At 37.7% G+C, this 60,948-nt stretch overlaps 1 protein-coding gene and 1 non-coding gene across 2 annotated transcripts; both read left to right on the top strand.

Moving 5' to 3' along the window:
- Positions 1–7,778: 7,778 nt before the first annotated feature.
- LOC134824155 (tectonin beta-propeller repeat-containing protein 2-like) lies at positions 7,779–43,757 on the top strand. The gene is made up of 22 exons (XM_063835895.1): positions 7,779–7,853; positions 8,179–8,298; positions 11,983–12,099; positions 12,949–13,062; positions 13,205–13,278; positions 13,534–13,629; positions 13,858–14,023; positions 14,645–14,777; positions 15,409–16,468; positions 18,213–18,345; positions 18,693–18,804; positions 18,952–19,173; positions 23,249–23,388; positions 23,574–23,749; positions 23,922–24,004; positions 24,652–24,828; positions 26,271–26,493; positions 27,064–27,223; positions 28,210–28,410; positions 29,359–29,453; positions 42,084–42,168; positions 42,775–43,757. Exons 1-22 carry the CDS (start codon positions 7,791–7,793, stop codon positions 43,747–43,749), a joined length of 4,725 nt encoding a protein of 1,574 aa, XP_063691965.1. The 5' UTR covers positions 7,779–7,790; the 3' UTR covers positions 43,750–43,757.
- Positions 27,754–27,914, top strand: LOC134824644 (U1 spliceosomal RNA). The gene has a single exon (XR_010161451.1). It is a non-coding gene; the product is annotated as a U1 spliceosomal RNA (small nuclear RNA).
- Positions 43,758–60,948: the final 17,191 nt, after the last annotated feature.

Here is a 60,948-nt window from a genome sequence, read left to right as displayed (position 1 = left end):
CACTTGTAATGTTGTCAAACGGGAACCTCGGCCTCGCACATCTGGTAGTGAAGTACTGATTACAGCTGCAGGTCCTCCAAATTCACGAAGTCCAATAAGTCCTTGTATGAGCCATCAGTGTAAATCACGGTACTTTTCTAATCATAATCGCTTAGCTTGGCATCATTCAATGGACATTTGTTGTTCAAAAGAAGAAGAGTCAAAAATGAGAGTGAACGGTGACTGCTTATTGCATAAGCTCTTAAATCTGCTAACCGTACATAGCTCACGCAGCTGTCTACAGTTGCTGGGCTCGTTCCGGGTCAGAAATTTAAAGTTTACTGCGGCGTGGGGCTACATCGTCGTTCTGCTGTCGTGTACATTTAAGAATGTGGTGTGGAAAGAGTTCTGACTTTTCCTGGAGTAAAGATATATGTCGGCCGTCTTTGTCACGGAGAAGTCTTTAAAGCTTTAAAGCTCTGAGCTTGACCTATTAAAAGACAAAAGATACATTTGCACGTCACGAGTAATGTGACCTACTGAAAAAAAATCGGGCAATTTGAAAACTTATTCAAGTTCACACATGCACAATCAACCCCTCATTGGTGTGATCCTCTGATCCGGGAAATCGAGATGTCCTCTCACAAACAACAGTTATTAGTAACAAGCATAACACGATTTTCCAATCTATTAACGAAGTTTGAGCATTTAGGGTCAAAGCAGAGACTTGGGTCGATGTGAATCGGCTTAAAAATAACAAATTTGGGGTATCTTTATTTTACATCTTGGTCGAGACCTGTCACCAGCAATATGATTTCATGTTGCCTTATTCAGGCGGGCGAAACTCACGTTACATGCGATCTGATCATCTGACTCTCACGATCGAGATCGGTAGCTTTAACTCACCAGCTCCAACACGGTTTTTTAGACTTTTTTCGGTTTTTCGAGCTGCCCTTCTCCCCTGAGGCCACGATGAAAAACATACAATATATTATATCTTTATTCTTTATATGTTACATGCATTCCCCTGCAGTAGTGAAAAGTAAATTGTTTGTTTTATTTCAGTGTCGACAGCTCAAACTATGGTGGTATCTTATCGCTACAATGCTGCTAACTAGACTCTTGGATGAAGTTAAGTTGTTTTAGTCAGATGATCTACTTTTTGGCGTTTCCTACTGCCCTAGTTATAGTAGTTCAAGGTTTAACTGTAAATATAGTGTTAAGTAAGTTTCAATACTTCCCTGCCACCTTTTCAGACATTGCAGAGATGTGTGACCGCACAATTCTCAAACCGAAGAATCAAAAGGAGTTATTGATTTATCGGTATATAAAGTATGTATGCTTTATCAAACAAAGCCACTAGGTAAGCAAATTCAAATATTTTGACAGTTCATACTGCGGTTATACATTGCAGCCAATGCGCAGCAAACAAGAGCTTGCCACGAGCTTGCCACTGCTATAAGCATTCGTATTCGTAGCTTGTTTGAATCTCAAATTTATTCGAATTATCATAAGTAGCCGGAAGCCCGTCCTGCGGACGGAGTTCTTCAGCACAAAATCGATTCTCAAACATTTTAAATCTACCCTTTCTCATTTCTACTTCTTTTCCTTTCACAATTTTCATGTTTTTAAAAAACTTCTTACCCCTATCCATGTCACCTATGATTCATGCATTTCTAGCTTCTCGGACAGTGCTGTCTTTTCCCTCATTGGCAAATCCTGAAAGTTTTATGAAAAATATAGATCAGAGTTATGTTTGTTCTGCATTTCAGGTATTCGTGACACAGTTTACGTGTGATGACGTGGGCATCTCTCAACACACTTTGCAGCATGAGCGACGGTGCCCTGGCGGGATATCTGGAAATGTAGCCTTGAGCTCAGTTTATTTTTCTCCGTCACCTCACCCGGGGGAGGGGGGGGGGAGCCAATGACTTTGGGTACTTTGGGGACAAGTGCAGAATTTCGCCAGCAATTTAACCTCAAGTCTCCAAGATTTTTAGCCCCCATTGGTACCCAAAAGTCTCCTTTATAAGTCATTTAATAAAAGATAATATCAAAACTACATAAAACTCGCCAAAACTTTGGGTACTTATGGGGACAAATGGAAAATTTCACCAGCGATTTGACCTTCAGTCCCTATGATTTTCGTCCCCATTGGTGCTCAAAAGTCTCCATCAGTAGTCATTGCCCCCCCCCCCCCTCATCCTGTGTCGGCTGTATGCAATTCTGATTGTACCACGGTTAAAAAATGCCAGTTAAATGTACCAACTCTCGTTTTATTTATTGTACCGACTCTCGCTCTTCGACCACGCTTTTCGTCTACTTGGCGTAGGGCGCGGTAAGATTTCATGTAATCACGCACACACGTATCGCGCGCGATGTAGAAATAAGTGCACATGGTCTTGTGGGTTCAAATGACCCCCGTAATCCATGTGGTGGGGCAGGAGGGTCAAGCACTGTTTTTTCTGAAATGAACCTCCTGATCCATGTGGTGGGGCAGGAGGGTCAAGCACTGTTTTTTCTGAAATGAACCTCCTGATCCATGTGGTGGGGCAGGAGGGTCAAGCACTGTTTCTGAAATGAACCTCCTGATCCATGCGGTGGGGCAGGAGGGTCAAGCAATGTTCTTTTCAGGTTGACCCTCCTGCGCCATTATACATGGCTATAACACGGATAATCTGAGCGAGTTTGGGCGAATTTCTATGTGCCAAACTTGAGATATGACTTCAAACACAAGTAAATATTTCAAATTGGCGGTTTCTAGCGGAACGCAGGCATATATTTCGAGATCTGAATGATAGAATTTTTTAAAACTTTCCAGATAGTTACATGGCTATAACACGGATAATCTGAGCGAGTTTGGGCGAATTTCTATGTGCCAAACTTGAGATATGACTTCAAACACACGAAAACATCTCAAAGTGGCGGTTTTGGTACAATATTTGACGAAAGTCGATTATCTCGAGATCTGAATGATAGAATTTCTTTAAACTTTCCAGATAGTTACAGGGCTATAACACGGATAATCTGAGCGAGTTTGGGCGAATTTCTATGTGCCAAACTTGAGTATATATGACTTCAAACACAAGTAAATATTTCAAATTGGCGGTTTCTAGCGGAACGCAGGCATATATTTCGAGATCTAAATGATAGAATTTTTTAAAAGTTTCCAGATAGTTACATGGCTATTAGACAGATAATCTGAGCAAGTTTGGGCGAATGTCTATGTTCTTTTGCTCAGATTATCCGTCTTATAGCCATGTAACTATCTGGAAAGTTTTAAAAAATTCTATCATTTAGATCTCGAAATATATGCCTGCGTTCTGCTAGAAACCGCCAATTTGAAATATTTATTTGTGTTTGAAGTCATATCTCAAGTTTGGCACATAGAAATTCGCCCAAACTTGCTCAGATTATCCGTCTTATAGCCATGTAACTATCTGGAAAGTTTTAAAAAATTCTATCATTTAGATCTCGAAATATATGCCTGCGTTCCGCTAGAAACCGCCAAAATTTGAAATATTTACTTGTGTTTGAAGTCATATCTCAAGTTTGGCACATAGAAATTCGCCCAAACTCGCTCAGATTATTCATCTTATAGCCTTGTAACTATCTGGAAAGTTTAAAGAAATTCTATCATTCAGATCTCGAGATAATCGACTTTCGTCAAATATTGTACCAAAACCGCCACTTTGAGATGTTTTCGTGTGTTTGAAGTCATATCTCAAGTTTGGCACATAGAAATTCGCCCAAACTTGCTCAGATTATCCGTCTTATAGCCATGTAACTATCTGGAAAGTTTTAAAAAATTCTATCATTCAGATCTCGAAATATATGCCTGCGTTCCGCTAGAAACCGCCAATTTGAAATATTTACTTGTGTTTGAAGTCATATCTCAAGTTTGGCACATAGAAATTCGCCCAAACTTGCTCAGATTATCTGTCTTATAGCTCTGTAACTATCTGGAAAGTTTAAAGAAATTCTATCATTCAGATCTCGAGATAATCGACTTTCGTCAAATATTGTACCAAAACCGCCACTTTGAGATGTTTTCGTGTGTTTGAAGTCATATCTCAAGTTTGGCACATAAAAATTCGCCCAAACTTGCTCAGATTATCCGTCTTATAGCCATGTAACTATCTGGAAAGTTTTAAAAAATTCTATTATTCAGATCTCTTAATATATACCTGTGTTCCGTTAGAAGACGCCAATTTGGAGATATTTTCTTGTGTTTGAAGTCATATCTCCATTTTGGCATATAGAAATTCTTTCAAACTCTTACTCATTATCTGTCATATAGCCATCTAACTATCTGGAAAGTTTAAAGAAAATCTATCAATCAGATCTTGAGAAAACCGAAAATATATTCTAAGTTATTTACTAAAACACTCGATTTTCGACCATTCCATATGGTACAGTTTTGTCGAAAGTCCTTCTGCCTAATTACTTAAATATTGCCGTTTCCGTACGGCGCTATACGTAATATATGTTAAAAGCGCGCCGCAGCTACTCCCTACCTCAACATTTGCGCGGGTTTCTTAAGCGCGCACGTACGTTTATTCTTGGCCGTTAATCAGACCCATGACATAACGCTATAGGTGGCAGTGACTGTAATTTTCTTCAACAATTACTGAATTATCCATCCATAAAGTGATTTACAAAATGACACCTAAACCTCGTGTTTCGGTGTTCACTTAAACGGTACTTGGCGGCTGAACTGTGGTGTCTGACGTTTGCAGCTAGATCGGACTCTGCATGATATTGTATTAGCAAATTTGTATAGTGTATAATTGTTTAGTTTTTATAATACTCTGCAACCTGGTAGCACGGCTGACACAAAAACAAAATGTTGGCCTGGCTTGTGCATAACCAAGTAAATAACACGCACTCCGATAAAAGCCGTCTGGAGAAACTCCGCAAAATGTTCATTGTAGTCAACGGGCACAAAGAAGCACTACTAGCAATTGTGTCCTTTACCCTCCTACATAATTTGAACATTTTTGTGGCTAACTCATTGAACAACATCTGAATTAAAATGTGTCTAGTATTAAAAGATTCAGTAAGTAATTTTTTCATGTACGCTGTACACTGTAGTTAGTAAATCAAATCAAACTTTTTCGATCAGCCGCGCGCTGAACCAGTGTTGCACTAGGTAAAAATTGTGTATATTTTGTTCATTTTTGAGTGTAAATTAATTTATCACAAATTATTTTATTATAATATAACCACTTATGTGAAATGGTTATTTTGACTTTAAATATTTGAACTAAATATGAATTGATTGTGGGTATAAAATAAAATTTGTTTTTTTTTAACTAATCAGCTCTGCACTGCTCCAGTGTATCCTGATGCCTGAAATCATACGGGGTAGACAGCCACCGATGATTCTGTCTGTGAGTTTTTCATCACTTCCTGACATGAGTCAGACCTCAGCTGGATCCTTCCTGTTTAGCTTTTTCTGAGCTTCCAGCTCGACCTCCTTCTTCAATCTTCATCATCAGTTTGAGCTGCCGTGCTCTCGAACTTTCCCTTCACACTCCACCACGGCACCTCCTTTGAGGCCTCCTGCCAGGTAACACCGGCTCTCAGACATAGGCAAGCTTACCGCGCGCGGCGTATTTTTTTGTTTCGTCCTTTCCGTGTGTGCCGTTTTGTGGCACCCTCTCTGCTGTTCCCGCGCTTGCGCTCACCCGCTCTTCAGTGGGCTGTTCATTTGACAGAGTTACTGGCTTGCACTCCAAACATCTTCTCACTCACAATCACCATCAACCAAATTCAAAATTATGTAATCAATCACTATACATCCACGATCATATGATCAAAACACAAAACTTTGTAATATACTGTTTCTGTTTGAGATTTGAATAACGTTACTGTAATGTTTCAAATTATATTTTAAATGTTCAAAATGTACAATATAAGTTTAATCTTTGATTTTAAATATTCTATTTACAAATTTAGTTAAATTATCTTTTAGTTGGTGGTGTGGAATGGACGTAAATAAAGTACTAAAGTCAAAAGTCGAAATACTCTTTCTACAATACATTAAATTATTTATAAACATAAAATCTAAAGGGTCTTTATTATTATCAATGACATAAAAATCATTCCTAGGATAAACCTATAAGAAAAATATAAATTTAATTTTTCAAACATTTAAAATATTTTGTTTTCCTATGATTAAGACTATGGTTTGTTTCCAATTATATAAAACAACGTTAAAACTTTTAAGTCCTCAGATCAGAGTGGGCCAAACTTTTGCAACAACAAAATAGGGAAGAAAAAACAATTATGTGCAAATTTTTGTCAAAATTTGAGATATAGGGAATATATTGATTTTTTGAAGGGTTGTTTTTATATTTTGCAATTTAATTATCAAAAAATATAATTTTTGTTAATTCTGAATTCGCAATTATTATTACATAGACTAAACTAAAAATCTATTTCCCTCGAAATAGATATACTTCTTAGGCACTCGCTTACTCTAACCTACGCCCTTTTGCGTCAAATAGTACACAAAGATCCGTGGTGAAGGCTTGTTAGCTAGCCCATGCAATATCATGAGTTGAATAGCTGTGGATGGTAAATGTTGCTTGTGTGCTGTATGGAATGTAAGGTGTGCTTTTTGTAGATATGTCGCCAGTCACAGCCATTCAAGATCATTGTCATTTTAACTATTTATATTTAAAATATGTAATAATGTCTATAAATATTAGTGGAGAGAATTAATTAAGTTGAAAGACCAAGAATCATAATTAATACATTCCCTAGATCTGACCAGAGGTTAATGCACCAAACTAAAGCTTTTAAAAGGAAAATTTGTCTATACTGGCATGATTTCAAATGAGGGCTTCCTTTTTTTGTAGGCAGATGTGGCTGCAATTTGTTCCATTGATATTTGCTCCCAAGTTATCATGATGATTATTTTAGTTTTGTCACCATAGGTAGGGCTTATTCCTGCAAACTTTAACGATGAACATACCTTCATTGTTTCAGTTAAGCAACTGTGTATAATTAATAATAAAAGGTTATCGAAGTTGTAGGTTTATTACCTACCAAGATGCGCGCTGAGTTGGACTCTTCGACGGTCTTGGAACAAATATCACCTGTTAATAACAAAGTTACTGTTGATCAGTGAGGAGAGGAAGGGATGTAGCAACAACCTGTGATATATTACACAAGCCTGCAATACGCTTTTATCTTATCAGTAAATCCATCGTTTGTCTTAAATAATAAATATACATATAATAATGACTGTGATCATATTATATTATGATGTCTTTTTCGAATTTCTTTGAACAAAGAGAAGTATCTCAAACCATAGATTATTTTTCACTCTTTTTACACTATTTTTGCTCTGCAATGCTGGTTCAGCATGCGTCCTCTAATAAAATGAATAGCTAAAAATAAAAAGTTTGATTAAGTTTCTTACTTATATATTGCAAATGGATCAGACATGGCCTAAAGTTGATAGTCTTAGATATAAGTCAGCCATTGAAATGTTCAGGTTATATTCACAGGGTAATGAACACAGCACTTTTTTCTTGAAGTAAATTTTATTTTTTGAATAAACGTAAACAATTTTGTGTGGAATTTGAGAGCAACTTGTCTGCTATGAATTAAATAAAATCAAAAAATATATCATATGGCTGCAGAGGCAACTGCAAATCGTTTAATCCTGATTTTCAATCAATTTATTTGTGCAGTGTGATCTTTCAATATCATCTCATGTGTTGTGATGATAGAATAACCTAACCACAAAAAGGAGCAAGACTTATTCTTACTAAACCCACATAATATGTCAGGATGTTATGCATGTTAAAGAAAACAAACTTCTGCTCAGTGGGCTCCCCAAGTACTATGGCTTGAAGCAGGTGCAACCATTTTATTTGTATTTTGTCTCTAGTTATGTACATAGTACTGGACAAATATGATTAATTGTATGACATGGTTGTTCAGTTAGTCAGAAATCAATTAAAAGATAAAGTCACATTTTATGCGGTACAAGATTAAATAATTACAGATACATATCGTATAGATTGCATCATTAACGAATCGATATAATTGATACTGAACACTCTGTATCTACTTCTTCACTACTCAATGTAATATTTTGACTAATGACACTGTTATATAACCTCGACAAAATAATCAGTAGATGGTTAACTACACAGCTTTCTACAAAATCCATTTTCTCAGGTACCTCTACAGTACACTTTAGTCGGTTATGATGAAGATTGGCTGGTAATAGGAACTGAAGTCGGTGTTTTGATATGTTACAATGACAAAAGTAATGTCAGCTTTAGAATTCCTCCACAGGTATGAACTATGAATACTAAAAGTACATTTTGCTGTTATAATAATATTATCAGCTTATCACGTGACGTTTATCCTGGGATACAGCAAGATAGAATGTTTAGAACTGAAGGAGAGAGTGCTAGTTAAGATATTTTACCTCAGGGATACAGCAAGATAGAATGTTTAGAACTGAAGGAGAGAGTGCTAGTTAAGATATTTTACCTCAGGGATACAGCAAGATAGAATGTTTAGAACTGAAGGAGAGAGAGTGCTAGTTAAGATATTTTACCTCAGGGATACAGCAAGATAGAATGTTTAGAACTGAAGGAGAGAGTGCTAGTTAAGATATTTTACCTCAGGGATACAGCAAGATAGAATGTTTAGAACTGAAGGAGAGAGAGTGCTAGTTAAGATATTTTACCTCAGGGATACAGCAAGATAGAATGTTTAGAACTGAAGGAGAGAGAGTGCTAGTTAAGATATTTTACCTCAGGGATACAGCAAGATAGAATGTTTAGAACTGAAGGAGAGAGTGCTAGTTAAGATATTTTACCTCAGGGATACAGCAAGATAGAATGTTTAGAACTGAAGGAGAGAGTGCTAGTTAAGATATTTTACCTCAGGGATACAGCAAGATAGAATGTTTAGAACTGAAGGAGAGAGTGCTAGTTAAGATATTTTACCTCAGGGATACAGCAAGATAGAATGTTTAGAACTGAAGGAGAGAGTGCTAGTTAAGATATTTTACCTCAGGGATACAGCAAGATAGAATGTTTAGAACTGAAGGAGAGAGTGCTAGTTAAGATATTTTACCTCAGGGATACAGCAAGATAGAATGTTTAGAACTGAAGGAGAGAGAGAGTGCTAGTTAAGGCCAGAGGGGGGGGTAAATGGCACTTTTGTAGTTTTTGCATATTTGATAATAGCTACTGAAGACGAACAAAAAGAAAAAAACCGGATCAAAATCTGACCTTGCGCTTCTGAGATATCGCGCGCTCAATTTTGAGGTTTACCTGTAATTACATGTTAAACTGGAACTTTAAACGGCTGTAACTTTTTTGACCTTTCGATTCCTTAGTTGAGAAAACCGGCCAATCCCTGATCTTGAGGTTTGGTACAGTGGTTCCTTGGACAATTATCCTCACATCTGGTGCAGCGATTTTTTTTATTTGACTCTGTTCTCAAATTATGAGGTTAACCAGGTCAAAAATTCGAAAAATTTAATTGGTTAACCTCATAATTCGAGAACTGAGTCAAATAAAAAAAATCGCTGCACCAGATATCTAGATAGTTGTCCAAGGAACCACTGTACCAAATCTCAAGATCAGGGAGTGGCCAGTTTTCTCAACTAAGGAATCGAAAGGTCAAAAAATGTGTTTTGAGATAGATGCAATTTAGTGTTTTCAAAATTTTGAATATTCACTGGAATGTATCACAGTTCGTTAGTTAGGACTTTTTATACACTTAATAACGTTTGCTTGATCAGACCTGGCCGTCCCCTAAATGATTTTAGCCACTTTCAGTAGTTAATGTCCTTGTATTGTTAAAAATGAGGTTAACCAAGACTTCCTGTAAACACTAACTGCTTAAAATTTGGTTGTTAACCTCGCTTTAGACCATATAATAGTGGGATTGGTTTATCAATATGTTATTATATATGTAGTAAAACATTTGCACAGTATAACGATTAAGTTTTTGAGGTTAACATGTAATTGACTGGTCAGATATTTAAAAAATGAGAGGTTAACCTCATTTTTTAGCCATTTACGGGTAAAATCTTCTACTAAAATATGGTCAGTTCAAATCACCTTTGTCACGTGATTATAGTTGTAGGCATTGTGATACCAATAGATACCTCACTTCGATATTGTGGTACATTACATAAGTAAGAATCGTATGTATATTCCCTACGGTACCAAATTGTGATGGTTAACCTCATTTTTTTAATTTTCCCAAGATAAAAGAAAGTCAATCGACACGTCATCTATTTAGAAATGTGTATACCGTAAACTTACGATGAAAATAGTAACTCTATCATTTGATCTATTCTCGCTATATCTAAAAGACGAGGTTAACCTCATTTAATCACGTTGGGATATTACTTTTTCTGATAATTATGAACCTAAAATTTAGAGTTTACATTTGCTGACCGAAATAACAAAAAATTATGGCGTGTAATAAAATATTAACCTCAATTTTATTAACCTCAATGTTGTATAGTCAATTTTGTGAAAATCGGTTAACCTCAATTATAAAATAAAGTTAATCAGCTAAAAATATGTGAATATCGGCAATGTTTTTGTCATTCAAAATTAAATCGATTTAGAAAATAATATTTTGGTAGAATTTTTTGACCCCTTACCCCCCCCTCTGGCCTTAAGATATTTTACCTCAGGGATACAGCAAGATAGAATGTTTAGAACTGAAGGAGAGAGTGCTAGTTAAGATATTTTACCTCAGGGATACAGCAAGATAGAATGTTTAGAACTGAAGGAGAGAGAGTGCTAGTTAAGATATTTTACCTCAGGGATACAGCAAGATAGAATGTTTAGAACTGAAGGAGAGAGTGCTAGTTAAGATATTTTACCTCAGGGATACAGCAAGATAGAATGTTTAGAACTGAAGGAGAGAGTGCTAGTTAAGATATTTTACCTCAGGGATACAGCAAGATAGAATGTTTAGAACTGAAGGAGAGAGTGCTAGTTAAGATATTTTACCTCAGGGATACAGCAAGATAGAATGTTTAGAACTGAAGGAGAGAGTGCTAGTTAAGATATTTTACCTCAGGGATACAGCAAGATAGAATGTTTAGAACTGAAGGAGAGAGTGCTAGTTAAGATATTTTACCTCAGGGATACAGCAAGATAGAATGTTTAGAACTGAAGGAGAGAGTGCTAGTTAAGATATTTTACCTCAGGGATACAGCAAGATAGAATGTTTAGAACTGAAGGAGAGAGTGCTAGTTAAGATATTTTACCTCAGGGATACAGCAAGATAGAATGTTTAGAACTGAAGGAGAGAGAGTGCTAGTTAAGATATTTTACCTCAGGGATACAGCAAGATAGAATGTTTAGAACTGAAGGAGAGAGTGCTAGTTAAGATATTTTACCTCAGGGATACAGCAAGATAGAATGTTTAGAACTGAAGGAGAGAGAGTGCTAGTTAAGATATTTTACCTCAGGGATACAGCAAGATAGAATGTTTAGAACTGAAGGAGAGAGTGCTAGTTAAGATATTTTACCTCAGGGATACAGCAAGATAGAATGTTTAGAACTGAAGGAGAGAGTGCTAGTTAAGATATTTTACCTCAGGGATACAGCAAGATAGAATGTTTAGAACTGAAGGAGAGAGAGTGCTAGTTAAGATATTTTACCTCAGGGATACAGCAAGATAGAATGTTTAGAACTGAAGGAGAGAGTGCTAGTTAAGATATTTTACCTCAGGGATACAGCAAGATAGAATGTTTAGAACTGAAGGAGAGAGAGTGCTAGTTAAGATATTTTACCTCAGGGATACAGCAAGATAGAATGTTTAGAACTGAAGGAGAGAGTGCTAGTTAAGATATTTTACCTCAGGGATACAGCAAGATAGAATGTTTAGAACTGAAGGAGAGAGTGCTAGTTAAGATATTTTACCTCAGGGATACAGCAAGATAGAATGTTTAGAACTGAAGGAGAGAGTGCTAGTTAAGATATTTTACCTCAGGGATACAGCAAGATAGAATGTTTAGAACTGAAGGAGAGAGTGCTAGTTTGGGGAACAGAGTCTGGCTATGTTGGTATCAAGGAGATACAATCAGGGTCTGATACGGAACTTAAACAGGCGAGTGGAAATATGATCATTTTATATACAGTATCTTGGGCAATGTACATTGTACTAAGTACATTGTACAAAGTATATAGTACTAAGTACAAAGTACATAGTACAAAGTATATAGTACATAGTACAAAGTATATAGTACATAGTACAAAGTATATAGTACAAAGTACAAAGTACATAGTACAAACTGATTACTTATGATGTTGTCCAATTAAGGTTTCAGTCGTTCAATTTAATGATGACATCACTGCCCTGAGAAATGAGTGTGGCATATTTCTTCAATCACATTCCACAATCCACATTCCAATTAATTAGTATAGTATCTAAGTTAATTCTGTCGCAACCTTACCCAATATATTAATTGTCTGCCTTGATAACTCCTCCTGCTCTGATTAGTTTTCTAATATAACTTGTGTGTAAAGTATATGATAGAATTGGTAAATTGAAATTTGACACTGCAGCCTTATCATCCTATTCTTCGCCTGTAATGTACATTTTTCATGTAAAGGAATTATGTTATAATCTATGATATTACCGTTATAGACGTTTTATCGAGAATTCTATATTTTCGTCTGGAAGGATTGCCAGAAAGAGTTGGAAACTCAGAACTGTAGCAGTTAGTGGAACTGAATAAGTCGATGTCGACCAAACAAAGTAGTTTAAGCCTGCTATTAAATAAAGAGAGTGTCTCAGAATGATAAATAAAAGAGTTATCTTATGCATTATATATATTACATGATATAATAATGTTTAAATTATTGCTGGTAGATAATCGTGATAAATGCAATCATAAATCACTACACTCTTGTCTCTTATCACATATTTGAAATATTTGACATAATATGCGTTCAGATGATCAGCAAAGTACATGATACGAATGTGAAATTTGCAAGTTACCACGATAATAAAGTTGCAAGTGTAGATAAGGATGGAAAGATAACCATATCAGAAGTCGACTGGGCCAGGGTATGTTATAGATCTGAATACTGATGTTTTGACACGTGAAAAGTTATGTTTTGAGAAGTGACAAGATTTTGGGTCTTCATTGATTGATTCTGGAAGCTGATAAGTTATCAATAAAACAAGCAAACAAATCTCACTTTTTCAGGGTATTTTCAGTTCTAGCAGAGTTATTCACTGCGAGCCAAACAAGATTCTCAGTCTATTCTTTATATCTGCAGAGTACGAAAATATTTCAAATATTTAAAAGAGCCTATACTTCAGTACTTTATTGTTTCTAATGTTACTATTAACCCTGTTAGAAAACTGATAAAATATTCTAAATATAGAAATAAGGTAAAAGAAACAGCTTGCAACTTCAAAATGATAACACCCATCATTTTTATTCCACCTGAAATTAAATTAAATTGTTTTAATTCTTAACAAAAAGCTCGATTAGAAGTTAATCCCTTATGTTAATTTCACTTATATTTTCAGACTCATATTGCTAACAACAGTAATCAAGACAAGTCTATTAAAGATGGAGAACGAAACCTGTTCTGTAACATCCGTCGGATCTAAAGATCGGAAAAAGTAATTTAGAATTTTAGTTAATTAATTACTAATTAATTACTAATTATTTAGTAAATATATAATATGAAATTTCCAGTTCCGAAATTGATTATCTGTGGGTGGCATAAGACATATTTAAGGAACTGGAAGTTAGATTCTCGGAGAAAGCTTTGAAAAATCGACTAACCATCAATTAACCATCAATTAACCATCAATTAACCTTCAATTAACCTTCAATTAACTCCTCAGTGGAGAGTTTGGCGCCTGTGTACTAGACATCTACACAGTCCTCGTTGCGCGCCCAGGACTGCGCCTATGGTACGCAAACACCGGCGGAGACGTTCTTAAAACTATCCAACTGCGCAAAATATTAAACGAGTGCCCTCTGGAATGCTGCTGTGAAGATTCAGCCCAGGTTAGTGTGTAAACACGATTAGTAATTAGTTTAACTCCTGTCACAGTGTGTGTTTTATCTGTCCTTCTGTAAAAAGGCGATGATTTCAAGGAGGTATTTAATTATTATATCTATTTAACTATTTAAGTCGTCGGTTGATCCTAATTTTCAAGATAAAATCGTACCCTCGGCCAGTCGATCACTGATCAAGTTGTTTGCCGAAACAACAGCCTGTACAAATTCGCATAGCTATAAGTATTATATTAAGACGCAATGAAACTATCGGACCACGATGTATGGGGACTTGGCACCCCATGAAAAATTAAAATATATCGACTCTGTTACATCGTTTCCTCGAATTATTTGTTATATAGTAGTGTTGAAAGTATATGACGTCCAACTATAAGATCATGACAAAGAAACGATCACTTGTACTCAATGTAATAGTTACTGGCTTAGTGGCGTACACTGTCATTAATATTTAGTAACTTTACAGAGTCTCATCATATTGCAATTAGTACTAAAATCTTTAAACAGATTTTATTTAGCTGCCTATCAATATTCTCATAAATATCTATGTTTAATGCTAAAATATTTTCGTCGAGAAAATCACTAAACACCCTTTTCTCCATTCTATTTCAGGATACCAAACTCGCTTCCCTTCTCCCAAAATCCGGAATCATAAACCGCGTGGAACGAATAGATGAAAAGCTGGTAATAATCCAACTCAAGCACCTGTTTGTCTTCGTGGAGACAGTCGATCTAACTGTAGTGGGTAAGATTTGTGTGTGTCAATGATTAATCTCTCTACACAATGATACAGTGGTTAATGCAGCCCTGTGTAGTCAAGAATTGCCTGGTGTCAAATTTAGGTAAAATAATGTCACGTGGGACGCGTTATAATGGAACGCGCGATGAATTTTGGATGGATTCTGTGCGCGCACGAGGGTATATTTCGCGAAAAATGTATTCTAAAGCGGTGAATTTGGGTATAAAATATGGGACCTACTTCCGCTTCCGCCAAGCAACCGTCAAGTTCATTTTAGAAATTTACCGCTGGTTTTTGTAACTCAGGCAACAAATTTTTTTTCACCTGGACATTAAGGGTAGGGTATGAAGATTTCAAAAAACAATTTGTTCATCCCCATGGCCCATACAAAAATGTTTACATAGGCGCCTTATTATTATAGTGACATCCATGATTCCACGAGTGCAGCAGACGTAACGAATTTGTCCAATCTTGGCAGCTATTTTGGCTATTTCTTTATACACAGACATAGCATTTCTATGTTGTACAGATTACAGTTTACTTAAGCAATCCCCTGTAGGAGTATTACTAATTTTCTTCTCTTTTAGTTCTGGGCTCACATTTCACCAGGTACCTCAAATAACGAAACTTATTTCAGGGTGGCTGAAAGAATCTGTTTTGGACTGGTACACAAGTCACAGGGCTCTCGTGCTCCTTTATAAAGACAATATCATTAAAAGATATATTGTTACACAAAATATTACCTCAACGAATAGTGAATTTGGTTCAATATCAGAAAATGTTGAGAATGATAGAGCTGGGGGTAATATAGCCCATAATGAACAGACTCAGAGCGTTACAATCATATCAGAAAACGGGAATATAAAATCAGAGAACGGTCAGTTAGCCGCCGATAAAACTCAAGAAATAGATCCTCATAAACCAAATGAAATCATAACGCAAATCCCAAAGTACCAGCCGGTTCCAAAAGAAAAACTCGAAGAAATCACCAATTTTGTAAAATCTATCTGTGAACGGGATGAGAACTCTGAAATTATCCCCCTTCAGAAAGTTCCCGACCTTGATATCGTGTCGAGTGTTGGCCATTCTGTATCATGCGAAGTCACTAAACTATCAGATGACGCTAAATATCCTTTTATTGACTCCCTTGAACTTTCAAGTGATGTCATCAAGCCACCGTGTGACGTCATAAAGCCACCTTGTGATGTCATCAAGCCACCTTGTGACGTCATCAAGCCACCGTGTGACGTCATCAAACCCTCTTGTGACGTCATCAAGCCACCGTGTGATCTAACAGAAGTAAAGGTGACAATAGAAAAAACTAACAACGAAGATGAGAACAATTTAAATTTTGATCTGTCCGGTAGATCAACAGAAGAGCACACAGAGCACACAGATCACACAGAAGAGCACACAGAGCACACAGAAGAGCACACAGATCACAAAGAAGAGCACACAGATCCGTCTTATTTTTGTGACCACACTCTGATTCCAAATGATGATACTCTTACCTCTTGTGACAACACCATCACCCCACAAGACCGTGTTACAAACTCTCACGATGTCACGTGTGAATCGAGTGACGTCACGCCGACTACTCAGGAACCAAGTATCATAGTGACCTCTGGTGGATCTGACAACATGGAGTCTTCTGTAGATTTGGAAATGTCAGTGACTGACAGTGTTACTTCAACAAGGTCAGTTTCAAATGATTATTTAAAGATATTAGCTAAACAGATCTCGAGAGCCTATTTAGCATTCAGTTGGCATTCATCTCAGTGACAGTCTTCATAATAACTTATATTTTATCTTTTAACATATTTCCTGATTAATAATCACATTTATCATTTATCAGCCATATAGAGATTAGGAGTTATCAAGTATTTTGTGCTACTTTTTTACATTAATTTTGTATCTATAATAATATATATTTGAAGTAAACATTGGCCAGTAAGCAAAGCTGGTCCCCAATCAAAACCCTGCATCACAAACACAACACAGACCCACCCTTGCATCATTACTCAAACAACAGTGCACTATATCTACTCTAAATACACAGTGCAACTGTAATATATCCACTATTTGAAATCTATCCTACTCAAACTGACTCAACTCTGTGCAACCTTATTATAACCTGTAGTACTACTCCCTGTCACACAAAACGTAATCTTGCTGCTTTCTTGTGTAATACAGGACTACGTCAGTTATTTGTATTGCACGTGCTGATATTTGTATCGCACGTGCTGGCAGCGCTTGGTGGTTGAAGCTCACGTGTGTTACGACACTTCATTAAGATACACATCTCCCGCCCTCTGTCCTTTGTGTAGTTTGTTGATTACTGTATATGTCGGATATTACATCTCGTATTATGAAACTTAGTTCTGCTGTCATAAGGTTCCTCCTTTGAGGTATTCGACTTAGTTTCTGAGCGGCACGCGATTTTTTTAGTCGATCTGATCACGTGATCATGTCGATGATTCAAGTTTACTACACTTACAAGTAAGTTATACGAATTGTAGCGTTAAATATGATATAGTCGAAGTAAAGCTGGTTAGATGAATTATGCTTCAAGATAAAAACGAAACATTTCCCGGTCCCCTGCCCACTCTTGCGATTGTTATTCTGGATGAATAAAAAATAAAAATAAACAAGCAACTTTCATGTTATTAACTTAACGTTACCAGAACTTTCTAAAACATTTCAGTACTTTCTAGAGCCTTCCAGAACTTTTAACCATTAACATCTCAGTCCGTTTTGACGTCATCAAGCCACCTTGTGACGTCATCAAACCCCCTTGTGACGTCATCAAGCCACCTTGTGATGTCATCAAGCCACCTTGTGATGTCATCAAGCCACCTTGTGATGTCATCAAGCCACCTTGTGATGTCATCAAGCCGCCTTGTGACGTCATCAAGCCAACTTTTAACCATTAACATTTCAGTCCAGAGAGGAGTGTAATGGAAGAGCTAAAGACTAATATTGTAGACTATTAAAGACTACTTTCTAGAGCCTTCTAGAACTTTTAACCATTAACATTTCAGTCCGGAGAGGAGTGTAATGGAAGAGCTGAAGACTAATATTGTAGACTATTAAAGACTATTAAAGACTACTCTCTAGAACTTTTAACCATTAGCATTTCAGTCCGGAGAGGAGTGTAATGGAAGAGCTAAAGACTAATATTGTAGACTATTAAAGACTACTTTCTAGAGCCTTCTAGAACTTTTAACCATTAACATTTCAGTCCGGAGAGGAGTGTAATGGAAGAGCTAAAGACTAATATTGTAGACTATTAAAGACTACTTTCTAGAGCCTTCTAGAACTTTTAACCATTAACATTTCAGTCCGGAGAGGAGTGTAATGGAAGAGCTAAAGACTAATATTGTAGACTATTAAAGACTACTTTCTAGAGCCATCTAGAACTTTTAACCATTAACATTTCAGTCCGGAGAGGAGTGTAATGGAAGAGCTAAAGACTAATATTGGTAAGAAGATGATAACCTCGCTAGGTCTCACCCCCAGTCCCAGCAAACACAAACAACTCATCACATCTGACTCTACCTTACCGTTATATGAGGTCAGTTACAGGCAGAGGGGGGGGGGGGGGGGGGAGGCGAAATAATTAGCAGTCAGTTCCCGTGACAATCAACTATAAGCGGGACTTGAATCACTCCTTTTTATTTATAATGATCAAATGTTATAGCCTACAAATAATTCATTGATAGCCTGTTTTAAGTGTTAAGATATGGATTATGGTGATTCGTACAACCTTATTTTCAGCCACACCCCCGTCGAGTTACAGATCATCATCAACAAAGCTTTAACTGCTACTAATGATATCCTAGCATATGTTTCTTATGAGAAATTTAAATTAATTAACACAGATAAGCTCTTGTTAAATGTGTTAAACTAACACTTATTCAGCCGGACAAGATATCACTGTCTTCCCAAGATACTATTTCCATACACAGTAGTTCTACCAACTGTGATGAGGATGAGGATAAGATAGCAATACGGATCAAGAGGAAGAAGCACCGTAAGTTGGGAGATGGGCTTTTTTGGGCTTTTTGGGGATATTCGTCCCGAGTTTTGGGGATATGCGTTTAAATTTGTGATCTGTTTCCTGCATTTATCAGATATTAAAATTTACAAACTATCCCACAAACTAAAACGCTTCACTCAGGATCACGGAAGGAGAAGACCTCTTCAAACGACACCCTGGATTCCGTAGCAGGAGTAACAATCGTGGAGGAGGGCCAAGAACCAACGTTCCTACCTACCAACATTCCACAACAGTATGATGTGTCCCCTGTTTTACAACTTAATGAGAATGCCGAGAGTGTAGAAGTTACTGAGATGTCTTGTCACGTGACTGAGGAGAGTGACGCGCAGCCACAGGAGATCGGTGGGTATATTTATCCGTCCACTGCTGTTTTGATGATATTGTTTGTGATAAGTTGTTAATTATAAGCCAATAACAATACAGCTAATATAATAATACAGCTAATATAATAATACAGCTAATATAATAATACAGCTTATAATAATACAGCTTATATAATTATAAGCTTATAAGAAAACAGCTTATAATAATACAGCTTATATAATTATAAGCTTATAAGAATACAGCTTATAAGAATACAGCTTATAGTAATTAACCGTAATCAAGACCCAACTCCACCCCCCCCCCCCCCCCCCCCCTCGGCTGATTACGTAATACTAAGGGCAATTGTTTGGTGTTTCAGAGACTGTCTGACTATTTAACTTTAACTTTTTATATTTAATAACGCCAAAAGGTTTGTCGACGGGACCATTTTTAGTTTTTACGCGCTATTATTACGCTTTTATCTGAGAATAATACAGATTTTTGGTCTACAATCTACATTCGCGTAAAAATGTGGTCGCCGGCCGCTTCAAGGACTCTCAAAGTATATACTATATAAACATGATAAAATTAAAATGTCTGTTTCTTCCAATGATAATTCTTTAGGGCTGATCAAAAATGGTTTCAGAGAATTCGATCCGCAAAATATATTTGAGACTTCCGAATAATACTAATAGCAAAATATCCGCAAAATATCCACAAGATTTGTTAAATCGCTTAAAAAACTTATATTTTTAAAGAAAAATACACTGTTTTTTATCAGCTGGCACCAAGTTAAATACCACTCATTTATTTAGAAGACTGATAATAGGTGTTTTATAACCGTTTTAGGCAGATAATTTTCCCAAATTCTCCTTGAAAAAGACCATTATGATGGAATGTCATTGGTCATTAAACCCCAGCCCTCGCCCCATAGCAGTCAGCACCCGTAGAATGTAGATGCTTTTGTAGAAATAGTGATAGTTAGTTGTTGTTTTACCTACCTAACCTATTGAAACAAAACTTAGTTGGATACTTTAATTATCATACGTATATTGAATATTGATTATGAAACGTATGATGAGAATTAACATTATCATGGCGTTATTTTAGCGGAATGAGTATTTCTTGTTATTGTTAAAAATGCACAATATTCTCAACTCTCAACGTACTATTCATCAACGTAAAAATGTATAATTCCTTTCATTAAACGAAACACCCCCGAAATACCCCTTAAATACCCCTTAAATACCCCCGATACCTCAATACAAAATTCAATGGTTTAATATATTTCCGATAGGAATCTCCACGATGACACTCCCCTACATTCCATCATTAGTCTGGTGCCACACATCTTTCATCCTGGGAGTTCTCGGAAACACCTTCGTTATCCACTCAACAATCCACCACAAAGCTATCAAACTGGACAAACTCTCTGTTTGGATCATACAGAACTTGGCTGTTACAGATCTCGCTAACACTATCCTTATCCTGATTCCAATCATCTCATCTATTCACGCGGAGAAATGGGTCTTAGGTGACACATTCTGTATGGTCCACGTTATCTACAGATTTGCGGGGGTTGTAGCCAATATATTCCTGATTGTTGCACTGGCCCTGAATAGAATGATGAGATGTTTGTTTCCTCTACGATTTCTAGACTGTTCCAAGAAACAGAGATGGTCTATAACGGTGATGGTCATCATTTTAGCGATGATAATTCCACTTAAACTTCTCCACGGAGCGTTTATTGAGCGTACTTTGGTCGTAAAATTTGTGGATGTCATATCATCTTGTGCGGAACGCTCTATATCATTTACCAGAAGATGGCATTCTATTTTTGAATACGTTACTAATATACTCCTAAACGGATTACCTTGCCTGACTTTGATTGTTATGAACACTTTTCTAGTGATTTACGCTGTAAAGAAAACAACCAACTCCGTCAATAAGAAAAATATCGTGGTAGTCGTTCTGGTAACTGTGTCCTTCCTTACTTCAGTGTTACCATACTGTGTATACTCCATGCTGCTTAGCGCGGATACATGGGACGAAAATGACTACAAGCTACGCTACGTGACTTTCGTCGTGTTTCTTTCTTTTTGGTCCAATCCTTTTATATACTTCATCACCAACGATCACTTCCGGAAGTTCACCATTGGTTTGGTCCTGAAGAGGAGAGCAACAGTATCAGTTCCATAGACCAAGGGTCCCAGTGAAGCACTTCAGGACATACCATACATGCTACATAAAGAAGTCTCCTCCTAGTCGTTGGAGTGGTCAGTGGCCTTCTTCACACACATCTCTTATACGGCGTTATAAACAGGTTTCTCCATTCCACTTGGTTTAGTGCTAACTGACGTACTGCATCTCGGCTGATGTTGTCAACACCAAACAGCAAATTCTGGAATTTATTAGGCCCATTTACGTCATTTAAATATTCCTCTGAGATTGCTGGAAATAATACCCCGTCTCAGTAGTTTATGTCTGTGTTAATTCAATTTTATGTATAATTTTGTTTGGTAGTAACAACTCGAAAAGAACAAACACGTACAGTTCTCAACTATTTGTACGTGATGTGGGGAAACTTGTGTAACTGTAAGCTTTAAATATTACCCTATTCAGAATTATGTTAAATTTATGCTTTATTTAGTTTAGTTAAAAATTTATGAGCAGTTCGACTGATCTTTTATATTTGCTTGTTAAATTTAGTGTCATCATTTGATAGAATATGTTCAATCTTCTTGCAAGTCTTCACTGTTTTTTGGTCTATTAAAAGGACCGCAATGAATGATGAAATAAATATAGTGATGAGTAAATTTTTGCACTGCTGAGTAAATTTAATTTTTTAATATCTTCTAGACCAATTGATTGGATCGTATAACAGTCAAATCCCCGATTCACCGCGAAACTCGATGTTCCGCAGATTTTCCTTTCCCAGAAGTCCACGGTATAATGGGGGTTGCATCTTTATGCAGTGAAAGCCGGAGCTTGTCCTGTTCAAATAATGGCCCTAATTTAAAAAAACTAAAATCACGTACTCTAATTTATCATATATATCTGCCTCCGTGTCGGAATTCCGTTCGCCACTTCGAAATTCAATGTGTATCTTTTCATAAATCGGAGCCGGCATGAGTCGGAATTCTATGTGCGTGAATTCTGAGAATTTTTCCCTCTCAGCTTTTCTGTGCATTACGACTGAGAGTCTGAGTCGATAACATATTATTCATGATTATATTTTATATATAATATAATTAAATCTTGTCGCAAGAACTTGATCTAATCTGGACACGTACAGCGGTTCGTACGTGATGGAAAGTAACAGTAGTTTTACCTAAACCCAAACCGCCTTAATGCAGAGAAATTTGTGAAAGTTTTAGTTTTAATTGCAATGTAGTTTATGTTTTACATTATTCGTCGCTCTGTTTAACAGTAATTAGCAGTTCCACCGTACTTTCGTGTTCACTTATCAGATCTTTGGGATGTTCTTCGTAGGTAACTATTCTAGATTTGTGTAAAGTTCCACTGTATTTTGGAGATCCTTCATATTTACAGTCAGTAACATATTGTTTCCCAGTCTATGGCTTATTGACGGTCAGAATAGTGGTAATATTTGCAAAGTTATTAGAACTTGCATAGAGAGACTGAGAAATGAAAATGAATTGGATAAATTAGATAAAGTGCTGCGGATCGGGAAATTTAGCCGCCACCCACAAAAGAAACGTGACCGCATTTATTGATCGCATCCCTCAATAAATGGGGTTAATGGGCAATTAGGAATGGCTAAATGTGATTTAAATTACTGTTATAACTCTATCACAAGAATCTATTGCAAGCTTTGTATCTTTCTAGAGTTGATGATCAATTCTTCGATGCCATGTTAAATTCGGATCAGAATTCGAATACGGATAACAATCGTTTTTTCGGTCACCAAATTTGGACCCAATTTTTAAGGACTACTTATGCATAATTTAAAGATTTCAAAGAATTTAAAGAATTTAAAGAATTTAAAGAATTTAAAGAATTTAAAGAATTTAAAGAATTTAAAGAATTTAAAGAATTTGAAGAATTTAAAGAATTTAAAGAATTTGAAGAATTTAAAGAAATGTCACCCCAGGCCTGGACGTGAGCTCGATACTAATTGGACTTGCTAACCTAGAGGAGGGTATACTGAGACTAGACGATCTGGGACTGCCTGTGTACGAGTTTGATGACCCCTACTCTGACGGGGAAGAAGATGTTGATAGTGATGAAGAGGTGTGTAGTACAAACTGAGCTGATAACAGTATCATACCCTTCACGTTTCATTTCCTGAATCATGTTTAAATTCTTGAACCTTCATTAGCAATTGTAGTTGTTTCTATATTACGAATTCTGAGTATTAAATTTTAGTGCAAGATCATAAAAATTAATTAATTAATCAAATTAACTGTTCTCCACAGATCGGGGATACCAACGATCAAGATGACAAATCCTCAGTTCGTACCTCCTCCTCAACAATCCTAGACGGGGATCTATCTTCCAATATCTCGGATAATATCTCCACATCTGAACATAGTCAGCAGAGATTTGATACCCAGCATAAGGGTGTCGATCATAAGATCTCCTCCTCAGATAGGTTGCTGGTTTTAACTTTCCTTTTTTATGATATTCTTATTCTTCAGCTGTCTTGATCAGAAATGTAAGTTTAACCTTGTTAGTTGTTACCATTCAAACTTAACAGTATTTTTAAAAACAATCTAATTAATTATCTAATTATAATTAATTATGTAATTATAATTGGACCACAGAAGGAAGCACCAACAGAGTTACGACGGAGATACCAGCGATATCTACTCGACCCGTTCAGCTTCAGAGTCAACTGCTGATTTATGTAAGTTTTAAGTAGTTATGGTGTCATAGAGTCTAGACTAAACTATATAACAGAGTCGATATATTTTAATGTTGCCAGGGGGTGGCAAGTCCCCATACATCGTCCGATAGTTTCATTGCGTCCTAATAAATGTCTATGATTTCGGCATTTCCTAAATGCCGCATTTATTTTCATATTAATATAGATAGCTAAACGATTCAACAGAGGATGTGTTAGGCAACGATTTAAAGATCGGCATTTTATAAATGCCTTTATGTACAACATCAAGTAATTTAGGCCTACTTTAAAGATATGTTCAACTATATCTATAATTCAATATCTTACTATATAAAGCGAGACGATATATCCGTACCATTTTACTGAAACCACGGCATCAACTTTAACACGACTTTCCGCAAAAACCGTAAAAGATATACAACTTAAACTTTTTGACTGGTTCAAATGCTTTAATGGTCTTTAAATCAGCATGAAAAAATAAAAAAATAGGCCAAGGAATAAGAATAAGAGATAAGTCTCTTGAGTCTTGACGCCACTTTAGGGTTACACTTAGACGGGTTCCTGCTAGTATATGTAACTTAACTAATAACCATATAACTTAACTAATATTTAAATATATCTACAATTCACAATAACCCCTTCCTTCTCAGACGATCTAGAAAGAAGACCCTCAGTAGAGTTCGGTGAAGACCCCCTGACAACCGAGGCTGCCGCCTCCCCACCCCCGCACCAACTCACTGTACCCTCACCCCTCTTACTGGGGGAGAAGAGTGGTGGTAGAGAGGATAGTGTGTTTTTAACTGATGATAGTTGGCTTGAACTCAGAGGTAGGATAGTGTGTTTTTAACTGATGATAGTTGGCTTGAACTCAGAGGTAGGATAGTGTGTTTTTAACTGATGATAGTTGGCTTGAACTCAGAGGTAGGATAGTGTGTTTTTAACTGATGATAGTTGGCTTGAACTAAGGGGTAGGATAGTGTGTTTTTAACTGATGATAGTTGGCTTGAACTCAGAGGTAGGATAGTGTGTTTTTAACTGATGATAGTTGGCTTGAACCTAGAGGTAGGATAGTGTGTTTTTAACTGATGATAGTTGGCTTGAACTAAGGGGTAGGATAGTGTGTTTTTAACTGATGATAGTTGGCTTGAACTAAGAGGTAGGATAGTGTGTATTTAACTGATGATAGTTGGCTTGAACTAAGAGGTAGGATAGTGTGTTTTTAACTGATGATAGTTGGCTTGAACTAAGAGGTAGGATAGTGTGTTTTTAACTGATGATAGTTGGCTTGAACTAAGAGGTAGGATAGTGTGTTTTTAACTGATGATAGTTGGCTTGAACTAAGAGGTAGGATAGTGTGTTTTTAACTGATGATAGTTGGCTTGAACTAAGAGGTAGGATAGTGTGTTTTTAACTGATGATAGTTGGCTTGAACTAAGAGGTAGGATAGTGTGTTTTTAACTGATGATAGTTGGCTTGAACTAAGGGGTAGGATAGTGTGTTTTTAACTGATGATAGTTGGCTTGAACTAAGAGGTAGGATAGTGTGTTTTTAACTGATCATGATAGTTGGCTTGAACTAAGAGGTAGGATAGTGTGTTTTTAACTGATCATGATAGTTGGCTTGAACTAAGAGGTAGGATAGTGTGTTTTTAACTGATCATGATAGTTGGCTTGAACTAAGAGGTAGGATAGTGTGTTTTTAACTGATGATAGTTGGCTTGAACTAAGAGGTAGGATAGTGTGTTTTTAACTGATGATAGTTGGCTTGAACTAAGAGGTAGGATAGTGTGTTTTTAACTGATGATAGTTGGCTTGAACTAAGAGGTAGGATAGTGTGTTTTTAACTGATGATAGTTGGCTTGAACTAAGGGGTAGGATAGTGTGTTTTTAACTGATGATAGTTGGCTTGAACTCAGAGGTAGGATAGTGTGTTTTTAACTGATGATAGTTGGCTTGAACTAAGGGGTAGGATAGTGTGTTTTTAACTGATGATAGTTGGCTTGAACTAAGAGGTAGGATAGTGTGTTTTTAACTGATGATAGTTGGCTTGAACTCAGAGGTAGGATAGTGTGTTTTTAACTGATGATAGTTGGCTTCAACTTAGAGGTAGGATAAAAAACATTAAAAACGATGAAAAAGGCAATGAGGCCAAAATTAGTCATTTAAATGGCATATATTATAATGAAAATAAGAGTTTATTAATATAATTCAATAAATTGATAATCTAATCTAATCAATTATTTGATTAATTACATGATAAAACCCCACAGGTCCGACCATGTCGCGTATGTACGTGACTATATCCTGCCTGGCAGTTTCCAACGTGTCAGTATGGTGTACCGATAACTGGGGGAACGTGTACTACTCCCCCAACACTAGGGGCAACCCCCTCTCCTGGGACCGCGTCTCTGGAGCCAAACTAGTGTCGCTGAGTGTGTCGGATTCGGGGAATGTGGTGTGGGGTGTTACTACTAACAAGCGGGCTGTTGTTAGGTGAGTGTGGGGTGTTACTACTAACAAGCGGGCTGTTGTTAGGTGAGTGTGGGGTGTTACTACTAACAAGCGGGATCTTGTTAAGTTGTTAGGTGAGTGTGGGGTGTTACTACTAACAAGCGGGCTGTTGTTAGGTGAGTGTGGGGTGTTACTACTAACAAGCGGGATCTTGTTAGGTGAGTGTGGGGTGTTACTGCTAACAAGCGGGCTGTTGTTAGGTGAGTGTGGGGTGTTACTACTAACAAGTGGGCTGTTGTTAGGTGAGTGTGGGGACTGGGGTGTTACTACTAACAAGCGGGCTGTTGTTAGGTTAGCAGATATAAGATGAGGGAGCAGCTCATTTATTGGATTGAAATCTATTGATTGTAATTGACGAGACAACATATGTCATGAAATACGACATATATTTACTTATGTCTAAAGAAAACCAATCACTCTGTGTATAAAAACATTCCTTGAATTGGGTACAGATCATCTCTCCTACTGGTCTGATAACAGAGATACAACATGTCACATGTCACATGTAACATGTAACAATACTGTCATGACAATGTAACATCATCTCCTCAGGTTTGGAATAGAATACGGCCAGCCCCAAGGAACCGATTGGAGCGAAATGATGTTAGAAGCGCTGACTGTAGCTGTGGATGAGACAAGTGTTTGGTTGCTGGTGGCTAAGGGGAAACAACGTCTCTTTTACCGGTCGGGGGTGTCTTTTGAGGATCCTCAGGTTCGTTTTATTGGGGTGACTTGTTTGGATACAGAACATGTTTCATTTTAATAAGTCCCATGTATCATGTAAGTATGTATATTGTATAATGTGTAATATGTAAGTATGTATATATTGTATGTGGGTAATAATAATATGTAAGTATGTACAATATTGTATATATGGGAATGATACGATTTTACCTATTGATACCTATTACATTGTAATACTTTCCCCAGAAAGTGTCTTTAGAGGATCCACAGATTTGTCTCATTGGAATGAACATATATTTTACATAAAAACCAGGTCCAAGATTTTCAAGATCAAATATAAATTTCCTCAATTTGTGAATAATTTGATGATGTTTATGTCAAAAACATTAAATTTGGTTTGACGCGTCTTCTAGTGATATTTTAAATCAGCTCTTATTTTGTGGGTGGAGGTTGTAGGTCATCAAACTAAGATAAAATATGACCATTTAAATATCATATTTCAAACACAAGGAAACATTTTGTATTGAAAATATATCCTCATTTTGAACATTTACAAGCATACTTACCTGATGTCGAGGTTAAAACCGATCTTTTAGGGTTTTCCTCCGGGCGGAGTCTTTCCATTGCACAACGGTTAGATGAAATCTGCAGTTAGGACAAATCGTCCTACTCTGGGCATATAATTTGTGGTAGCGGGTGCTGCGGAAACGCGGCACCCTTCAATTTCAATGAATACGAAGGATAATTAGGTATCGAATTATATTGAAACTCTCAATACAAGGAGAAAACGACCGACTTTATTCAACCAACACTAATATATAACCTCTATTAATATTTACTACCCTCTACTAATCATACAACCCAGTGTATCAATAAAACCCAGGAAACCATTAACGGGTGATACTCGTAAAATATTTGTTCCAAATGTTAGCTTTCAAGACCGTCGACGAGTCCAACTCCAACGCGTCTTGTTTATAAACCTACAAAAGAAACCATAACTTGGTCTCCTCCCAGGGTGAGAAGTGGGTTCCAGTATCCACTCAGAACCTCAACATCACCTCCCTCTCCGTAAACAGCAGTGTGGTCTGGGGTGTGCTGGACTCGGGTAAACTGGTGATAAGACACGGCATCACTCCTGCTCAGCCCCTGGGCAATTCCTGGCACGTGCTCAGTGTTAACAACGTTAAGAGGTGCCACGTGGGGAGGAGCTGGGAGGTGAGGAATTTTATGTGGACTTTTTTAATGACATGTTTGTTGTAAAACTTGATGGATATTAGATAGGGAGTGCTGGAATTTACAGTTAATAATATCATATGCAGGAAAATTGTATTTTTCAGTTCCCTTGATATTAAGGGGTGATCAATTCTTGCCAATTTGTTAAATGAAAAACACATAACAGTTTTAATGACCATAGATTGGTTGAATGATCATAATGTGAACTATATTTTTGAAAATTTAGGATGCTAGAACAACTTGTGCGACTCCTGAGCAATTTCAGTCTAAGAAAGTTAATATTTTAAACCGATAATTGTGCATATTGGTGATTTTCCATTTTTCATAATTTCGGGAGTCTGACTTTGGATCGTGTCATATGCTATCCACAGCTAACCCACGAATTGGTCGCTGGACAGAAATTCAGTAAAAACTGTAAAATTTCTATACAGCACACTTTATGTAATATAATGAGTCGCGTTTGGCATTTTCGTTGTTTTTAGAAATTGTAAGCAAAAATTGAATTTTACTCATGTCTTATACACATCAGTACACTACGCGTGTCACGTGCAAATTGGCCTTATTGCTTAATAAATCTGTATCAAGCTGTGCTCAACTTGTTGGTTAAAATAATTTTTAATGCATTAAGCTGCGCATTGCATAATACCCTTAATAGAAAAACAATTATTTATAACAAAACTACAATTTATTTCTACGGCAAAATAAAACAATATCAATATAGCGATCATGCAGTAGCTGCTGCTCAACAATAATCATATTATGATAAATTAATCAACAGAGGGTTGAGGTGGTTCTAAGTGCAGGAGGTCACTACTTATCGTTGGATTTGAGCAATCTGTGCTTAAATCATAACTTTGTCACATAATGATATTTTTATAATCTTATATAATTTCGATTTTCGAGTAATTATTCAATAAAAATATTATCCAGGTGGGTTGGGTAGTGGACAGTGCTGGAATAGTCCACTTTCAGTGCGGAGTGGTTCCCTCTAAACCTCGTGGTAGTAACCTCTGGTGGCAAGTCAGGTATGTGGTATTTTGATTTTTATACCACAGCATTCTTGATTTCTTCTCCTCGTTAATTTGCATCACCCAGGTTCGCGACCGCGCCTCAAAGGTCACGGTTTACGTTATTAAGGTCGTAAAGACACGAGACCGAGACATTTAAAGTCAACATTTTAAGCTTACTGCAATAAACGAAATGTCGAACCAACGATGTACCAAACCAAATAGTTTGCGGCTTTTTTTGCTTCGTCAAGAATAAAATTCTAAACGTTATAACGAGATTATTCCTGGATAGGGTTCCTAGTCCTACTAGTCGGATCCCAACCGTTCTAAAAGGCTATCTCGTTAGCTTTTCGTGTTAAAAGCGATTTCTCGACGGTTATCACCTCTCTAGATGATTCTCAAAACATTTGGACTTTATTGCATTTTTGAAATAAATGCAATAAGGGCGTTTTCGGCCACACCCTTTTTCAGGGTTTCGCGGTCACTCGAATTTTTGTATTTCAGTCCAGGAAGGTCTTAAAGACTATTCCGATACACCAAAATGTGTCTAATAGCCACATTTATATACAACTTATGAAGCAACATATACCTTAAAATGCTTCGTTTCGGAAATATGGCCGAAAAACGGTTTTTGGCTTGACGCAGTTCAAATTTCCGTATTTTTGGCATTTCCGCCTAGGAAGGTCGTAGAGACTATTCTGATACACTAAAATGTACATAATGGCCACATTTATATACAACTTATGAAGCAACATAAAAGGCTTATTTTTTGGAAATGTGGCTAAAAACGGATTTTTGCTGAGCGATAATATTCACAAATGGGCTATTGGACTGTTAACTAGAACGGTCTTAAAGACTCATGAGCAACATAGCCATTAAGAGAGATGTAGATCATTCTCTAATTTTTGTAGGTGTTTCTGAACAGAAAGTGACTCATCTTACATCTTGTGACAAATGCTATGTTGCTCATGAGTCTTTAAGACCGTTCTAGTTAACAGTCCAATAGCCCATTTGTGAATATTATTGCTCAGCAAAAATCCGTTTTTCAGCCACATTTCCGAAAATAAGCCTTTTATGTTGCTTCATAAGTTGTATATAAATGTGGCCATTATGTACATTTTAGTGTATCAGAATAGTCTCTACGACCTTCCTAGGCGGAAATGCCAAAAATACGGAAATTTGAACTGCGTCAAGCCAAAAACCGTTTTTCGGCCATATTTCCGAAACGAAGTATTTTAAGGTATATGTTGCTTCATAAGTTGTATATAAATGTGGCTATTAGACACATTTTGGTGTATCGGAATAGTCTTTAAGACCTTCCTGGACTGAAATACAAAAATTCGAGTGACCGCAAAACCCTGAAAAAGGGTGTGGCCTTTATTGCAAAAATGCAATAAAGTCCAAATGTTTTGAGAATCATCTAGAGAGGTGATAACCGTTGAGAAATCGCTTTTAACACGAAAAGCTAACGAGATTCCGTTTCGTCTCAGACTATACTGAATGGTATGTTATAATTTGAAATAGTCTGATCTGGCTTTAAATGGCCCGGTAATCATAATTTTAAATTACGTAGATAATCATAATTTTAAATTACGTAGATAAAGTTTAATTGACAACCACAACTATGTTTCATTTCAAATTAATTCTGATGTGAAATGAGGGGGTTTTTCTTTCGTGGAGCAATTTAAATACGGCTTCCGAAAATATTCACGTCTTCATATGGTAGGATGATGAGAATATTTTCGGAAGCTGTAACTGCTCCATGAAACAAAAACATGATGTCATAAAAACTAATTACAACACTATAACAAATCTATTACATTTATTGAGAATTATGTAATGTAACGTGATGGAAATATTTTAAACAGGTCATATCCAAGGAATACAAGGAATACAAGGAATACAAGGAATACAAGGAATACAAATTTAAAATCTTGAGCTACAATAGTAACTGTTAAGATAATAACAATATCATAAGATTTGAATTTATTATATTAATATAACTTAACTAAAGTGAAAAATAAAGATTTGACATAAAATATTTTGTTTTCAGTCGCCTTGGTAATGCTGTAATGCTTGAGCCAGGTCACTTTGCAGTTTGCACTCGTCGTTGCGCGAAAAGAAACAAAAGCGGGTACAGTGATTTTCAGTGTTCACTGTTCATGTACTGGCCAGAGAGTCAACAAATTTCTTGCGGTTGTTAAAACACGTAGTGGCAAACCTAGCAACGACTCTCGTGAGGTGGACTTGACTTTCGTTCGTGATAAGTTCAATGATTTCACTGTTGTTGCTGATGAATTTGAGGACGTTTGCTCCAGGGATGACATTGTGAACAGAATAAGATGTCGCAGACGGTTTGATTGGATTTGATATGAGTGACTGGATCTTGTCTAGGACTTTTCGCCTCGATGCAGCGTTAAGATCACAATGGTTAAGGAAGTGGTCTTCATTCTCAATAATACCAGAACCTAAGACTATATTGCACCAGGAGCATATTCGCTCGTCACGTGGAGTTTGATTATATCGGCCAAGTTCAATTTCGAGTCGATGTGCACTGATCCGCAGTCTTGTGATATTAGCACGGTCTGCATATTTAATGACACTATCTAGGTAATACTCTTTGTTAAATTTGGATTTTAGGTCACGATAGAATTCTAATTTCCGAGAAGTGTTGATACAAGACCCCCAATATTCTCTAAAGTTACATTTCAAAGTTTTAGTAATGACGTGTGGTGTGAATATTTTACTCCCGATGGGTTGTGTTGATTGAGGAGGAATTCGTTTCTTGAAACCGTTGTGAATAAGAAAGTCCTCTTTTGGTGGTTTTGCGATACTCGGGTTTCTTTCGAAAAGTAACTTGGAGTGATTGTTTTTGAGTGTGCGGTAGGCTGTGACATGATCGGTAGAGAAACATGGGTCTAGCGCGAGGAGAGGCTCCAAACCCCTGTACCAGTCCAATTTCATGTTCATCTGTTCTTTGAAAGCTAAGGAGACAAGGGAGTTATCTTTGAGATTTTTCAAACGTTGGCTATATTTGAGAGTGAGGTTAATACATTCATAGATTAATGGGTAGCGGCCTGACTCACCCCAGACGCCTGCGTTGCTGGCTTTACGATTTACCCCCAGTGACCATTTAAGAAAGTGAAGGTGAACTTTTTCGCTGTTCAGAAGGCTAATTTTCTTGAGGATACTAGTTTGAAATTTTGTTTTTGTGTCGGCATCCATATTGAGATCGACTTGTTTTGTTATGTGTTTTATGATAGCCATGTTAGGTGTGTAAATAGGCGCTCCGTAAAGAACGATAGGTTTAATAAGACCATCAAAGAGTGTTGTTATAGAGCGGAATGATAATTTGGATTTGTTTACTGAGCTTTTCATGGCATGAAGTGCACGCATGGCTTTCTTTTTGAGCTCAGTTCGGGCATTTGTGAATGTGCCGGATTTGTGTATTTCGATTCCTAGATAGCAGTATGACTCGACTTCTTCTAACAAGTGATCACCAATTTTGAGGGGAACCGGCTGATAAGTATCAAAACGGGCATTAAATTTCATGAGTTTAGTTTTATCTGCATTAATTTCGACGCCCCATTCCAAGCAGAAATTGTTCAAAGCATCGAGTTGCTTTTGGAGGGTTTTGGGGTCCAGTGCCAAGAGTATCAGATCATCTGCCCATAGTAAGTGACTGATAAGTTGGTTCATTAGTTTCGGACAGTTATCATATTCTAGTCGAGGGGAAAGATCTCTGATGTATATCTTAAATAGATCAGGGGAAAGTGGATGACCCTGTTCAGTTCCTTTATTGATATCAAATTTTTCGCTGACAAATCCAGATAGTTTTATCTGGCCAGTGGAATTTTTATACATATGTTTAAGAACATTAAATGTTTTGCCAGTGATACCTAGTTTAGCTAATTTTAAGAAAAGAGCTTCACGGCAAACAGAGTCGAAGGCCTTCCGGAAGTCCACAAAAACAGCATAGACGGGAACCTTGAGCTTTTTGTATTTAGACGTAATGGTGTTGAGTGTGAGTATGTGGTCATATGTTTGAGCTCCTTTAGCGAAGCCAAGTTGATTTATGGGGTCCGGGTTGTACTCATTTTTGAACTTGATTATCCTGTTTAACATGATGGTCGAAAATAGTTTTCCGATTGTACTACTCACAGCAACTGCTCTGTAATTGTCTGGATTATCTTTGTCGCCTTTTTTGTGTAGGGGTGTAATAATGCTGTTGTTCCATGGGTAAGTTCCAGTGTCCAAACAGCGGTTAAAGACTTTGCAAAGGAGTTGTGTGTTTGTTGTGGACAAGGTCTTCAGTATTTCATTACATATCATATCCTCCGAGGAACTTTTGCCGTTTTTGAGTGAAGAGATCGCAGTAGATATTTCGTCCACAGAGATCTGGCCATTGAGTATTGATTGTGCAGGGGATGGTTGGAAATTATTGTTAATAGCCTCTGCATTTTGAAGCATTTCTTCCTTATTCTCTACAGTTATGGTGCTATGTGCATTGGCATAAAGTTTACCAAAGAATTTTTGAAAGTTGTCCATGTCATGGCAATCAAATTTGTCAACTCTTCCTTTAAATTTTTTCAGTTTTTTGAATTGTTTCCAGTTAAGAATTTTACCAGATTCAATATCTGTATTCAATTTGTCAAGATATTTGTTTTTTGTACGGTCAATTAAACTTTTGTACGTATTTTTTACTTGGTAAAAATTTTTTCGAAGATAATCGCTATTGGGGAAATCAGAAACAATTTGAGCTGCACGAGTACAAGATATTTTAGCTTCTCTGGTGGCTTGTGTGAACCAGGGTTGTTTATTTATTGATCCCTTTTTGGTTATTTTGGGATGTTTGGTCTTTTGGAGACATTTGTCTGCTATTTTGTTCAAGTGTACTGTGATATCTTCGTTTAATTTGTATGTACCTAGGAGATCTTCGGGATAATCTGTTTCTAAGAGGCTTTTGGAACATTCTTCCACAAGTGGGTCCACCATTGTATCCCGTAAGCTTGAAAGGCTATCAGGAGTTATTTTGTAACGAAGTGGGGCTCGAGCGTAAGTTTCATGGAGTGCCTTTGTGTTTACAAGAGTGTTGGAAGGAGAGAAGTTGAGTGCCAGGAGTAGTGGTTTATGATCAGAAAAGCAAGTGAACGGCTGGATTGTCATATGACTTAGATACTTACTGCAGTTTGGTGATATAATAAAGTAGTCAACAACGCTGGCACCGCTGGTCTGAATACAAGTGAAGTCACCATATGAGTCTCCTAAAGTTCTCCCATTGAGAATATGGAGTTCATTATTGACAAGCATTTCTAGAAAGGGTCTTTTGTAATTGTTCGACTTTTTGTCCTTTGAGTTCCTGGTTGGAAGTTCTTGTGGGGTGTAGTCTTCTGGCAGGGGAATGAAGCTCTCGTAGCCACATTTGTCCTCTTTGATAAAGTCAATGTCATGGCCGATACGCGAGTTGAAGTCACCACAAGTAATGACATCACCTTTACTTAAAAGAACATTGAGAAATTGGTCCAGTTCACGGATGGTGTCAAAGCCCGAAATATTTGAGTTTTTAGAGGAAGTGTTAGCTGGCTTAATGTATGAGTTAACAATGAATATATCATTATCTACGCCAAAGTAATTTTTGTCAAGTTTACAGGCAACAACATCTTCAATTGTGGATTTTTCAAGTTTAACGCCTTTGGATATTTCGTTTTGGACCATTATGCATACGCCACCATGTTTTTTGTCCCGGCGGGTTTTATTGAAGGACCTGTAACCCGAGTGTTTGACAGGTTGTCTTATTTCTTGAAGGCAGACAATAGGAAACTTGTCAAAGACGGCACAAAATTGAGGGTCATCAAACTTAGAGCCAAAAGTTGTATTTGTTGATTGGATGTTCCAGCTTATAATTTTGGATTGTAAATTCATAGTATTTTTTCAAGAGGTTGGGTTGGTGGTCATGATTTGAAGACTAAAATTTAGACTGGAAGCTCAAACTCCCTGAAGATCTTGTCGAGGGTGTCTCTCATGGTGTTGGTGATTGCATGCATTCCTCTTTCTGATAGATGGAGATTATCGCGGAAGTACATCAAGTTCTGCTTAGAAGTGGACTGAGTGTTAATGAAGAACTTATCATTTCTCTGAAGGAAAATCCTTTTTGTTTTAGGGTCCTCGTCTTGCTGCTGATTGACCAATAAGGACAGGGATCTCCTCAAGGAAAAGACGTGTCGGTTCTGGTAGGTGTTTCCGTTCAGTAGGGGGCAAGAGATGACCAGTCTGGTGGTGGGAGATACTAGTTCTAGCATTTCATTAAAGATCTTGAAGTTGTCGATGATTTTGGTAATGTCCTCTCCTTTGTGTATATCATTGATGCCGAGATGTACATATATTAGTTGAGGCTTCTCTGTTGGTATTTTGCTCCCCATCATGTATTCACCGGTCAGTGATTCACTACATGTAAAGTCAATTCTTTTGAAATTCAACCTATATTTCCTAAATTCCAAGCATGACTCATCAATGTGTCTCATAATTGAATCGGTAACAAGCCAAACGTTGATGGGTTGCCCACTTTCGACCAAGACTTTCAGGGAGGGCTTTATTGGATCGGGGAAACCAAATTTGGGCGAAGGCGAGGCTAGGTTCGGTTGGTCTCCTAACGCTGCTATTTCTTTTATCAAAGGGTCAGTTTGAATTGCGACCTCGCACATTTGGTGTGTTACATACGCGTGGATGTCTTTAATGTGCTCCCTTGTTTCATCGCAGAAGACACTATTGTAGTAGCTCCCCATGTCTTCCACCGATTTCTTCATGATATCTACTCCATTTTGACTAAGGTCGTTCAGAATCTTCCTCATTGACTGAAGGTCATCTTTTGTGCCGTTTATGTTCTCCACAAGGTCATCAATTTTACCATTGCACTCCTTTATCGTTTGTGTAAAAACATTTGTCTTGCTCAGATTGTCGATTCTGTTGTTGCAATCACTCACTGCACTTTTCAAATCACTTATCGCATCCAAAACATCGGTGTTGCTGGTTGGGTGAGGCGAGATTTCTTTTTGAGTTTGTTGTTTGGTCGCTTCCTGGAGAGTTGCTACATTCGCCTTGACAGATACGATGGAATCCACAACATGCTTTAGAGAGTTCTCCACACATTTTTGAGCATTACGCACTGATGCAATGTCATCTTTCATTTCCACGTCTTCGATCCTCGGGGAGTCACATCGTGAGACCCAGGATGTATAACATGAAGAATTCGTTGTAACTTTGTATTTTTAAGCATTAGTATATTGTATGACATAATCCTCTACTCTCCTTAAACTCTACTCTGAACTCTCCGACTTTCCCAATTAAAGTGGTCCGACAATTCCGAATATTATAGTATTTAGATTATATGAAAAAAGGACTGCTGGCCACCGTCATATTTAAGGAGATGTTTACCAGCAACGCTTTATCCCATTTAAAAATCGTTTTGAACTGTTCTTCGACCGCTTTATTTAAATTGGTATTTATATGTTCAAATTACCCCATCAAAATCTCGTTTATTCAAAGGTCACAAATCTCGTTTTCTTCCCGACTTTGAAAATGTGGCTAAAAACGGATTTTTGCTGAGCGATAATATTCACAAATGGGCTATTGGACTGTTAACTAGAACGGTCTTAAAGACTCATGAGCAACATAGCATTTGTCACAAGATGTAAGATGAGTCACTTTCTGTTCAGAAACACCTACAAAAATTAGAGAATGATCTACTTTATTGGGCATCTCTCTTAATGGCTATGTTGCTCATGAGTCTTTAAGACCGTTCTAGTTAACAGTCCAATAGCCCATTTGTGAATATTATTGCTCAGCAAAAATCCGTTTTTCAGCCACATTTCCGAAAATAAGCCTTTCATGTTGCTTCATAAGTTGTATATAAATGTGGCCATTATGTACATTTTAGTGTATCAGAATAGTCTCTACGACCTTCCTAGGCGGAAATGCCAAAAATACGGAAATTTGAACTGCGTCAAGCCAAAAACCGTTTTTTCGGCCATATTTCCGAAACGAAGTATTTTAAGGTATATGTTGCTTCATAAGTTGTATATAGGGGGGGTGTCACGTCCGTCTATGTCCGCTTGTCTCATAGAATCCAAAAAGGACAGGACATAGGCGGACATAGGCGGACATAAGCGGACACAGGCGGACATAGGCGGACATAGACGGACATAGGCGGACATTGGCGGACATAGACGGACATATACGGACATTAGCGGACATTAATGGACACCTAAATTGCTAAATAAAATGTTCAATTTTTGCTGTTATAGGGGGGATCATGTTTTTTGTCCGTTCGGTACCCTATATTTTCAAAACGGACAAAAAATAGAGCGGACAAAAACGGACAAAAATGGAAAAAAACGGACAAAAATGGATATAACATTTAGATGCTTCCTCCTCCTATTCTTCCTCCTCCTCCTCCTGGGTCTTCCTTATCTTCCTCAGTCCTCTTCCTCCTCCCCTCCTCAGTCCTCCTACTCCTCCTCCTCGTCCTCAGTCCTCCTCATCAGTCCTCCCCAGTCCTCCTCCTCCCCAGTCCTCCTCCTCTTCCTGAGTCCTCCTCCTGAGTCCTCCTCCTGGGTCCTCCTCCTCCTCTTCATCCTCCTCCTCTTCCTCCTCAGTCCTCAGTCCTCCTCAGTCCTCCTCCTCATCCTTCTCCTCATCCTTCTCCTCAGTCCTCCATCCTCAGTCCTCCATCCTCCTCCTCAGTCCTCCCCCAGTCCCCCTCCTCCTCCTCCTATTCAGTCCTCCTCCTCCTCCTCCTCCTCCTCCTCAGTCCTCCTCCTTCTCAGTCCTCCTCAGTCCTCCTCCTCCTCCTCCTGAGTCCTCCTCCTCCTCCTCCTCTTCCTCTCAGTCATCCTCCTCAGCCATCCTCCTCAGTCCTCCTCCTCAGTCCTCCTCCTCCTGGGTTCTCCTCCTCATCTTCATCCTCCTCCTCTTCCTCCTCAGTCCTCAGTCCTCCTCCTCAGTCCCCCTCCTCATCCTTCTCATCAGTCCTCCTCCTCCTCAGTCGGCTCTCCCAGTCCCCCTCCTTCTCCTCCTATTCAGTCCTCCTCCTCCTCCTCTTCAGTTCTCCTCCTCCTCCTAGGTCCTCCTCCTGGGTCCTCCTTCTCCTCCTCCTCCTGGGTCTTCCTGATCCTCCTCCTCCTTCTCAGTCATCCTCCTCAGTCATCCTCCTCAGTCATCCTCCTCAGCCATCCTCCTCAGCCATCCTCCTCAGCCATCCTCCTCAGCCATCCTCCTCAGTACTCTTCAGTACTCTTCAGTCCTCCTCCTTCTCAGTCCTCCCCCTGAGTCCTCCTCCTCCTGAGTCATCCTCCTCGGTCCTCCTCCTCCTCCTCAGTCCTCCCCCAGTCCCCCTCCTCCTCCTCCTATTCAGTCCTCCTCCTCCTCCTGAGTCCTCCTCCTCCTCCTCCTCTTCCTCTCAGTCATCCTCCTCAGCCATCCTCCTCAGTCCTCCTCCTCAATCCTCCTCCTCCTGGGTCCTCCTCCTCCTCTTCATCCTCCTCCTCTTCCTCCTCAGTCCTCAGTCCTCCTCCTCAGTCCTCCTCCTCATCCTTCTCATCAGTCCTCCTCCTCCTCAGTCGGCTCTCCCAGTCCCCCTCCTTCTCCTCCTCCTATTCAGTCCTCCTCTTCCTCCTCCTCAGTTCTCCTCAGTTCTCCTCATCCTCCTCCTAGGTCCTCCTCCTGGGTCCTCCTTCTCCTCCTCCTGGGTCTTCCTGATCCTCCTCCTCCCTCTCAGTCATCCTCCTCAGTCATCCTCCTCAGTCATCCTCCTCAGTCATCCTCCTCAGCCATCCTCCTCAGCCATCCTCCTCAGCCATCCTCCTCAGCCATCCTCCTCAGTACTCTTCAGTACTCTTCAGTCCTCCTCCTTCTCAGTCCTCCCCCTGAGTCCTCCTCCTCCTGAGTCATCCTCCTCAGTCCTCCTCCTCCTCCTCCTCAGTCCTCCCCCAGTCCCCCTCCTCCTCCTCCTATTCAGTCCTCCTCCTCCTCCTGAGTCCTCCTCCTCCTCCTCCTCTTCCTCTCAGTCATCCTCCTCAGCCATCCTCCTCGTCCTCCTCCTTAGTTCTCCTCAGTTCTCCTCCTCCTCCTCCTAGGTCCTCCTCCTGGGTCCTCCTTCTCCTCCTCCTGGGTCTTCCTGATCCTCCTCCTCCCTCTCAGTCATCCTCATCAGTCATCCTCCTCAGTCATCCTCCTCAGCCATCCTCCTCAGCCATCCTGCTTAGCCATCCTCCTCAGCCATCCTCCTCAGTACTCTTCAGTCCTCCTACTTCTCAGTCCTCCTCCTGAGTCATCCTCCTCAGTCCTCCTCATCCTCCTCAGTCCTCCTCATCCTCCTCCTCATCCTCCTCCTGGGTCCTCCTCCTGGGTCCTCCTCCTGGGTCTTTCTGATCCTCCCCAGTCCTCTTCCTCCTCCCCTCCTCAGTCCTCCTCCTACTCCTCCTCCTCGTCCTCAGTCCTCCTCATCAGTTTTCAACAGTCCTCCTCCTCCCCAGTCCTCCTCCTCAGTTCTCCTCCTCCTCCTCCTAGCTCCTCTTCCTGGGTCCCCCTCCTCCTCCTCCTGGGTCTTCCTGATCCTCCTCCCTCTCAGTCATCCTCCTCAGTCATCCTCCTCAGTCATCCTCCTCAGTCATCCCACAGCCATCCTCCTCAGCCATCCTCCTCAGCCATCCTCCTCAGTACTCTTCAGTAGTCAGTACTCTTCAGTTCTCCTCCTCCTCAAAATTATAATACATAGAAGTTGCGAAAAATTCTCAAAATGTTTGTCCACCAATGTCTGCTTATGTCCACCAATGTCCGTCCGAGTCCGCCAATGTCCGTCCGGGTCCGCAAATGTCCGTCCAAGTCCGCCAATGTCCGTCCGAGTCCGCCAATGTCCGTCCGTGTCCGCCTATGTCCCAAAAAACACGTCCGTTGTCTCATAGAATCCAAAAAGGACAGGACATAGACGGACATAGACGGACGTGACACCCCCCCCCCCCCTATATAAATGTGGCTATTAGACACATTTTGGTGTATCGGAATAGTCTTTAAGACCTTCCTGGACTGAAATACAAAAATTCGAGTGACCGCAAAACCCTGAAAAAGGGTGTGGCCTTTATTGCAAAAATGCAATAAAGTCCAAATGTTTTGAGAATCATCTAGAGAGGTGATAACCGTTGAGAAATCGCTTTTAACACGAAAAGCTAACGAGATTCCGTTTCGTCTCAGACTATACTGAATGGTATGTTATAATTTGAAATAGTCTGATCTGGCTTTAAATGGCCCGGTAATCATAATTTTAAATTACGTAGATAATCATAATTTTAAATTACGTAGATAAAGTTTAATTGACAACCACAACTATGTTTCATTTCAAATTAATTCTGATGTGAAATGAGGGGGTTTTTCTTTCGTGGAGCAATTTAAATACGGCTTCCGAAAATATTCACGTCTTCATATGGTAGGATGATGAGAATATTTTCGGAAGCTGTAACTGCTCCATGAAACAAAAACATGATGTCATAAAAACTAATTACAACACTATAACAAATCTATTACATTTATTGAGAATTATGTAATGTAACGTGATGGAAATATTTTAAACAGGTCATATCCTGTCCAAACCCAGGATTTATAACATGAAGAATTCGTTGTAACTTTGTATTTTTAAGCATTAGTATATTGTATGACATAATCCTCTACTCTCCTTAAACTCTACTCTGAACTCTCCGACTTTCCCAATTAAAGTGGTCCGACAATTCCGAATATTATAGTATTTAGATTATGATTATATGAAAAAAGGACTGCTGGCCACCGTCATATTTAAGGAGATGTTTACCAGCAACGCTTTATCCCATTTAAAAATCGTTTTGAACTGTTCTTCGACCGCTTTATTTAAATTGGTATTTATATGTTCAAATTACCCCATCAAAATCTCGTTTATTCAAAGGTCACAAATCTCGTTTTCTTCCCGACTTCAGTATTTTCTTCCCGACTAAGATCTCTGGAAAACACATTATAACAATACCTACGTACTATGAAACTTGGCAAACAGCTTTAAGTCGTGTCCAAAATGACCCCACTTTTTTTCCAAACCATCGTCCAAAATTACCCCAAGAAAAAATTATCTGGGGAAAAAATCCAATTATTCAAAATGTTAAATGACCCCACCGGCCACGGCGGCCACCGTAATACTCGAATTCTATTACAGTAAAACCCAGACTAACCGCAGAGTTTAGGGGAAAGGAAACAACCGCGGTAAATCGGGGTTTTGTTTGTTTACATTATGCATGTTAAACTCTAATAGTATTTGTGGGGAGGAAATAGCCGCGGTAAATCTGGGTTTGCGGTAAATCGGGGTTTGCGGTAAATCGGGGCGCGGTAAATCGGAGTTTTACACATAGAATTGTTCAATCTTCCAATCTTCCAAAATGATAAAAAAGAGTAACAGTACTCTGACAGTATGTTAACCATTTCAAATGAAATAAAGGATATAGCTCACTGTAGACAATGTTGCAGTTGGATAAATATTTTGTAGTTTTTGTACAGATTACGGTGTAAACTTGTTAAGATGTTTTTACCACGGATTCTATTTGTACTGTATGATCCTGTCAATAATAATAATAATTTCAGTGTAAGCGAACAGCTGGGAAGTAACTTTGTCACACATACAGTCGGACTCTTTTCAATGAGGAGACGAACTCTTGATGTCAAACAGGTTTCCCAACTCTTCATATTATGAGATATCAGCACTTATAATGAGCATTTGCTGGTTAGATAAAAAATATTCCCGAATATGGAGGGTTCGTTCAATGACCCAGCCATCCAGCTTGCCAAAACTAGATCGTCAAATAAAATTGAGTGGTGCTCCAAACCGTTTGATCATCAATTCAACGGCTTTAAGATTTAATCACTAAGTGGTCATCAAATGAACCGTTAGAAGGATATCGTATAAATGGGATAGCTGGTAGTTGTAGTTAAGGAGTTAGGTTATTATATGAATAATGTCTGGGAAAAATTTGCGGCAAGCTAAAGCTGTTCTCAGCAGAAATGTGTTGTCCATAGTCCCAGCAACCATACAAAGACTATTAAATCTGGATCCATGATGGAAAAATTAGAGCATATTTTTTCCAGGCGCCTAAGGACCCTTAAACTTTGACTCCATATTAAAATTTCATCCAAGAAACCCCAGAGAGAGAGATTTTGAAAATACCACGGCCCCTCGCCACCAAACTAATTATCTAATTGATAATAATTAAACTAATTATCAGTACTCCTCAGCTATAGGCTCCAGTAAACACCAGACCTAACCCACTTCTCCCAGGTGTGCACCTCAGCAGAAGGTGGTGTCTGGCTCCTCAGCAACTACAACACACTACACCGACGCTACGGCATCATAACCGGCCACAACTGGGCCAACATATCCCGGACATTGATCAGCGGGAGACGGGAACAGTGGCAAACACTAGCGGGGGAAGGAGCGTATCCGGACATTTCCGGTCCTGTTTGGGGGCTGACTATGGCGGGGGATATAGTGTGTTTCACTAGGTCTTCACCACCTCGTCCACTGGAACCACCCTGTTCCCAGGGTAGGGTAGTACATATAGCCGCTACCACTAACGTGTTATGGGCTGTAGATCAGAGCGGTCAGATCCACGTTAGAGAGGGACTAGCTCGAGATGACGTGCTTGGAACACACTGGCAAACTCTAAACATGACCCAACTAATGGGGGTGCTCCTTCATAAACTCAGTTGTTCAGATAGAGGGGTTTGGGCGGTTGACACAACCGGCACGCCCTGGTTTAGAACTGGTTGTTACGCCGGAAAAGACATCGTACAAGCTTGGGTGAGAGTAGAATCAAACTCTTTAAAGTTTCGAGAAGTCTCCTCAGCAGGTTCCCTAGTCTGGGGTGTGGATGGGAGGAACAGTGTGTATGTCAGAACTGGTGTTTCATATTCACTACCAGTAGGATCAGACTGGGAACAAGTGCCTGGACTGCAGTGTTTGCACGTGCGCGCGGCTCACGAGGGCGTGGTGGCTTTATCCACTTCCCAGCACCTTGTATACCGTTACGGGGCTTGCCCCACCCTCCCCGCGGGTAACTACTGGAGAAAGGTACCAGGTCCACCACCAGACGGCTCTGTGTCTCTTATCACTACCTTGAAGGGTGGGGGAGTCTGGTGTCAAAGCGGAAGGTCTAATCTCCTGTATAGGAGGAGAGTCAGGACTGTTCCAGATAAAGGGCATGTTAATCAGGTGGGGTCTAGTCCTGCTGAAGAGGGCTGGGAGGTTGTGTGACCTGCTCATTGAGGGGGGAGGGGGCGATTGTCAATTAGCAATTAATACCCTTTTTTGCTGAGTTTTCGATGTTCCTTATGGAGAGAATGGTACGGTGTGATAAGCACTAAATTTAAATGTTACCCACAGTCTAATAAAAGTCCCATTAAGTGAAATGATAATATATCGCATTGTGCTACAACTATTTTAAAGTGGGTGCAAAATTCAATCATATCTAGCCATGGACATTGCACTGCGTCACAATAGGCAAGCATCAAAGGCTGAATATTAGTTATATAACGCATTCAGCTTCGTCGGGGGAGGGGGGATGCAACGACCATTATAATTAGTTTCAGTATTTTTTATTTTGCCAATACTGACATTGTCATTAATGGTCATCCTACTATATATAAAGCGAGACGATATATATCCGTAACATTTTACTGATACCACGGCATCAACTTTAACACGATTTTCCGCAAAAATCAGCATGAAAAACTAAAAAATTGGCCAAGAAATAAAAATTTTAGTGCCCAAAATTTGGACCCCCAAGAGGTGTCAAAAACGCGAATTAAATAGGTAATAATTTATTTAGTCTCTTGAGTATTGACGGGTTCCTACTAGTTAATTTTATTTATTACTATACTAGTAACATCAACTTAGGCCTAGGGAATATTCGTTTACTGATATACTTCGTAGGAGTCTGTCATTAACCTACGAAATATAATACCACTTACATAAGTCAGCACGAGTTGAGTAGTACCATAACAACGTGTCTCGACAAATTGTGCAATCTTTACAGATTTAACCATAAGTGGTTAAGTTGTGAAATAATATTATACTATCTGTGATCTTATTTATTCCGCAGAAAGTCTTATTAAATTTGATCTCGTGGTGTCAATAAAATGGCAACAGATATATTACATCGTCTCGCTTTATTCTTCATTAATTATACAGGTTGGGCCAAAAGTCAGTGGACATACGTTGGCCTTAATAGCTCCGCCGTGTTTTATATTTGAGAGCTGTTCCTTTGCAGATGGTATACTGTACTTACTGCTTTACTGGTTCGAGGATTCCGTCGTCAAAATTTGAAAATTCGAATATTTTAGACCACGCTCATTCAATATTAAAACACCTATAATTAAATATTGTTTTCTCTGAACATGCTGAACGCCTAATTTTTTTTCAGAGACGGTAGATTATTAAATGTTGCATATTATGATCTGAAACATGAGGCAAAACGGATTAGAAATAACGAAGTTATCAAGCATTTTCTGTATCTCGTTAACAAAATTGACTGGGTGATCATGTGACACCGTGACACGACACCTTAATTGGGCACTCTTAACAATTCTCATAATTCCCATAACGTTTAACGGGGTGGTTAACTGGGTCACCTAATCACGTGATTAGGTTAACCAATCACCTGATCACACGTAATGAATAAACTCGTTATGCTTCATATCTCGGTCATCTGAGAAGGTACAGTTCTAATTTTTTCAGGACAAACGTAATTCGAATGGCCAAACACAATTCAATAAAATTTAGCTCGATCCGACTATCCAAACTATCAAATAAATTCAAAAATGAACCTTCATTCGAAAAAAATGAACTCGAATATTTTTCATTCACAGCTAGCTATAACAGTATCTTACTATATATAAAGCGAGACGATATATATATATTTATTTATCCGTGCCATTTTACTGACACCACGGCATCAACTTTAACGCGAATTTCTGCAAAAACCGTCAAAGATATACAACTGAAACTTTTTTGACTGGGTCAAATGCTTTAATGGCCTTCAAATCAGCATGAAAAAATAAAAAATTGGCCAAGAAATAGGAGTTTTAGAGCCCAAAATTTGGTACCCCAAGTGGTGTCAAAAACGCGAATTAAATAGGTAATAATTGTTTTAGTCTCTTGAGTCTTGACACCATTTTAGGGTTAGACGGGTTCCTGCTAGTAACTATAACCAGGCACTGCGTCACAATTTATAAAGATCTAAGGGATTATTCGTTTACAGATGATACCTCAGAACGTGGCGTGGCGATAAAATTTGATACCATAAAATAAGGAACTGAGCCTTAGTGAGCTGTTTCTACCCTTTTACTGTGCGAACTCTTCGTTATTTTGGTAATTGAAAGAATGAAAAGCTGTTCGAAATATTTGATACGCAACCTTTTTTCCTAAAAATATGTACATATTTAAATCGCCCCTCCCCTTAATTTAATTAATTAATTAGTTGATTAACTGATCAATTAGTTCTATAGGTAATTGATTAATTTTCCTCATGTTTTTGCTGATTTATTTTCATGGTTAGATTAATGTAACCCAATTACAGGTTTGTTTACTGTAACACTATTTTGCAATTTGTGGCAACTTCTTTTTTGAATTGTGAATTAATTCAAGTTCGTAAACACTATTGGTAACCGAATGCTTAATTTCACAATAATTAATTTTCAATGCTTAATAAATGATTCTAATTTGAAAATTGATTAAAAATAGTAACAATAGTAATTAATTAATGCTAATCATTTTCTATTGTTACCGATGGTGTAAGTCATGTACATTTCCATTAAAATTAAAAAGGTGATGAAGAGAGCTCATCAGAATATATGTCACATCTTTAATCTTTTATTTCATTATTTTTCTTTTGTTTCTATATGTTTTAAATTGACGAAAATGATTGATTAGTTAAAATGATTGATTAGTTATCAATAATTATTCGTCATCATAAATTGATCAGTTTTTTGTGTCAGAAGTGCGAGGAGAGTTCAGAGGAATCTTTAGTCTTGCGTGCAGCGTGGTAAAACTAAAGATGGTTTAATTGTAAAACTAAACGATTGATTAGATTTTAAAGGGTATTTAACGCAATTTAAGTTAGGCTATGTCATATTTGATCGGTAATTTCAAAATGAAATGTGCGCTAGAGCTGGTTTAAGATGGTATAATTGTTAACGTTGGAATAAATTTGAAAGGGCTTTAAGTTTAACGCATCACAGGGAGACTAAAGTGCAAAGAAACTGCTGCTTTGCACTTTACTCATTTAGTCATTAGTCTCCCTGTAGCTGTGGCATATTTTGAAACTTGGTAATTCCTTTACCGAGATAGTTAAGCGATAATGTCATATTTTATCGGTAATTTCAAAATGCAATGTGTGTTAGAGCCGAGTCCTATCGTTTTAGTTTCACGAATTCGTTCTTCGCGTTCGGATGTACTTCTAGATCAAAAAAAGGTGAGGTTTGAAAACGTTATTATGTGATGGATTTATTTTATAATACTTTGAGATCTTGAAATGAACCGCGAATGCAAGTTTTTTATTACTTCGATTTACAAAATTGATTGTCCGCTGAAAATATCACAGATAGATCGGAATCATGAATTAATGGTGCCTCTCTTATCAGCCTCACAAATCCGGGAGAGAAATGAAGTAAAATAAATGTGCTACTTCGTACTCGTAGCACAAATCACAATTGCCTCGGGCCATAGCATTACGAGAAGAAAGCGGCGCGCGCTACTATTAGTACTTCGAAGAAATTTGATATCCGTCAAGTTAAAGCTCTAGCTTACTTATACTATTACTTGATACATGTTACGTATCCCAAATATCAGAGATATATATATGGATACACCATGAAGGCACATCTCTGCGCGGCGTAAGTAAATTTACAAGTTCGCGCGAAAAATGTCTTATTTTTCTGGCGCTCGCGCTTTGTTTTCGCGCCGGGAGCTGATTACTCGTGAGCTGATTACTCGTGAGGTCGAAATGGGCGCTGGGTGCGATATTTCTGAAATTTTGCCTGTTGGTTCGGTGGATGATTTTAGCCACAGCGCCTTAAAATTAGCAAGATCGCAGCTAATCACACAAAGTTACAGCTAATTTAGTGATGTAAACACTCGTCGCAATATACTGGAATTGAATCGAGCGCTTACTGCGCGTTGTTATGGTTACTAAGCGTGTGGTCATTGTGAATTGAGCGCGCATAGCGTTGATGATCGAAAATGCTTGCTTATTTGTTATGTGAACTCGGCGTGTTGTAAATTTATCTACACAATTGTCACATAGACAAACTATCAGTATTATTGATTGTATTCACAGTATAGTAAATGCAACGTATGTCAAGGCTATAATGTTCATAAACAGGACTGTAATTTTCATAAACCGAATAGAGATTTGTCAGAATTACAGGCTGATTGCCGCTCAGTAAATGTAATATAAAGCCCCCGGCAGTTGAAACCAACTTGAATCGATGCATTTTCGGACACTGATTCAGAGTCACCTTTTAAGACACAGGGTTAAAATGCTTGCCTGAGAAAAGAAAACCAGTCTAGCTACAGCTTGTTCTACAGTGTACAGTTAAACCGCAGTTATTCTTATGAATATGTTTATGAACAGTGGCCAAAATTATCTGCTTTTGGGGCTCGGGCGAAAATTCCATTCATTGGGGTTTTAAGCCCAAAAAAAAAAGAAAAAAAAACCCCTTTAAAAAAAAAAAAAAAAAAATTGGGAAAAAAATTTTCTTTTTTGATACAAAAAAAAATTCCAATGGGAAATTCAATTAAAAAAAAAATTTTTTAGTTTTACTTCAATAATATATGTACAGTATCACAAACTGACAGTAAAAATCTAATTTCTGGGTTTCGATCTATTTACATTTTGGTGACAGTAAAGGCCCCCAAAACCCTTTGGCCCAAAAATTGCATTTTAAACCTCCCTTTCCCTTGGGGTTTGTGAGAAATTTTACGTTGGAATTCACCCCAAAGCGCTCCTTATAAATTTTTAAAGTGTCGGACACCCCACAAATTGGGATATTGGGGCAACACCCCGGGGAAAGAACGCTCTTTTTAGCCGTACACTCATTGTTACCCCGGTTAACAGCAAAAATTTTTAAAAAACCTATCCTTTTTAAATTATTTAGTACCTTCATTTTGTATTTAATTTGGCCCTTAAGGGGGGAAAAACAGGGGGTTATTTGAGGAATGAGGGTGAATTTGGGAGAAAATCAGAAATTTAAAACATTTTTGGGTGTAGTAATTGGGCCCCCCAATCCCCCCATTTTGAGGGGGTTTTTTTAGTTTTTTCAAAATTTAATTTTCCCTATTTTATTATTTATTTAAAAATTTTGTTAAATTTATAATGTAATGAAAGTTCGCTGTTCAATTGGAATACCAGTTTTTGGCCCCCGGTTTTCTATCCGGTAAAAAACCCCCGGTCACCCCAAAAAATTTTTGTTTTTGTTGGTCCCGGTCCCGGGTCCCGGCCCCCCCGGTAAAAGGATAGAAACCCCCAGAAATTTTTTGGGTTTCCCTTTCCCGGTCACGGAAAATTTGTTTTAACTCACCCGGCCCCGGCCCCGGTTTCAAGCCCCATTTTGTATCCCGGCCCCCCGGTCCCGGTCAGGCCAAAATTTCATGTCCCGGTCACCCCCTTTGATCTGAATTTTGGGAGGGACGGGGAAAACAGTAAAACCCCAATTAATTTTTTTTAATTTAAATTTTAATTATCAAAACTTCATATTTTTTTTAAACCCCTATATAATATATTATTTTTGTTTACCCTAAGAAAAGGGATCTAAAATAACCCCTAAAAACAGGGATGGGGTTAAAACTATAAAAGGGGAAAAAATTTTAAAAATACTGAAAAAAAACTAGTTTTAAAAATTTCTAAAATACGTTAATTTTAAAACTTAATTAATTAAATTTGGGGAAAGTTTTAAAAAAATTTTTCCCCTTAAAATACAGGGGGAAATTTATAAATTTATGGCACAGTTCAGTAAAAATAAAAAAACTTTTTTGTTGATGGCACTGAAGAATATTTTGAAAAAGTTTCGATGAAAGTTAAAGGGAAACCCAGTTAAAGGAACACTTTTTAAAACCCCCCCCAAATTTCAGAATTTTAAATTTTTTTGTTTTTAAAATCAAACTTTATAAAGGAAATAAATTTGGGTTTATTAATAAAAAGGTTGGTTTGTAAAAATCAAAAGAAAACAGTTTTAGAAAATTAAAAAGAAAAAAGTTTTTTTGTCCTAGACCCAAGACCCTGCTCTTTTTCCCCAAAAAGATTTGTGGGTCGGGGTTCTGTTCTTCGATTCTTGCTGCTTTGTTTTTTCGCCCCGCAAGTGGGGTTTACCCTGAGGATTAGGGGCCCATAATAATGATAACGCTTTATTTTTTATTAACCGTTTTAGCCGTTAAAATTTCAACCTTTTGAATTATTAAAATTTTTTTAGTTCTAAAATTGGGGAACCTCCCGACTAGTTTTGCAAGGGGAAATAAAAAAACCCAGACGAAATGTGAAATTTTTTTAAAAAAGTATAGGTACACCCCCTTGTCCGTATTTTCCGTACATCCGCCGTGACGTCCGGCCCCCTAGAAGGGTTTCCCCAGGTCTGTTTTTCTAGGAAAAAGGGAAGGGGAAAGATTGGAGGAAGCGGGTTTGATTTTTAAATGATTTCACTTAACCCCCAAAAGGTGCCAAAAACCCCTAACTCGTCTAAATTGAAAAGCCGGCTCTGGCGGGTTACCCTCGGGTGATTGTCAAAATGAGATGGGGGTCCAGAAGAAACTGTTTGGAACCCCTGACAAAAAAACCCGTATTGAAACCCCCCGGGAAAGGTGTCAGGTTTGTGACTGAAGTTTTGATAAAGGGCCTCAGGGTTAAAGTCTACACAGTGTCGCCCCCTTCCCCGATCCCCAGTTATCCCAAAGAAGACACTGTTTTTAAGGGGGGAAGTTGTGTCTAAGAAACAGGTTGTCCGTTCGGGTCCCGGTTGAAAGCTTGAAAATAGAGAGGGTATATCCGTTTTTCGTTTGCAAAGGGGGTTTGGGCCCGCAGATTGCGGGGAAGATGCCTACTTTTAAACCCTATCAAAAATTTTTTCAAAAAGGTGGGTGCTAGTGATGAAAGTCCTTGCCCCGGAACCCTAACCCCCCCCCCCCCCCCCCCCCCCCCCCCCGTTTTTCTCGTCTTTTGGGTCCCTCCGTTTGTTTCTTGTGACCTCTGCGGGGGTAAATTTGCAGGTTTGAAGGGAAAATGGCCGGGCCCCAAAGCGGGAAGGGTTGTTTTTGAGAGGTTTTTTTAATACATTTTTAAACTGTACCTTTTCCCCTTTGGGAAAATCTCTCGCCCCAAACGTTTGCCAAATTCTCCCTTCCCGAGCACAAGTACTTTGTTAGGGGGTAAAGCGAGTATTTTTTGTCTATTTTTTTTCCATGTCGTTGAGTACGGGGAAAGTTAGCTCCCTTTTCTACTCCCGTTATTCCCCAAATTCTTAGAGTTCGTTTTTCGCCGTGAGAAATTTTTCCGGGGGAAAATAAAAAAGTCAACCAAAAATTATTAATAATAAAAAATGAGGGGGAAATTCCCCCACAATTAAAACCCAGAAAATTTCTGACACCTGCTACCCTGGGGAAAATTTTAAAAATTTAAAAACAGGGCAGTGCCCCGCGCCGCCCCCGCAAAAAATATCTAAAATTTTTGGAAAATTTGATGTGGTTCTTTTTTAAACGAAAATCGAATTCCCCGCCACCCGCCACCCAGAAGAGGGAAAGGTGAGGGAATTCATAAATTTGGAACAGGGGCACATAAACAGTATTGGCCGTATTTGGTGCGGGGAAGGGCCTCATTTTGGATTTCTAAGATGGTTATGCCGAAAGGCAAAAAGGCCTAGGAACCATAAAAAGCCCGTTTAAAAACTACCCTTTTGGAATGCCCGGGAAATGAACGAAAAAGAACTTCTTCTCAAATTCCCCTCAGAAGGGTTTTAAAAATGGGTGGGAAAAAGGGGTTTATATTAGTCCTAGGCCCACTAAAACCAAAAGTTTGAGAATATTGTTTTGTTAAAACCCCGTGTTCCAAATTTGTTCCAAAATTTTCCCAAATTTTTGGCAAAATTTAAATCCTCCTGGGGAAATCCAGTTTTTTGGGAAACATGGGCACCAAAGCTTTGGGCTTTTTATTTTTTTTCGGGGAAACCCCTTTAAAAACGGTTTTCTAAAAGGATTATAAAAAATTTTCCCTAAAACCCCCCCAAAACTCAAATTAAACCCATTACCTTTCCCCTAATTAGGGAAAATAAACAAAAATGAAAATATTTAGTTGGGATGGGGGGAAAAATTTGATAAAATTTTTGGGGAAACATGTTTTTTACAGCCTTTTATTTACCCTGTACTGACTTGGCCCCACTTTTCAAAAAAAACCGGTGGCCCATTTTAGAGATTGTTTTTTTCACTGCCAAAATTGTTTTGAAGCTTTTTTAAAATACTTGTATCTAAAGGATGTATGTTGGGAAAGTTAAAAAAATTTTTTAATGGGGCCCAAAAAGTTTTCAAATGTCACATAATAAGTCTTTCCCTTCCCTTTTTAAATATCTGTTAATTTTTTAAATTTTAAAATTAAAACCCAAAAGGCCCAGAAATCACAAAATATTCTTTTTCTTGCCCCCTCTAATGAGGGGAATTTACATTTTGAGTGTGCCCGCTTCTAAAGGGTGTTTAAATTGAACCCTTTTTGAGATGGGGCCTTTGGGGGTGTTAAAAGTGCAAAGGGAAATCCCCGGTTTAAATGTGGAGTTACGTGAAATTTCAATACGGGGTTTAAATTGTTAATTTGACTAAGTATTTTAAAATGATGAATTTTGATTTTAAATTATCACGGAATGTTTGTAACAAGGGGAACTCTATCAATACAATTATATCAGCAAAACTAATATTTAGGAATTTAGATGGTTAAAGTCCCATAATGAGTCAAAAATCACAAAAAAAGAGCATGTATTGAAATGATGCTGTTTTCAGGGGGAAATGTACATGCCCATTTAAAAAACCGGGTCCTTTTAGTACCCCGAGGGAAAAAGCGATGAATGTCGATTTGCCGTGATTCTAGTTTGTGTGTTATTGTGTGATTTCAATGCAGGGGCAATGAAGGGACTCAGGTCCCACGATTGGCAGACAAACATGTCTAAACGGGGACTAGCGAGTAGATCTGGTTCAGGAAATTTTTGGGTTTAAAGGGGTATTCATATTTCATATGAAAAATTTACTCAGGTTTCGAATTTTGGATTTCGCCCGGGGTTTGTTTATGATACTTTGGGAAATGACCTTTTGGGTTTTTTAAAAGGGTTGTTTTCAAATCCCCTAGGGGGTACCAAAAATTTACTGGTTTTCACAACAACAAACCCATTTTTTGGCTTTAATCATGTTGGTTTCATAGAAAAAATTCTGCAGTAATTTTTGTTGTAAACCCGGGAAAAACCTTGTTTATGGTCATGGAGAAAGTTGGGTTATTAAAGAAATTAGTGGAATAAATAATCAAAAAAACCTGTTTTTAAAAATGATTAAAAAGGGAAAGTACTTTTATACTAAACCCCCCTGATAATTTTGTCCTCCATACTGTGACAAAGAATCAATCAGTTACTTTATAATATTAAATTAAAATTTTTTTGAAAGGGTGGATTATCGATTTTTTACCTTTTTTTTTTCCAAAAGTCATTACAATTTGAACATTACATATGATTCAATTGTCATATTTTAAAAGAAAATTACATAGTTGGTACCCAGTTTTGTGTGATTTTTTAATCTTTTAACCCCCCCAGATAAAAAAATTACCCGTAAAAGGGCCTTAAAATATGGTAAAAGCTTAGACATGGTTTCCCAAAAATACATAAAAAGAACCATAGAAATGGATATTATGAATGTCCCTTTTTGGCATTTAAATTTTTAAGGCTTTATATTATTTAAAAGTGAGTTAATAGCGCCCCCCAATAACGAAAATGTAAATTTTTGAATCATATTAATGGTTTTTTTAATACTTTTTAAATTACTATTTTTTTTTACCCTAAAAAATGATAGAAAGCCAAAAAAAAACGTAAGATGTTTTCAAAAATTCTGCTCAAAATGGGCCCTCATTTCCAATGTTTAAGTTGTGATTTTTGACATTTTGGAACCAAAAAAAAATTTAAGAAAAGGGGAATTTTTTTTCCCTTCCTTGCATTTTTAGTCAAAAATATCAATTTTGGCGTCTTTTTTTAAAGTATTTTTTCAGTTTTAATCTAGTTTTGATTCACTTGCATTTCAAATTTGGGTTTTTTGATTTTTGAACTTTTTGGCACACAAATAACGAAATTTTTGTGTATAAGCACTACGGGACTCCGTGATTTAAGGGATCAAAAATTTTAAATTCGAATTTCTAAAGGTATAGTGATATATAAACCCAAACAAAGAACAATGACCATTTTTAAAATCTTTTTTAAAAAAATCAATCCTAGTGCCCCCCTTTTTTTGAACGTGTCCACTTAAAAAAATCTTCGGGTATGGTAAAAAGGAAACACATTTTCTAACTTTTCCCAGGCCACTTAGAAGTCCCCAAAATACCCCCCTGGTTCAGGGAAATTTGAAAAAAAATGACACAAAATGAACATTTTCCTAGAACCCCCCTAATTGGGCTAAACATTTTGGAATCGGTCGGTATTGTTACCGGAGGGGCCCCTGAAAATTTGGGTTTTTTTGGCCTGGGGCCATGTTCAAAAAGGGGCCCTTTTGGGGCAATGTTTTCAAATTTTGGTTTTCAAAAGTATTTTGGAAGATTGGTGGAAAAAAAATTGAACAAATTTAGAAACTGCTTTTTTAGCGGTAATTACCCTGCCTGGCATGGAATGGGATATGGATGGTAGAGGGGCATATTGTTTATTAACATGTTCAGCAACAGAAGTTTTTTTCTTTGAAATGTTTAAAAACCCCAAACCGAAGGGATAGGGGTGCGTCAAGAATCTTTCCAGTTTCCCACATCAAAAACCCAAACTATTTTCACACATCAAATTTGCCCTTTTTTGGTTCCCAATTTTTAAAAAAACCTTTTTAGTGCAAAATGACCCCCGGGTTCTTTGAAATAAACCCAAAAATGAATTTTAACCAAAAAATCCCCTTTAAACTGATTTGAAGGCGATCAAAAAATCGTTTGGACGATACCGGGGAGGCCCTTTTTGAAAAGTTTGGTGGCCCTAGCACCTCGGGAAAAGGGCTTTGTGGGCAATTTTCCCATTTTGGGTTTTTTTCGGGAGAAGTTGGGATTTTTGGAAAACAAAAATTGAGAAAAAATTTTGGGAAAACGGCCCTTTTTGGGCGGGTAATTTGCCTTGGCTGATTTTAAATCGACCCTGTTGGTGGAGGGGTATATTTAACTACATTTTTGGGTGTTTTTTCAAATTAAAAATTTTCCCAAAGCCGATTTTCGGCCCTTAAGTTGGCTTGGGACATCCCCAAATTGTATTTTTGCTTTAAACTTTGATCGGGTTTTCAAAAAATAAACGATTTACCTTTCGTTTTTGCAAATGATGGATTTTTTTCCCGAAAAAAGGGGGGTATTTTACCTTTGGGTTTTTTCCCAGAGAAGGACTTTATTTCTTTTCCACATCTCTGTCATCAGAGAAGCCCTCTCGTTTAAAAACGGGCCCCTGTTGGCACTCCTGAGTTTAATTTGGGGACTGTCTTTTACACAATGGTTTTACCGTTTAAAACCCATTTGCAGTAATATTTTTTATTTGGGAGTAAATTTTTTCAAAGTACGAAAAAATCTCTTTAAAAGAGCTTCCTAGGCCCCTTTTTAGATTCAAAACCCCAAAAAAAAGAAAAAAAAAAACATAAACCCTTTCTTCAACTTCTTCCACTCCCCCCCCTATCAAAAAGCAAAAATTAAAAGGTCTTCAAAATCAGTCAAATTCTAGTCAAATTTATCAAGATTTTTATAGTCAAGTTTTTTAATAAAATTAAAAAGTTTAAACTTTGGTTACCCGTCTCCCTTCCAAAAAAATTTATCAGAATTTTTTTGCAAATAACATAGATTTTGTATGCTGGTAAAAGTTTTCCCTTGCCCTCTTAAGAAAAGTCAAACATTCCCCATCGAAATTTAAAGAAAAATTTCTCACAGAATAAAAGAAAATATTTATTACCGAATTTAATTAGAATTTAACCCATACATTGTAAAAAAAAGAACTCCCCTGTCGGTAACCATAAAAATTAAAAGAAAAAACCTTTAAAATTTGATGTTTATTTTGTTAAGGGGGGAGGTTTTTAACCTTTTCTTGCCAAAAAAAAATTACCTCGTCTCCTGGGGTCCCCAAACATGACAGAGGAACCCAAACTGTGGGTTTTTCCGATATTACGCTAACCAAAAGATAGTCAAATGGGGCGATCAATTTTTAAGCATTACAAATCGGCAGTTATAAACCCAAATGTAAAGAAAGCTAAGGCCATTATTGGAAAATGAAAGGGAAGATCCTAGAGCTAGGAACGTGTTTCGGGCCATCAAAGAATAAGTATTGTGAACTGTTCTTTCCCGTACCTTTTAAAAACGTTTTTAAGGCATGGAAGTTATAACAGAAATTACTTTTTAAAAAAACAAAAAAACCACTTTTAAAAAAGGCCCTCGATTGGGTTATCGTTTTTTCCATTAATGCATAAATTGAAAAAAGGATTGGAGTAATACTTTCAAATTCGACCCTGATTAAAAAGGGTGTTAACATGTTTAGCAAAATCCCCCCTGGGGGATTTTCTGTACTACCCCCAAGTTTTAGTAGTCTCCGGGCCCCCATCACACCCCCAAAAAAGGCAGAAAACTTTTTAAATTTCGATTACATTAAAAAACCTCTCAAGGAACCCCGGTGAGTTATTTTTTTAAATTTTTAAATGTGAAACGAAACACCCTACTATAATACTTTAAATATCAACTAAATATACGGCCCCGTGAGCTTGAAGCCCCCTGTAAAATGTGAGAAAACAACGAAAAAAAGAGCGACTCCCCAAATTTTCCCGACTCATAGGTAAAAATTTTGGAATTCCCCCCAAAAAAAATTTGATTAAATCAAAAATTTTTCCAAAATTCGATTTCTAACTGCGCGGGAAAAGTGGCAAACTTTGAAATCCAAAAAAAAAATTATTTTTGTTTTCCCAAAATTTTGGGAAAAACAAAATTAAGCTTGATCCCAAACTTGTGAAAAAAAAATGAAAATAAACAAATTCCTGTTTAAAAACTTTCTTTTAAAAAATTTTTAAAAAGCATGATTTCCTCCACATTTTGTGAAGTTACCCATTTTTATGATTTTTTCCAGGTTATAATTTTTGTCAAGGGCTTAGCCTTTTTGTCAAAATTTGGCCCATGCTTTATCATGTGCCCTCTATACCATAAAATTTATAATTTTTGATTTTAAAACCCCTTTTGGAGTTTATCAGGGGAAAAAATAATTAGTGGTTTTTAAAAACTCCCCAAAGACGGGGCGCTGAGTTGGAAAAATGTTATAATATCAATACTTTGGGTACATGATAAAACGATAAGTAAAACAATATAAATCGAAAACCCTAAAAAATCAAAAAAAACCATCTGGTACCAAGTTACTTTTTAATTGATGAAATTTTTCCCAAAAAAAACAATTTTTTTAGAATAAAAAATTCCATACCAAATGAAAAAATATTCCTAGCTTTAAGTATGGACACACTTATTAAATGAAACGAATCGTTTTTTAAGGGAAATATGCAAAAATATTGTTTTAATAATGGGACCTTTTTTTTAAAGATGGTAATTTATAGAAATCATAAAAAAAACCCCTTTACAAAAGCGTTCCTACTTCAAACCCGAATATTTATGTTGTATGATCCAAGGGAAAATATGCGCCCCCGCAGTTTGGAAAAACTACGAAATACCCCGCGTTCAGACTTCGGGTTGCAAAAAAAAAAGGGTCTACCGAAGTTTGTAGGGCGCAAAAAAAAATTTTATGTTGGGGAAAGGCTCGCGCATTTTGAGAAAATAACCCTCGCGGTGGGATCATAATTAGCCTTAATTTCTTTAACTAGCATAATCTAAAAAATCTAGATCTAAAATTTACGAAGAAAGAGTTCCAAAAACCGTTTTCCCCTTTTTTTTTCCCCGTTTACCCTAAAATTTTTTAAATAACAAAACAATTGATATGGGGGTCAATTAAATGTCCATAGATAGGGATTAAAAGAAATTAAAAACACAAAATTAAAACAGCATGGGGGACAAGGGGAAAAACAAAACAAACGAATAGATTTCAAGCCCCCTTTAAAGGATCGTTGCTGATTTTTGGAGTTTTCAAAACTGTAGCCCCGAAGTCAAATTTTCTTTTGTCTAATTTAGTGCGTGTCGAACTTGAGTTTAAAATACTCAGATAGAACCTTTAGTTTGACAGAGTCGAAAAGGAACCTCAGAGTTTGTCGAAAAATCAGGGAAGTGGGCGAAATAGAGATATATTTACAGAGAAAAATATACTTTTCCCTTCAGCGGCGCGCACTTTTGCGCGGGGGGAAAAAAATTGGGTGCCCAAAATATGCAAACTATTCTAATTCGCTCGCCCCCCCGATTATCACGTGACTTTGAGTTTATGCGAAAATTTAAACAAACCGAATAATTCCAGGGAAAACCTTATTTTTGGCCCCCCGGGCCCCCCCGGTGGAAGGTATTAATAAAAAAACTTATTTTTTTTTTGAAAAAATTTTTGAAATTTTTAAAAAAAATTTTTAAAATATGGGGGAAACGATTTAATAAAAAAGGGAAAAAGATTATTTGTTTTTATTTAGTTTACCCAAAACTAGCTGCGTTTTTGGGGGTTTTTCTTTTAATTTGTTCCTCCACTCCCCATCACTCGGCCAAAAGGGCCGAGCAAACCCTTCACTATTAAAACGTTTTTTGTTTATAATTAATTTTCTGCCGAAAAACATTTTTTTAAAAACTTGCACTTTGCAGCTTAATACGAAAAAAACCCAAAAAAAAAATAGCCCCCGTTCTGGGTTTTTAAATTGTAAAAACTGTTATTGGATTGTAAATCGCAAAAAAAAAAACGGGCCAGCCTTTTCCCCGTTTGGGGAAAAGGGTTTAAATTTTCGCCCCAATTAGGGTTTAAGGTTAGGTTTATGAAAAATATGGCCCTTTTAAAAACTTGGGTCCGGGGGCCCCGGTTCCCCCCAGGGGAATCCCCCCGGGGCTGTGCGCGAACCGTTTTTTGCAGTTTGTATGCAGTTTGTAGCAAAATTTGCTTTAGTAAACAGTTTGGCCCCGTTCTCTCTCTCTCTCTCTCTCTTCTCTCCCCTCTTCTCTCTCTTTTCTCCTCTCTCTACTCTCTCTCTCTTTTCCCCTCTCCTCTCCTCTCTTCTCTCTTCTCTCTTCTCTCTTCTCTCTTCTCTCTTCTCTCTTCTCTCTTCTCTCTTCTCTCTCTCCCCCCCCCCCTCTCTCTCTCTCTTCCCCTTTTCTCTGTTCTGGTCAACGGGTTTTTGGCCTCTTTTTATAAAGAAAGGGGGGCCCTTTCGCCCGGGGCCCCTGCCCCAAGAATGTTGAAGGTTTTTATCCGATCCCTTAAATTTCTTCGAAGTAGGCGGGGCCCGCTTTTTCTTGAAAGTTTACGAAGTTGGAAGTAGCGCGCGCCGGGGGGGGGGACCATTTTAAAAAATGGGCCGACCGAAAGCAACCCTGCTAGTTGTCTAGTAATATTAATAAAACGCCCTGAGCTGGGGACAGAATTTTTTTGTCTCTTTTATTTTTGATAAAATTTTGGGACCAAAAAATTTCCTCTAAGTGTGAAAAAATGAAAATTCACCGGTTTTCCAGCACGATAACGTCGAAAATTGTATGTGGGCCCCTTTTGTGCCCTCGCAAAAGTGTACAAAAAAAACGAAAAATCGGTAAGGGTTTTTTTGCTTAAAAAGCCCCCATAAAATCCCCAACCCTATTGAATATTTTTGAAATAAATTTATACAGGGATCGTAAAGGGGCTTAGTTAGACGAAATTTTTTGTACCAAAAATTATAAAAATTTGAAGCCAAAAAATTTTAAAAAATTTAAACAAAATTTTTACACAAAAACCCTTGGGTTTTAGATTTAAAAATGTTTTTAAAAAAATTTTCCCTTTTTAAAACTTAAAAAAAATTAAAATTCCAAAAGTTTTCGGGCTCGATGAGGGTATTACGTTTCCAAATAATTTCGTTAGTCAGTGTAATTTAAAACCCCCCAAAACGCGAAGCACAGAAAATTTTTTTTCCCATTTCGATTTAAAATTTTGGTTTCAAAAATTGGGGAAAAATTTTTAAAAATGTGAATTAAAAAAAAATCCAAACCCTGTAGCAATTTTTGGAAAAAAAAGCTACCGGGTTGTTCGCCCGCCGCGTTGGGTTTTTTGCGAAATTTTTAGTTTTTTGGGCCCAATAACTTTCACATTTTAAATTTTTTTATCACATAGTTATTATGATTTTTGAATTTAGCTCATCGAGATGAAACTTTTAGTCTAAGTTTTAAAATTTTTTTGGATTTTTTTTTCAAAAAACTTTTTTAAACCCGAACCCCAAGGGGCCCCCCTTTTTGGGAAAATTTTGAAAAAAATTTTCGAAAAATTTTGGTTTCTTTAAATATTTTAAAATTTTTTATTAAAAAATTGCGTTCCCGAAATTAAAACTCATTACCCAATTTTGGTAAAAAAATTAATTTTAAAATATTCAATATTTTTGGGTTAAAAGGCATTTTAACATTTAAAATTTAAACCCTTTTTGTCCATAGTACAAATTTTGCAATGCACAGGAGGCCCCAAAATACATCTCAAAGAAACGTGGCCCACCGGTGGGAAATTTTCATTATTCAACCCGTTAAAGACAACTTTTTTGGTACCAAATTTATCAAAAATAGAGACAAAAAATTCTGTTTTTCCCAAATCATGGCGCTTATTACATTTGAAATACGTGAAAATAACTTTAAAAAATTGGGAAAAATTAAAAGGCCCCAAAAAAATAAAATTTGCGGCCGAAAAAAAGGGACGCCCCGGCGAACAAGCGCCGTGTAACAATTTTTTGCGGGGTTTTTGTACACGGGGGGGATTTATTTTTTTTCCCCCTTTTTAAAACAAATTTTTGAAAACCAAAGTTTTCGAAATCGGAAAAAAAAAAGTTCTGTGCTCGCGTTGGCCCCTTATTACACTGAATAAGTGCAAACCCGGGCTCCCAAAGTATATTTCGAAATCATTTAAAATTTGCATTTTTCACTAGTGCGTAAACAGTTAGCAGCAAATTTTTTTGCACTGTTGCTTCCTCCTGTGCCCTGCCCTGCTGCAAGCGAAAGTGCCCCATAATTAGTTTTAACTTTTTCGGGGGTTTGTCACTCACAAAGTTATTTTGCGCAATATTCTGGAAAACTGAAAATTAAAAAGGGTTTCATTTGGGGCGCCCCAAAGG

Source organism: Bolinopsis microptera, chromosome 12 (genome assembly GCF_026151205.1).
Source record: "Bolinopsis microptera isolate Bmic1 chromosome 12, MBARI_Bmic_1.0, whole genome shotgun sequence".
NCBI classification, from domain to species: Eukaryota; Metazoa; Ctenophora; class Tentaculata; order Lobata; family Bolinopsidae; genus Bolinopsis; species Bolinopsis microptera.
The sequence above is the reverse complement of the archived record's forward strand: the minus strand, read 5'-3'. Positions and strand labels throughout refer to the sequence as shown.

Excerpts from the sequence above, each read along its gene's own strand:
- LOC134824155 (XM_063835895.1), top strand. The coding sequence starts at position 7,791 with ATGCATGTTAAAGAAAACAAACTTCTGCTCAGTGGGCTCCCCAAGTAC. Across the intron at positions 14,024-14,644 it reads GCTGTGAAGATTCAGCCCAG|GATACCAAACTCGCTTCCCT; the intron begins GTTAGTGTGTAA and ends ATTCTATTTCAG. Across the intron at positions 16,469-18,212 it reads GACAGTGTTACTTCAACAAG|TCCGGAGAGGAGTGTAATGG; the intron begins GTCAGTTTCAAA and ends TTAACATTTCAG.